This window comes from Perca flavescens, chromosome 15, assembly GCF_004354835.1.
Source record: "Perca flavescens isolate YP-PL-M2 chromosome 15, PFLA_1.0, whole genome shotgun sequence".
NCBI classification, from domain to species: domain Eukaryota; kingdom Metazoa; phylum Chordata; class Actinopteri; order Perciformes; family Percidae; genus Perca; species Perca flavescens.
In genome coordinates this window covers 33,710,842-33,782,930 of record NC_041345.1, presented here as the reverse complement: position 1 = coordinate 33,782,930, position 72,089 = coordinate 33,710,842, and the positions used below count along the sequence as shown (strand labels likewise).

Here is a 72,089-nt window from a genome sequence, read left to right as displayed (position 1 = left end):
TGGGGTCTAAGAGACAGGTAGACGGCTTTGCTGAAGATACCTTTACCATTAGTTGTTGAAGGTCTATAGGATAAAAACAGTCTAAGTATATGTCAAGTCTAGTCATTCTTTCTAGCAGTCCTGCGTTGAAAGGTGAACCATTAGAAGTTGAGGGCAAAAGGTGATGAATTTTATCTCTAATTGTTATAATTTTATCATTAAAGAAGCTCATGAAGTCATCACTACTCAGAGCTAGAGGAATAGATGGCTCAGTAGAGCTGTGACTATCTGTCAGCCTGGCTACAGTGCTGAAAAGAAACCTTGGGTTGTTCTTGTTTTCTTCTATTAGTGATGAGTAATAGTCTGATCTGGCCTTTCTTAGGGCCTTCCTATAGGTTTTCAGGTCTTGCCAGTCCAAACGAGACTCTTCCATTTTGGTGGAGCGCCATTTACTTTGCGAGTTTTGCTTTAATTTACGAGTTTGGGAGTTATACCAAGGTGCTAGTTTCCTTTGCTTCATCTTCTTCTTTTTGAGTGGAGCAACAGAGTCTAAAGTAGTCCGTAGGCAGGCCGTAACACCATCTACACAATTGTCGATTTGAGAGGGACTAAAGTTTACATAAAGGTCCTCTGTTGTATTAAAACAAGGTAATGAGTTTAGTGCTGTTGGAATGTCTTCCTTAAATTTAGCTATAGCACTGTCAGATCTAGTATAGTAGCTTTTATCTAATTTCGTATAATCGGGTATTAAGAATTCGAAAGTAATTAAGAAGTGGTCTGATAATAAAGGATTTTGCGGGAATACTAATACATCTTCAATTTTGATACCATATGCCAGCACGAGGTCGAGGGTGTGGTTAAAACAGTGCGTGGCCTCATGCACACTCTGACTGAAGCCAATAGAATCTAGTAATGAGTTGAAAGCAGTAGTAAGGCTATTGCTGTCAACGTCCACATGGATATTAAAATCACCAACAATAAGTACTTTGTCTGATTTAAGGACTACACATGATAAAAACTCTGAGAATTCAGATAAAAATTAAGAATACGGACATGGAGCTCGGTAGACAACAACAAATATAATTGGCTGTACTGATTTCCGTGTTGAATGTTGAAGATTAAGAACAAGGCTTTCAAAAGAGTTATAATTTAGTTTAGGTTTAGGATTAATTAACAGGCTTGAATCAAATATGGCTGCAACTCCCCCAGTATCCCTTAAAACAGTTTGAAATCAATCTGTGCCCCATTGTTATTAACACTGTCAGGATTTATTTGTGTATTTATTCCAGATTTAAACCTTTTTAAAAACAATATTTATTGTATACGTTTTCTGATCTGTCTAGAGCATGCATTAATTATTGGCACTTATAAACTTAAAAAGAAAATATATTGTTGGTTGAATCATGTCTTTGTTCTTTGTTTTGTCTTGCAGTTCTGCTTGCCCAAGGTTGTGATGATGTCTGCACCCACCCACTCAACTGCGTGTTATTATTGAAGAGACTAAAGTTCACAAGTTGACACTACTAAATGGAATCCCTAGCACAGTAGATTAACTTTTGGCAGCTGCACAGGATCATTTTCAACTCCAAGGGAGTTTCACTGTTATGTACATGGACAAAGATTTTGATAACCAATTCTTCACTCTAATGTCAACAGATGTAGTTAAGGACAAAGACACAATCAAACTAGTTAAAACAGAAGAACCTTCTGTTTTTCTTACATTGACTCCCATCAATGAGGTTGCTGCGTCCCCCCCTCCAGTGTCACTGGATTTGTCTTTCCAGGATGACATTTCCTCACTCAGTTCATCTGATACCATCATTTTAACACAGCCCTCAGAGTATCGATCAGAACCATGGCCAACTAATTTTGTGGTACCCACTTTTCCATATAATATTGAAATACTCCTTCAAGCAGGAAATAAGGCTTATGAAAGCGATGACTCGTTTCTTAAGAATCCAAGCATGAACTCTAACATACTCGAGAAACTTGCTGAAGCAATATTCCACTACACTGCCTATCCTACTGGTCTTCACATACTGGCAGTTGTAGAAGCTCCGATAAAAAAGCATCCATGCCTAAGGGAGCCCGGAACCTCATTCTCAGGCTTGTACGGGTGGCAGCAACGTCTTAAATACAAGATGGCTAATTACCGTTCTAAAATGAGCTTGATATCAACTCCTTGAAAAGGAAATCCCCTGGTGAAAGAAATTCTGCCAAAAATTGCAAGAGACCAAAGAGAGCAGAGGTGAACTACCTTCCTCCACATCCAAGTGGAGAAACGAACAACAGTCTGGAGATGGAGAGACAGGAGCTTCTTAAGGAAGTGAAAAAGAACAACACTAAGGTGATTCAAGAAAAAATGGCAAAAACATTCTCCTGTCGAAGGCTTGAGGTAGTGAGTGGGAGTCCAGCTGCTGGCGACTTTCAATAGAGATGGTGTACTGTTCTCGCTGAGGTGTAGCAACTCCAACTAAACAGTGAGCTAAACTCTCTCTATTCATGAACATGAAGAAATCCTGAGTTCTTTTGATGCAGATTTATTTTCTTCACATATTGCTGAATCCATACACATGAGATGAGTGATGAGAGACGAGAGTGAAACTAGGAAACAAACAGCAAAATACTATAATTAGCTAAGCCTCCTAGCTTACATGAACATTACTTTTACAGCAAAAAATCAATATGCTTCGAAGTTAACAAGGATTATATACATACAAGCGATGCTTCTGCTGGGGAGTCAACGGACATGATGCATTTTCTCTGGCGCAATGACTGTCTGCATTTCTAATGCGTTTTCTAACGTAGTGAATTCTAACGTGGTTTCCGACTTCCGATTTTAGCGCAGTAAACAAACGTCAAAATAAGAGTCTGCATGAACTACTTCCTGTTTTAGCTCAGTAAACAAATGTCAAAATAAGAGTCTGCATAAAACTGAAAGTATGCCAAGTTAAATGCATAAAAATTCAACTTAAATGCCTGAAGGGCAAAACAGATGGCCTGCTTTGTTTTGTGAAGCTGAGGTAAGTGAATCTATAAACTCTCAAAGATGTTATTTGCTCCACTAGACAATAACAATAATTTGTTTTAATAAAAGATATTATGGATTACTATTCCTGACTGACACATGAACATAAATAAACTTGAAATGCACTTCTCTCATAATTAAATGTAGACAAATAGTGTTCCTCTTGATCATTGTGCTAGTATTTGGCCCATTACCTGATGTACTTGTGAATCTTTTGTCAATTCAGATAAAGGAGGAATTCAGGAGGATTACTACAATTTCCCTGGAGCAAACCTTCATGTACAAACTCGACCACTTCACACCTAAACTTATTGCCCTGATGAAGGCCAAGGGAGGAGTCGTGGGGACCAAGCTGAGGCCATTCTTGGACAAACTGAGTCAGGTGTGTTTGGTAAAAATTGTGGGTTTTCTCTGCTCTGTCTCCCTTTTTTTTTTTTTTTTTTTTTTAGGTCTCTTCCCAATATGAATGCACGCACAGCACAAATCCTCACACTCAACGATAGCTACATTTCTTAACATTATCTGCCTTATACAAAGCAACTACATAAATTTATAATGTACACCTTAATAGACGGAACATCAGCCAACACCAGTAGAAACATGTTACCTTGTGCTTCTTACATATGTCAGAATCATCAGAGTAAAGTAGAATTGAAAGTCTGAACTCACACTTGGTAGTTTCTATGCCCCTGCACACTCCATCTTTCTACACATGCTATGTGTACTTAACCCTTAAAGGGGCAAGCATAAATAAATGTGATGGAAAAATTATTCATTGCTATTTTTGTATATATCTAGACTAAAATGACACAGTTCATGCATTTTTTCCAAAATATGACCTTTATTTTCTAAGTTACACTCTCTCCCGAGATACATTGCCCATTTAGGGTAACATTTTGCAATGTATTCTTTTTTTATTATAGTTCATATGACAACTTTTAAAACATTTCATCAACAATTAATTAGCTAAATTTTTTCATGCTATCAATACAACATTAGAAAAATTGGAAAAAACTGAACTTTTTCTCCCAAGATGCATTGCCTATGTAGGATATACATTTAACATTTCATAACTTTTTAAACAGTTCATGTGCCGATTTTTAAAACACCTTTTTCCTGTTTTCTTTTTTTAATTCTACCATCTTCCTTGTGGTGTCCCACACCAGATATATTCTATGGGCAATGGAAGCTGAGAAAACCGTTGCGAGCATTTTGTCCAGTGACCAGGCAAAGCCTCACTTTGCACTTCTGACAATGATGGATGTCTGCCCATCCTGGCACATCCTGCATCGGCCTTTCACTGACAGGATAGGGAAGTGGTCAATCCTGTCATACCTCATATCATCCACTGGCCTGGGAACCTTTGGCTGCTTGATCACTTTTTCTGGCGTATTGTCTTCATTTCCTTTGGATGGCCGTCCCCTTTTCTGCTTTTCAAGGTAGATGAGTCCCCTGGCAGCATCCAGCCTAAAGTCCTTCAGACACTGGTGTTTCTGACCAAGAGCTGCTGCATCATGCCGGTGGAGGAGCCATGCGTTGACCGCAATGTCAACTATCTGCCAAAATATGCCCATGTACCACCGATAGGACTTTGCTGGAGTGCGATACAGGGCAATCATCATATCTGCCAAATCCACTCCTCCCATATGAGTATTGTATTCAGACACAATCTTGGGGCATGGCACACTTATCTTTCTCTTCTCCTCTTTAGAGTAGCGTCTCACTTGGCCAACAGGGTTGAGAGACGCACAGGAGCTCACCAAAGTGACTGTTTTGTTGTCGGCCCATTTGACCACAGCCAGCTTTGCATCATCAACACAAAAGTCGAAGCTGCCTCTTCCTCTTCGTAGGAGGTCTCGATCTTCTTCTACCCTGCAACCCATCAAGCGGTTCTTTCGAATAGTGCCCGAACTTCTGAGGCCTGTAGAATCTTTTAGATGTGTTACCAATCTCAACGATGTGAAAAAATTGTCAAAGTAGACAACTCAGTCGGAAGGGTTTCTGATGGTTTTGCACAACTGCAGAACATTTGCACCTAACCCAAACTCTTTGCCTTGAGTTTGATTAGAACCATCAAATGTAGACTTCCCTGTATAGACCATGAAGTCATACACAAATCCAGAGACACCAGCGCGGACAAAGATGTTGATATTTTTTGGGTTTACAGGGTAGATACTGCCGCTGACTTGCAGCTTTTTTTCCTTTGTAAGGAACGATCATTTCATCAATTGAGAACTGGTTCTCACTCTCCAATTCCATGCACTTGCTCCTCATGTGGTCCAGTACAAGTTGACTGGACTCAGAGCTCATGTTGTCTTGAAAGTGGAGCATCCTGGATAAACATTTGTACCTCTTGAGTGGCATGACATCTGCTACTTTCTCATATCTTGTATCTGTTGCCCAGTAGTTTTCCATTGCAGGCATTTTCACTATGCCCATGATCCGCTACATTCCAATGAAAGCCTTGATTTCAGACACATTAGTGTTGATGCTGCATCCAATGAGCTGACAGGAATACAAGTTTGTCTGCTGAGCAATGACTTCAAAGATGTCCTTGTCGAAGAATTTGGAGAAGTACATTAGTGGAGTGGAGAGCTCGTCTGGTGCAGTGAAGCAGCTTTGTGTAGCAGTGGACTGGTGCTCAAACTCAGTTTTTCTCCAACTATTGAAAAGGAAAAATTATATCAATATTTCCCCAATCTTCAACATAAACCACCTAAGTATATGCAATTTTACACAAACTCCTGTGTGTGTGTGTGTGTGTGTGTGTGTGTGTGTGTGTGTGTGTGTGTGTGTGTGTGTGTGTGTGAGTGAGTGTAAAATAGAGAAAGTATTGGGAAGGGGGGTTCCTTCCCTCTTCCCTCCACTCATTTAATAACGCATCACCATAACACACATCATTTGGACACACACAGATAAAATATGTACAGCAAAACCACTAGATCTTTCACATAACAATTTGAAATACTCCTCCAATCATTACCTAAACATCTTCCCTCGTTTATTCTGTTTTGCTCCTTCCTCGGCCTCATCACTAGAGCTGCCATTCAAATTGTCGCTGCTGCTGTCATCCTCACTGTCCCTCTGTAGGCCTATACAGCTCATCTTCCTAGACTTCCTCATTGGATCCCTCCTCTGAATCTGATGAACCATCAGGTGGCAAAACTACAGACTTCACCTCTCTCTTTCTTGTACTGTAGAAACTGCTGACAGAAATTCCCTGAAAACATGTGTACATGTTGAATTCATCAATAATACACATTTGAGAGTAAAATAAAAAAGTAATCAATGTTGCACACCTTTATCCTATTCAATATCTGAGTGATCAGCCCTGTTAAATACCCTTATATGGGCAATGTATCCCCCAGGATACAGGCATTCAATGCCTGATAATCAAAGTTGTGAGATTATTTAAAAAATATCCACAAGAACATGTAAAACTATCCGTAAAAAACAATTTTCTAAAACAAAATCACTCTAAGATATCATAATCATGAAAAATATAAAAACACTTACCTTATGGCCAGTGTCTTTGTCCATGTATGCTGCCATTTTGGATTTTGATACAAATGTTTGGAATGTTGGCATAAAGTCACATGACCTGATTACATGACTTATCACCAAGGGGGTAAGCTTCGCTTCAGAACTCGAGCCGTCATGGCGCCATTTTGTTGCTAACTGGCCATCACCTCCTGTTAGCATTCCGCTGACCGCCATTTTTTTTTTTACGTCACTTGACTGCGAATAACTTTACATCTGAAGCATTTAAAGACTCTATTTGTCCGTTGTTTAGTTCCAAAGAAACACGACAATGTATAAAAGGCTTCATTACCTTGTAGCTCACGTTATGGCTCCGTAGCAGACGTTTTTGTAAAAATAGGCTAACGATTGTGTCATAACCACGAGACTTACTGTCACACAGTAGAGGAATTACCGTATAGTACAGGAGAAGCTCGCAGGCAGTTTCGACTTACATGAGCTGTTTAGGTTTAATTACTAATGTTAACTAGCATGTTAGTGATCAATAATTAGCCTGTGCCCATGTTATCTCCTTACATACACCTACAGTCTCCGTCTCTGTAAGATTGGAATGATTGAGATTTCTCTTGGCACAGCTACCAGAAGACTTACAACTTTCAGACACGTTGCTCACGTCACATTCTCTCAGTTGGAGGCTGCGCAGTAAAGCTGGCCATCACCGGAAAAGTGCTTCTAATAGCCTTCACTGGTCTCCGTCCAGAGCAACGGGGTCTATTGGTCCATTATATACTGTCTATGCCTATCACCCCATCAGTGTTTCTCATCAACTGCAACCACATAATGCCCCTCCCCCCATAGCCCCTTACCCTACAGCCTGTTAAATGACTGTATCCCCGAAGATACAGAAACTCTTTAAGGGTTGACTGCTTCTTCCTTGCAGATGCATGCTCTCATTTGATTGAATTAATTGTGTATGAATAATGGTTAATTAATAATACAATATTAATCTGTTCACAGAACCAAAGCATTGAGATGAGACGTGAAGCTATTATCCGCAGCCTCATACTCTACCTTGGTGAGAAAGAAGAGGAACTTTTTGAAGATTGCCTGGTAAAGCATGATTTTTATTTTTTCTGTAAATGTTTCCTGTAATGACAACGATTAAAATCGTAATGTGTTATCATTCAAGTGCAAGCTAAAGTAAGTGAAAAAAGGTGCAGAGGCAGACAATTTATGTTGACATTGTAATGATTACATTCAAGTAACATTTATTTGGGGGCTACCATCTGTGCAGTGCAGCCATCTGGTGTCTGTGTGTTCTACAAATGTTTTGCTAATATTGGCTCACTGTAAAATAGATTTAACTAATTGTAACATAATCTGAGCTCTTCTTAATGATGTTCCTTTTCAGCGTCTTCATCCCCACATAATGAAGTCACTTTTTGTTTCTCAATGGGATTGTCTTAATTTTTTTGTATGCAGGAGGACAACCGCAGTGATGCCACTCAGCACATCCTCGAGATCCTGGTGGTCCATGGTGTTGAGGGAGAGCACCCAGTGGATGTGTCCATCATGCTCGAAGGCAAGGAGATGCTGCCAGGATGCGGCAGTGCCGCTAAAGCTTGCACACTGCTAATGGGGCTCATATATGCCCTCAACCTTGCTTACCCCCCGACACTGCGCTAGACTTTTGAAGTGTTTCAGAAACTGTTCCTGGAACTGGATGGGATTAAGCTGTCCCCAAAAGTACAAGCCTTAAAGTTAAAGCTGCTGTCTTAAATGCTGTACAGTTCAACTTGTCCCTGGTCAACTATTTGTGGGAAGTTGACAGTCTTGAATGTTTTCCATTTTGACTATGGCACCGGTTCTTCCTGTCATTGATGTTTATTAAAAATGAAAGGTAATAAAAACATTCTTGTTTTATTCTTTATTTTAAACGTTTAGAAACTTAAACTATTGATCAAAATGTTTTAATGGCATACTTGCACTAGTCCAGAGTGCTGATTTGAATGTTGGAATTGCACTGTTGTAAGGTTTTAACTGAATATTTAAAAAAGCACCTTTTTGTCATGTGATATGGCCTTTTATTTTATTAGAGAAGTATCCCTGCATGGTATTATGTATCTTGGGAGTAAAGAAAATTGAGATGCAGTGTATACTGTAATTTCTTTCTTTTAATTTTTTCAAAATGGCAAGAGCATATCATTGCGAATATGCATGTGTTTTTCATTAATGCCAATCATGCCATGTTATATTTTTGGCTGCTGCTTCACTTTGAATGCATGTTACACAGTTGATTTGTACATGTTAGTGATTCATTGATGTTAATAACAAAAATAAAACCTTTAATTATGTTTTATTTCATTTGCGTGCTTTGTGGTTAAAGTATATGCATAGAAAAAATTATTAATTTGGTAACATTTATCAAAACAAAATTAATAACATTTACATAATTGTAGTGAATAATATAAATGCATAAATATAAGTAATTTAAAATGTCAAACAGAAAAGATTTAATACAATTTACTTATTTACTTCAAAACAGTAAATATCACTGATATGTAAGATTTACTTAATATTTTGATGACAGCAATGTCTTGTATATGAAAATATTTAATTGACTTTACTCAGTTAAAATAAATATAACTTTTAATGTAGATATAATTAACATTTACTTCATATTTTTACAAAAGTTTAGTTCAGTGGTAAGTAATTTTTACTTGATACTGGCAAGTGAGTTGTACTTGATATTTCAGCAGTAATATTTACTTTAAAAATGTTCGTGCAAATTGTTACAGAGATTATATTAATTAAATCTTACAAGTTGTTTTTTTCAGTGTGCTAATCAGTATTGTTATTTGATTAGATCTAGCTACAGGCTACATAAAAGCAAAAGTTAATTGTTTTCAAAACATAAGCATGGTTTTAACTTTTTTTTTATTCAACATATGCTATGACAGCCAAATAGTTCAATTTTGGTCTTATGTGACCAGATTATACACTGAAAAAAATTATTTTGTGGTGAAGTAATATTTATTAGGTTAATTGTCATAATTTGTATTTTCTAATTGTAAGTATCAGTGAGAACTGGAATTATTCAAGTAAAACTATATATATATATATATATGTCATTCATGTAATAAATAAACTGTGTGGGAAGAGTAAGTTTTATTATGTATTTATACATAATATTCAAAGGTTTAATAGACATTGCACATGAACTTAGAAATACCAAGTAAGTTTAAATAGTGTTGGGTGTGCGCATACAGGACGCATGAGCTTCTTTGTTCGCCAAAACACAAGAAGACGACGACGGTGGTCACGTGTAATGGAGGCAGATGCAGCTAAATCATCTTAAAGGTAAGTCATTCAGAGTTTTTCCTGCATATGTAACAGAGTTAAAATATAAAAGATCCCACTTTGTAGCTTAATTTTACTATGGTCACTAAGCAGTCAGACCTTCCCCCTTGGTAAGTGCACAAGTTATGAGCTCCACCATCGTTTTTTATTAATTATTTTGTTTATGAAACGTAAAGCTCCCGAACGGTTGAGCACGTTCTTTTAATGTAAAGTTGACGGTGGTTTTACAAACACGTGTTACTAGCTAACCAGCTATCCTCTTTTTATTTTGCACTTGCAGTGAGACGTATGTGTGTGTTTTAGATTTGTTTCTTACTGTGGCTGTATATTTTTATTCTATATATGAAAAGACTTTGTGTGATATTTTCAAATATTTTGACAGCATATTATCAAAAATACATTCTTTTGACAGTGGTACAGTTACTTTTGGTTACATGATTATGTAGTTTTAATGTAGTATTTCTTGTAGTATTCTGTAGTTTTAATGTATTATTTTGTCTTTGTGTTTTTGTCCTTAAGCCCACAGCAACAATTTTCTAAATTTGACACAGTGCCCTCTCAAGCAGCAACTACAGCAAGCTGTGTCACAAGCAAAGCCATCTGGCTATTCAGGTTTACCATCACCGCAGAATATACACACTATTTCAAATTAAAATGAAGCAGAATATATTTTGAATTGTGAAGTTATGCGTTGCACTGCATAAAATGTAATGTATACACAAGTTGAAAGGACAATCTGATGTTATATCTATTCTAGTGATATGAATATAGCCCAAGAAATGCTGCTTCACCATTATCCCTGGCATTACAGTAACTTTGAGTATGATGCATTAATAGATTTCTTTGTATTTTACAGCCTCCACCGGAAAAGTTCTCCTGCTACAGTATTTGATTTGAACGGCTAATGTAAGGTGAATCTAAAACCCTTCAGCTGAGGTTTGATTTATTTCTGTCTGTATTTTCCAGATTTAAAAAAGATGAAATAGCCTTGTAAAACATGTAGATTCGAAGCTGACACATGGACAGAACTGTTGAAACACTACAGACTAAGACATGGAATGGTTAGCCGTGGCCACACAGTGCCTTGCCTTTATAAGGATTGCCCTTGTTCATTTAAGATGTTCAATGCCCTTAATTCAATTCCCATCATGCACAGCATCAGTTCCTGTAATAAAAGAGTTGATCGAGTCCACTCTAAGGACTCATAGCTGTGAGTTGGACACAGCTGTAATCTCTGATTTGGTTAAAATTCTCAGCGAGGCACACCCAGTCAGCTCAGCTTTGGAAAGCAATAGTCCCTTTTCAAATCCTTCAAGAGAAGAGAATTCATAAAGGAAAATGTTTCAGTCGTTGAACCAAAGGAATATATACTCAATAAAAAAAGAGCGCAAAATATTCCAGTATGTGCCAATATTGCAATCTCTATCACAGGTTCTGAACAACTAACGCAATCAAGAAAAACTATTGGATACTGATAGAAATTTGGCAAGAGCCTTACAGTGCCAATCTTTTCATGATGGATCCAACTTCCAGAAGAATGATTTTTTTTCTCTGAAGAGGACAGACTTAGTCTTATCCTGTACATTGATGACTTTGAGGTGTGCAATCCTTTGGGAACTTCAAGGAAAAAACACAAAGTGACAGCTGGATCTTGGGAAACATTCCAGCACAGTCTCAATCAGTATTAACATCCATTAAGTTAGCCGTTTTGTGTAAGGCAGTGGACACCAAGACATTTGGATACCAGAAAGTGTTAGAGCCGCTGCTAACGGATCTGAGGAGTTTAGAAAGAGATGGCTTATTTGTTACAGCTCTGGGAAAAGTTGTCAAAAGAACTGTTATGTGTGTGGTAGCAGACAACCTAGGAGCCCACTCGGTTGAAAGCTTTTCTGGTTCTTACGCTTGTTGTTTTTGTCTTGCTGAGCAAATGCGGAATTTGAGTTTGAGCTTTATTTTTGTCTGGACATTAAACATCCCTATCCTTTCTCCATCCACAGATGCATTCACAGGGGTTTTCAAGTCGACAGGGTTAGGGTTAGGGTTAGGGTCATCACATCTCATCATATTTGTAACAACCAGCATTTATTTCTGGTCAAAAATGAGGACTTTTTTCTGGACTTAACTGAAAAACTGCAGATAATGATCATCTTCTAATGAGTAAGGCTAACATCAGTACACTGTATATAGTTGCAACTTCACATCATAATGAATGTCTGTAAAGATTAACAAACAATTTTTGTGTTTATGATGCAGCTTTCTCTGTCAGGATGGGCACCCCAGCAAAGCTCTGCATCATTTTTGGAGACGACGATATTCGCAAACTCATTCTACCTGCAGGCATACCAGGCAGCCTCACAGACTTTATTTGTGCTATCAGAGATTCTTTTGATATTCCTGGAAATGTTTCTGTGCATTATCAGGACATGGATTTCAATGGTTAGTTTTTCACTCTAACCAGCATTGGAGATGTGGAGGATCAGGCAACATTAAAAGTTGTGCCAGTAAAGTCAGTTGTCCTCACTCTCAGTTCAGTGGAAGAAATAGAGGTTGACTCGCCTCCACCACAAGAATCCTCTGATACTATCTCCACCCACTCATCATCAGACACCATCATTCTCTCCTCCTCTGATGAAAGCAGAACTTCCCAACGCTCTCAACCATGGCCAGCCAGATTTTAAATACCAACATTTTCCTTTGACATTTGCAGGCTAGAAACCAAGCATTCCTGAAGGATGGTGCCCAGCTCAACCACCCAAGTTTGACAAGCAGCATACTGGGGAAGCTTGCAGAGGTGGTTTTTGGTTACACAGCATACCCCACAGGGATTCAAATTTTGACAGCGGTCGAAGCCTTAATCGAAAAGTTCCCAGGGTCTTTTAATGGCCTTTATGGGGGGCAGCAGAGGATGAAATGGAAAATGGGGAATTACCATGCAAAATTGAGAGGCCGTCAACTTGCCTGTCCAGAGCTGGAAGTGAACTCTGAAAAGACAGAGGTCAAATGAGAATGGCTCAAGCAAAGGCATCAAAAAGCCCAAATAAGTAGAGGTAAACTACCTGCCTCCACTGCCAATTGGGGACACAGAAGCCACTTTAGAGAGTGAGAGGGTAGACATGCTGCAAAAAATTAAGGAGAAAAACAATGAGCGCATAATATCTGAGAAAATGGAAAGATCTTTCTTCTTCCGAAGACAGGAAGTTGTAAAGCAGTGCCCCGCCATCCAAGATTTCCGGGAGAGATGGCCTGCTCTTTTCTCTGAAGCGTCTGTGTGTTGTATTTATAAATCCATTAAGAAATAGTGTTTGTTAAAAAGAAAAAAGGAAATAGCATAATCGTACCTCCTTTTTTCAGATCAAGGAGGAATTCAAAAGAATCACAATGGTTCCCTTGGAAAGAACTGTTCTCACTAAGCTGGACTTCTACACTAAAAATGCAGGAGATATTCAGCAAAAAAGGCGGAGTAGCTGGGACCAAAACACCACCACTTCTGGATTCACTCAGCCAGGTAAAGCAGGGGTTGTGTGAGTCTGCGTGTGAGTCTGTGTGAGTCTGTGAGAGTCTGTGTGAGAGTCTGTGAGAGTCTGTGTGAGTCTGTGAGAGTCTGTGAGAGTCTGTGAGAGTCTGTGTGAGTCTGTGAGAGTCTGTGAGAGTCTGTGAGAGTCTGTTTGTGAGTCTGTATGAGTCTGTGAGAGTCTGTGTGAGAGTCTGTGTGAGAGTCTGTGAGAGTCTGTGTGAGAGTCTGTGAGAGTCTGTGTGAGTCTGTGAGAGAGTCTGTGATAGTCTGTGAGGGTCTGTTTGTGAGTCTGTATGAGTCTGTGAGAGTCTGTGAGAGTCTGTGTGAGTCTGTGAGAGTCTGTGATAGTCTGTGAGGGTCTGTTTGTGAGTCTGTATGAGTCTGTGAGAGTCTGTGTGAGAGTCTGTGTGAGAGTCTGTGAGAGTCTGTGTGAGAGTCTGTGAGAGTCTGTGTGAGTCTGTGAGAGTCTGTGATAGTCTGTGAGGGTCTGTTTGTGAGTCTGTATGAGTCTGTGAGTCTGTGTGAGAGTCTGTGAGAGTCTGTGAGGGTCTGTTTGTGAGTCTGTATGAGTCTGTGAGTCTGTGTGAGAGTCTGTGAGAGTCTGTGAGAGTCTGTGAGAGTCTGTTTGTGAGTCTGTATGAGTCTGTGAGAGTCTGTGTGAGAGTCTGTGTGAGAGTCTGTGAGAGTCTGTGTGAGTCTGTGAGAGTCTGTGATAGTCTGTGAGGGTCTGTTTGTGAGTCTGTATGAGTCTGTGAGTCTGTGTGAGAGTCTGTGAGTCTGTTAGTCTGTGAGAGTCTGTGTGTGAGTCTGTGAGAGTCTGTGTGAGTCTGTGTGTGAGTCTGTGAGAGTCTGTGTGAGAGTCTGTGAGAGTCTGTGTGAGTCTGTGTGAGTCTGTGTGAGTCTGTGTGAGTCTGTGAGAGTCTGTTTGTGAGTCTGTATGAGTCTGTGAGAGTCTGTGTGAGAGTCTGTGAGAGTCTGTGAGTCTGTGAGAGTCTGTGTGTGAGTCTGTGAGAGTCTGTGAGTCTGTGAGAGTCTGTGTGTGAGTCTGTGAGAGTCTGTGTGTGAGTCTGTGAAAGTCTGTGTGTGAGTCTGTATGAGTCTGTGTGAGTCTGTGAGAGTTTGTGTGTGAGTCTGAAGAGAGTCTGTGTGTGAGTCTGTGAGAGTCTGTGAGTCTGTGAGAGTCTGTGTGTGAGTCTTTGAGAGTCTGTGTGAGTCTGTGAGAGTCTGTGTGTGTCTGTGAGAGTCTGTGTGTGTCTGTGAGAGTCTGTGAGAGTCTGTGTGTGTCTGTGAGAGTCTGTGTGTGTCTGTGTGTGTCTGTGAGAGTCTGTGAGAGTCTGTGTGTGTCTGAATGAGTCTGTGTGAGTCTGTGTATGAGTTTGTGTGTCTGTGAGAGTCTGTGTGTGAGTCTGTATGAGTCTGTGTGAGAGTCTGTATGAGTCTGTGAGAGAGTCTGTATGAGTCTGTGTGAGTCTGTGTGAGTCTGTGAGAGTCTGTGTGAGAGTCTGTGAGTCTGTGAGAGTCTGTGTGTGAGTCTTTGAGAGTCTGTGTGAGTCTGTGAGAGTCTGTGTGTGTCTGTGAGAGTCTGTGTGTGTCTGTGAGAGTCTGTGAGAGTCTGTGTGTGTCTGTGAGAGTCTGTGTGTGTCTGTGTGTGTCTGTGAGAGTCTGTGAGAGTCTGTGTGTGTCTGAATGAGTCTGTGTGAGTCTGTGTATGAGTTTGTGTGTCTGTGAGAGTCTGTGTGTGAGTCTGTATGAGTCTGTGTGAGAGTCTGTATGAGTCTGTGAGAGAGTCTGTATGAGTCTGTGTGAGTCTGTGAGAGTCTGTGTGAGTCTGTGATAGTCTGTGAGGGTCTGTTTGTGAGTCTGTATGAGTCTGTGAGAGTCTGTGTGAGAGTCTGTGAGAGTCTGTGTGAGTCTGTGAGAGTCTGTGAGAGTCTGTGATAGTCTGTGAGGGTCTGTTTGTGAGTCTGTATGAGTCTGTGAGTCTGTGTGAGAGTCTGTGAGAGTCTGTGTGAGTCTGTGAGAGTCTGTGAGAGTCTGTTTGTGAGTCTGTATGAGTCTGTGAGAGTCTGTGTGAGAGTCTGTGTGAGAGTCTGTGAGAGTCTGTGTGAGTCTGTGAGAGTCTGTGATAGTCTGTGAGGGTCTGTTTGTGAGTCTGTATGAGTCTGTGAGTCTGTGTGAGAGTCTGTGAGAGTCTGTTAGTCTGTGAGAGTCTGTGTGTTAGTCTGTGAGAGTCTGTTTGTGAGTCTGTATGAGTCTGTGAGAGTCTGTGTGAGAGTCTGTGAGTCTGTGAGAGTTTGTGTGTGAGTCTGAAGAGAGTCTGTGTGTGAGTCTGTGAGAGTCTGTGAGTCTGTGAGAGTCTGTGTGTGAGTCTTTGAGAGTCTGTGTGAGTCTGTGAGAGTCTGTGTGTGTCTGTGAGTCTGTGTGTGAGTCTGTGTATGAGTTTGTGTGTCTGTGAGAGTCTGTGTGTGAGTCTGTGAGTCTGTGTGAGAGTCTGTGTGAGTCTGTGAGAGTCTGTATGTGAGTCTGAGTGAGTCTGTGTGAGTCTGTGAGTCTGTGAGAGTCTGTTTGTGAGTCTGTATGAGTCTGTGAGAGTCTGTGTGAGAGTCTGTGAGAGTCTGTGAGTCTGTGAGAGTCTGTGTGTGAGTCTGTGAGAGTCTGTGTGTGTCTGTGAAAGTCTGTGTGTGAGTCTGTGAGAGTCTGTATGAGTCTGTGTGAGTCTGTGAGAGTTTGTGTGTGAGTCTGAAGAGAGTCTGTGTGTGAGTCTGTGAGAGTCTGTGAGTCTGTGAGAGTCTGTGTGTGAGTCTTTGAGAGTCTGTGAGAGTCTGTGTGTGTCTGTGAGTCTGTGAGAGTCTGTGTGTGTCTGAATGAGTCTGTTTGAGTCTGTGTATGAGTTTGTGTGTCTGTGAGAGTCTGTGTGTGAGTCTGTATGAGTCTGTGTGAGAGTCTGTATGAGTCTGTGAGAGAGTCTGTATGAGTCTGTGTGAGTCTGTGTGTGAGTCTGTGAGTCTGTGTGAGAGTCTGTGTGAGTCTGTGAGAGTCTGTATGTGAGTCTGTATGAGTCTGTGTGTGAGTCTGTGAGTCTGTGTGAGAGTCTGTGTGAGTCTGTGTGTGAGTCTGTATGAGTATGTGAGAGTCTGTATGAGTCTGTGTGAGTCTGTGTGAGTCTGTGAGTGTCTTTGTGAGAGTCTTGGTGTGAGTATGTGTGTGAGTCTGTGTGTGAGTCTGTACGAGTCTGTGAGAGTCTGTGAGAGTCTTTGTTAGAGTCTGTGTGTGAGTATGTGTGTGAGTCTGTGTGAGTCTATTACTATGTGGTATAAAAAGTGTCACCTTTTTCAGCCCTTCTGAATTTGCAGGTATGCCATTTCCGCCAATGAAAAAGAAATTATGAAAAGAAATCCCCATGGAAAGTCATGATAATGAGATATAAAGTAATAATAATAAGATAAAAAGTCATAATAATTATTATTATTATTATTATTTTGGCTCAATTTGTGATTCACAACTTTTTATTGTGCATGCTGATTGGCCTGAAAATAGTTTCTGTCCTTGTTCAGGCAAAAACAAACAAATGTTGAGCATTCTTGTGTGATGTATAAAATATGATAAAAACGTCATCACAGAACCAAATTTTAATCTCAATTTACCAAAATTATGAATTTAAACAATCAATAAATTTACTTGAATGATATAAATTGTATATTGCTTGATGAAATTTTGTACAATGCTTGAAAACCAAAAAAAATTAAAATTGACAGAATTAAGTGAAGTATTGGATACCTTTTATAACAACTCAATAAAAGAAACAAAATGCATCCTTTCAATAAGTCGTCTTTATAGTAAGTGCATTCTGGTGGTTCTTTCAGTTTGAGATAACAAAAAAGATATTTTTCACATATATTTGACAGGATATCAGCAGAGAGGAAGCTCAAGAGGACCAGCCTGAGCAAGTCCTGAGGATCTGTGTCTTCCATACAAGTGAAGAAGATGAAGGTGCATTCGAAACTCATGTGTCAATTGTTATTGAAGGGACTGAGGTACTTGACAACTGTGGAAGTGTTGCAAAGGCCTGTCTCCTGCTCATGGGCATCATTTATGCCATGAACTTGAGTTACCCCTCAAAAACCAAGTACACTTTTTAAGTTTTTCAAAAGCTTCTTGTAGAGCTTGATGTCCTTAAGCTGTCCCCGAAAATCCTGACTCTGCGAAACAAGCTTATAGCATGAGTGCACGTTTGACCCATGAGTTGTCCTTTCAAAGAGGGAGCTAAAAGAAAAATACAGCACAGTTGTTTATGTGGCTATTTGTCTATTTTCTCATTTTTCTCTCTTTTTCTAATAATGTAATTTTTATTTTAACTTGTTGCACTGTATTAAACATGTGGCCCTGTGGCTAAGTTTGGGTATAAAAGAAAAGAAGTTATATCAGCATTTTCAAGTTAAACAAGAGATTCTCAACCTCGTTGGTCATGGGGGCCATTTTCAATGGGTCACGGATGAAATATTGCACTTTTTAGTGTCAAGATGCTCGGATTTTTGTAGGATATTACTTATGATACAGAAACAGACGTTTAGAACCTTAGGGCAACCAAAAATCAACATTTAAAGTTGAAATAACCTCATAAAAAGTAATCTTCCAGCATTGAAAATATGGTGTACCGAAAGTGAGCAGATTTTCTGAATGTTGTGTTAATTAAAACCTAATTTAGCCTTTATTGTGGCAGAATTGAATCGCACTGAAGGTTCCTGAAGCATGTCAAATGTTTTTTTAGAGAGTTTAAGGTTAAAAAGCCTATCCAAAAGATAGGCTACGTATGCTCTATGCCAACAGTTCCTGAACTTTTCCTTGCACCTTTAACGCATGGGAGGAGCAGCAGAGCAAACAAAGCTGAAAACACAAGTTTGTAATATTTTTTTACAAACGTCTTGGCATGTCTGAGCTACAGGACACTTGGATTACCTCAGACAAGCAGTATGGAGACATTTTATTGATTATTGATGTATTTTTGGATGCTTGAAGCTAAGATACCGCTCAGTGCAGTTGAGTGGAAAAAACTTCTGTCAAACTCACAGAAGAATACGGATGTTAAAAAAACTTCACCAATCCTATTGACAAAGGGGTGAGTAAATAATAACAAAAAAATCATCTTAGGGTGAACTATACCTTGCTGTTGTTTTGCCATGCAAAATTGCTGAAAAATATTTCATTGAAAAAAATACTTTTTCACTTAAAGGTCCAATATGTAATACTGACAGCTAGTGTTTAAAAAAGTTACTGCAGTACAAATTCAAAATACTGGAGAGTCGTCTCCCCCGCCCCCTCCTCCCCAGACTTGAAGTTCACTGAGGTTGCCAGGCTGAGACCGCAGCATCCACAACAATGTTGTTAGGCTTATATAGCCAGACATTACTCCACAGCACAGCGGAGTAGCTAACGTTAGATGCTAGTCTCACATAGCCAGACGTTACTCCACAGCACAGCAGAGTAGCTAACGGTAGATGCTAGTCTCACATAGCCAGACATTACTCCACAGCACAGCCGAGTAGCTAACGGTAGATGCTAGTCTCACATAGCCAGACATTACTCCACAGCACAGCAGAGTAGCTAACGGGAGATGCTGGCTATATTGACAGTCATAAAGCCCATGCTCACACTGAGCTCTGTAACCAACTGACAGACACACTTTTTCGGCTTAGAATTACAGTAGGAACCGCCAAAAACCCCACAACCTCGCCGTCCTCTCCACCCGCCAGACAGGCACACTTCCTCGGCTTAGAATTACAATACGAAACGCTAAAAATACCACTACCTTGCCGACTGAACATACTTCATTGGCTTAGAATTACGGCAACAAACACAGTGCAAACTCACGGTCCTCTCTTTCCGATTTACAGCCCCCCTCTCGTGGCTTAAAATAACTCACCGTTGTCGGCTCCAGCTGCTGAACTACACTTTATAAACAGGCACGGGCTGCTTGCCTGGTCCTCCCGGTAATGTTAGCAGTTAGCAGGGTTAGCATGGCGGCGTTAGCCAGGACCAGTCGGGATCACTTTACTGGCTATGTCTCAATTGTTTGAAACAAATGTTGAAATGACATAAAATGCCCATCCCTAGTAGCTGTGATAAATTAGCCTGAAGCTAATGCTTACCTGTTCGGGAGAAAATAAGCCAACTTTGCATCTTTTTGGGCTCTAAGCTGTCTCCATCTTTCAAATACATCTCCAATATTTACCAGGGGGTTGTTACATCTCTGGTCATGAAACTGTCAGAAGCATGCCGTTTTTAGTTTTTTTTTAGGTCGGGTAGAATCTATCTCCGTTGATCCTGTTTGTTTGTTTGCTGCTTTCATTTGTCATTTTTGGATTTATTACAGTACATATATTACATATTGGACCTTTAAGAAAAAAAAAAATGGGTTGTTAAATTAAACAGTTGCCTCATTTTTATTTATTTTTTAAAGGTCTTGTTCCTGCCTGTGAGTTGCCGTCAGTCTGTTGTGCATGATTCGCCTGTTGCTTTTGATTTTTCCCTGCGTGACTTTGAGAGTTTTCCAGTCTTGTACTGCCATTTTCTGTTGGATTAAAACCTCAAGTTCAACCATCTTCTGCCTGCTTGCCTCTCCCTGTATTTGGGTCCTCTATCTTCCGCCATACATCACACATCAAGTGAAACGTTCATGCCATGGGACCTTTTAAGTCATTGTTTCAATAAACAAAAACATTAAGAACAAATTTAGGCAATTTATTATGTAAAACATTATGTAAAATGTTGTGTAAATGTTAGTTAAATATAGTCCATAAATAAAAGTTAGAAAAAGTATTTAAAAATTACCTTGAAAAGCCACTGGTTTTAGGTGAGATTTTTCAGAGTTTAAGTAAAACTTACAAAGAATGAGAGAGTAAATTTCAATAACCACATTAATAAACGTCAGTAAATTACCTGAGGTTTGCTAGTAAAAGATCCTTATATCTGCAAGTAAAGTTTACTTGATGATCGCCCTTGTAGAATTTACTTATAATTTGTGCAAAAACTTTCCTAGGTTTTCCCAAGTAAATAACACTCAATGGGCCATTTTTGGGCCAATTGGGCTATTTTAACGATCTGAAATGCAAGTATGAAACGCAAAACGCAAGTAGCTTTGTGGGCGGATCTCAGGTGCTTGGGTTGCGTGCATAGAGGCCATGGTGGTTGAGTGCATTACTAATTGTTTTCTTTGAAACAAGTGTACCTGCTTCTTCCAGGTCTTTCTGAAGATCTCCACGAGTGGTCCTTGGTTCTTCAACAAGTCTTCTAAGTATTCTATGGACTCCTCTGTCAGACATCTTGCGAGGAGCACCTGGTCATGGCCGGTTAATGGTCAAATGATGTTCTTTCCACTTCCGGAGAACGGCCCCAACAGTGCTCACTGGAACTTTCAGAAGTTTAGATATTCGTCTGTAACCAATGCCATCCGTATGTTTTTCTACAATAAGCTTGTGAAGGTCTTGGGAGAGCTCTTTTTTTACCCATCATGAAATGCTTCTTGAGTGACACCTTAGTAATGAGAAACCTTTTTATAGGCCATCAATTAGGACTAATTCAGCTGATATTAATTTGCACTAATAGGGGGCAGGATTGCTTCCTAAATACTGACAGATTTCAGCTGGTTTATTGGCTTCCCATGCCTTTTTACACCCCTTTTTCTTCATGGGTTCAATATTTATTCCCATTATCATTCCACTTTATTACACATTACTTTTGTCACAGACATACATGTTTTAATTTCTTTGTATGTGTAGATTACTTGGGTTATTACTGACCATCTGGTGAAAATGTCATGCTGATAGCCCCATCAGAAATATCTTTACTGAGAAAAATGTTGATGCGTTCAATACTTATTTTCCCCGCTGTATATTATATTCAAGTTCAATACCGTAAATATATTGATTAAATTAGATAAAATCAATTATTACATGTGTAAATATCTTAACACACACAATGTATTATACCATGCAGCAATGCTTCTGCAACAGAAGTGTCTAACTGGGTCCTAATAGAACCTGCTCTCAAGACCCATCCCTAGTTGTGAGTCTTGAACTTGCAGCGTTTAGAACATGATTCCATGTTGTGTTGTCTGTGTTGCAGTCATGGCGTTCCCTCGGCTGTCTGCCTCCATGCTGTTGGCTTCATTGATCCTTCTTCTCTACTGGACGACATCCTCAGCTCGATCACAAGATCCCACATCCTCTGTCGTCTCACCCCCCTACAGGGTGAAGAGAGACCTGCCTTTCGAAACCAGAGAGAAAGTGGATAAATCTTTGGCATTGGCAAACAGCTTCCTCACTGTCGTCAAAGAAGGGATTGAAAAGATTGATACCAAAAAGTTGTCAGCTATGATAAAGAGTCTTGCCAACGTTGCCAGCTTGGCGCCTGGCGTCGGAGTTCTGGTTGCGTCTTTTGTCAACATGGTCTTGATCTTAATCCCTCAAGATGACCCGGTGCTGAACGAGGTGAAGAAAGGGTTTGAAGAAGTGAACAAGAAGCTGGACTTGCTCTCCATCCAGATCTCCAACCTGGCAACAGACGTTGAATGGTATAACTACGCCAGCGTCTACTCTCGAGACGAAGTCCGCATCCTCAACTCCTGGAAGAAGTTCAATGAGCTTCTTCAGAACACTTACTTGGTACAAAGTGAAGAGGACAAACTCCGACTGGCAGAGATATTTGTCAACTACTATGAGAACACAGGAACTGAGGCCAGTGTGGCCAACCTCTACCATTACCTGACGGTCAAAGACACGTCTCTTAGTGAAAACCTCAACAAACTGCTGAGGAAGAAGTTTAAATGTGACTTTCAAGAGATCGGCAAATATAACGTCTATTTCAGCAGTTTGCTGTGGAAGGGGATGGTGCTGAACCAGGTCTACTGGAAACTGATTGGGTTGGATTCATCAGGTATAGAAGCCAAACATACCCAGATGTTCAAGAACTTCTATGAGGCTCAGATATCAGCTCTGAACTACTGCCTGGACAACCACATGCAGTATGTGATGGAAGATGTGGTGGAGATCAGCAAAGGACTCAGTGCTGACAACAAAAGAGCCATCGCTGATGAGGTGAAAGAGTGTCTGGATAAGAAGTACAACTGGTACAACTGGGTGGTGGTGGTGTACAACACAAACCAGGAAGAACAGTACGAACTAAATGAATTAACTAAGGTCACCGTGGACATGGTCACCATCGCTGTGGGCTACACTCTGATAGCAGATGTATTGTATGATAACTACGTTATCCAAGCAGCTAATAAATGCTTTGAATCATATCAACCATGCAATATTAAGTACAAAACAAATAACTGTATATATTTTCCTCAAAAGCCTAATCCACATGCGGACCAGATGAAATTGATCTTTAAAGATTATGCTAAAGCGACACATGCTGCCTATGGGACTGAGTTTGCTGAGGCCCCAGCACCCTTATGCCATCGTTACTGTGAGCCTGGAACCTGGTATCCAAGAAAGATTTCTATCTATTACTCCCGGAGGTTGCCTGTCTGCCAAGGTGAAACATGTAGCAACCATGGAGCGTGCAAGCAGCTGATGGACTCCAATGAATGGATGTGTGATTGTTGGGAGGGTTACTATGGTAAGAGATGTGAAGAGAGAACCCAAATTAACTCCACTATAGCGATCGATTTACAAGTTGTACCTGACATCAGCACCATTGACACCAAAATCAAATTGATGGAGATCAAACTGGAAGAGATTCTCAAGTCTATCAATGACAGATGCCATGGCTAGTAGGAGATATCTGCAGACCGCTGACAGATGACAGGAACGACAACTTACTGCCAACAGACAAACTAAACACACATCAACTGACTGAGCATCTGAGAACGGCACCATGAAGGAAGAACAAGTACAATCCACGGATGAGGCTGGATACTATTGATTATTAGGGCTTGGTATCGTTGTGCAATACCTTTTAAATTATCAACTGAAACACTCAATACCAAGTAGAATGGAAACTCCTCCAGTCAAATGATACATGCATTTGATTCTTTTTGTACACAGATCTATAGAAAAATTATTATTTGTTTGGTTTCGCTTGCAACCAATCACTGAAAGTTCTTTGACTTAATGTGATATGTGATTGGCCCTCTACCACAGCATTGACACCCTATAGAGTCTGGGCGCCGTGTATTTCAATTTCTGTTTATAGTATCAAATCTTAACAAGAGTTACATTATCTCAAGACACTTTACTAGCTAAGTTTCCATCCACTTGTCAATTGAATTATCTGAAGTTTGGTAAAAAAACTAATGTGAATAAAGCTGGTGAAAGTGTGTTTCCATCCAACAGCTTTAAAGTGAATAAAAACCTGTTGCGTAATGACGTCACATGCTGTTTTGCGATTAAATTGGTATATCGAATTGATTTGAGACATTTTAAGGTGTTTTCATTCATTTTGCACTGAATCGCACAAGATTTAAGCAAACTTTTGTGAACAAAGTTTTGCCAGACGAAAGTAGTTGTTGTTAATATAAAAGGCTGAGGAAGCTCCGATGGACCTTTGGCCGAGGATCTGATCCTCATCAAAAAGGTGGAACTTGCCTTTTATTTTCCCTCCAGCACTGCTGAGAGACAACTCTCTTTTTTGAGACATGTATCGCTGTTTGAGCTCCTTCCATTTACTCCGGAGGACGTCCCACGGCTTGTCGTAACCTTTGTTGGTCATTTCCTTTGCGAGTTCCTGATAAATTATGGCATTTCTTAGATTTTTGCTATCTAAAATAGCTGTTATATTTTGCTCGTAAATTAAATTCAAAAAGTCTCTTGTCTCCTTTACTGTTTCCATAAGGCATTTTTCATTTGATATCACTTAATTTGGATAAAAACGTGTGGATGGAAACATAGCTACAGATAAGATAGCTATGTTAAGATAAGATACCTAAGATACGTGGAGTTGTTTTTCCTTTAAAATGACCAGATAATGCTTATACTTCATGCATTGCAATCTATAATCTAAAAAGCATCAGCTAAATGACATATGATGTAATGTAAACTATTGGAATGATTTGTGCATCTATGACAACATTTATCATTTAACTACTCTTTTCAAGCAGTTTGTTGTATTTTATCAGAATACTGAAATCTGCAGAACTGAGAACACTAATATCTGATTATTTATCAGAAGTTATATCCTGATCAAGATATTCAACAACGTCATTGCATATTGCATATTTTCCTCATATAGTGCAACCCTAACATATAACAATAAAACCAGTTTTTCTTAAAACAAGGTTGATTTCATCCAGACTTGTCTTCTTCAGAAAAACCTTTGTTTCACAACAGGTTTTATAAAGAATATGTTTAGATCATTTCCTCTCTAACTGGGAGGTTTTATAAAGAATATGTTTAGATAATTTCCTCTCTAACTGGGAGGTTTTATAAAGAATATGTTAGATAATTTCCTTCTAACTGGGAGGTTTTATAAAGAATATGTTTGGATCATTTCCTCTCTAACTGGGAGGTTTTATAAAGAATATGTTTAGATCATTTCCTCTCTAACTGGGAGGTTTTATAAAGAATATGTTTAGATAATTTCCTCTCTAACTGGGAGGTTTTATAAAGAATATGTTTAGGTCATTTCCTCCCTAACTGGGAGGTTTTATAAAGAATATGTTAGATAATTTCCTTCTAACTGGGAGGTTTTATAAAGAATATGTTTAGATCATTTCCTCTCTAACTGGGAGGTTATATAAAGAATATGTTAGATCATTTCCTCTCTAACTGGGAGGTTATATAAAGAATATGTTTAGATCATTTCCTCTCTAACTGGGAGGTTTTATAAAGAATATGTTAGATCATTTCCTCTCTAACTGGGAGGTTATATAAAGAATATGTTAGATCATTTCCTCTCTAACTGGGAGGTTATATAAAGAATATGTTTAGATCATTTCCTCTCTAACTGGGAGGTTATATAAAGAATATGTTAGATCATTTCCTCTCTAACTGGGAGGTTATATAAAGAATATGTTTAGATCATTTCCTCTCTAACTGGGAGGTTTTATAAAGAATATGTTAGATCATTTCCTCTCTAACTGGGAGGTTATATAAAGAATATGTTAGATCATTTCCTCTCTAACTGGGAGGTTATATAAAGAATATGTTTAGATCATTTCCTCTCTAACTGGGAGGTTATATAAAGAATATGTTTAGATCATTTCCTCTCTAACTGGGAGGTTATATAAAGAATATGTTAGATCATTTCCTCTCTAACTGGGAGGTTTTATAAAGAATATGTTTAGGTCATTTCCTCCCTAACTGGGAGGTTTTATAAAGAATATGTTAGATAATTTCCTTCTAACTGGGAGGTTTTATAAAGAATATGTTTAGATCATTTCCTCTCTAACTGGGAGGTTTTATAAAGAATATGTTTAGATAATTTCCTCTCTAACTGGGTGGTTATATAAAGAATATGTTTAGGTCATTTCCTCCCTAACTGGGAGGTTTTATGAAGAATATGTTAGATAATTTCCTTCTAACTGGGTGGTTATATAAAGAATATGTTAGATCATTTCCTCTCTAACTGGGAGGTTTTGGGACTGATTGGTGGGATAACTGTGGATGATGTACACACGGAGATACACTGGTAAGAGCCAATGAGGTTTAACCATGTATCAGCTCATTTAAATAGATCACATTACTGTATTGTATCAACAGTAAGTAAGTAAGTAAGGAAGTAAGGTTTATTTCTATAGAACTGTATTTCAATGGGAAGCATATTTTGTGGCCACAGCACAAAATTGTAGGGAGTAATATAAAAAGCCGAAAATCCGCGTAGGTAGGTTGGTCGGGGTGGTGGATGGGTCAAACAACACGGGACTTTCACCCGGGCGAGCGGGGATCGCGTCCCGTTTGCGCCGCTTTGTTTCCCGGGGATGGCGTCCCTGCGTGTGGTGTTTTGTCCCGCGTGTTACTGTGGCTCGTCTCCCGGCGTTTAAGGCGCCCTTTCCCCGGCGTTTAAGGCGCCCTTTCCCCGTAAGTTTTTTCCTAAACCCAACCTCCGCCATCCCGTTTTTGTGGGGCCGCCTTGCGGGCCGTCTCGCGGGCCGTCTCGCGGGCTCCTCCCGGCTTATGGAGCGTCCTTTTCGGCCACCTCCCGGCGGGTCCCCAGCGGGCCGCTTCCCGGCTTATGGAGCGACCTTTTTGGCCTCCTCCCGCCGTCATTTCCCCGAGAAAATAATGTGACATTTACACGTAAAAAATAATGTGACATTTACACGTAAAAAATAATATGACATTTACACGTAAAAAATAATGTGACATTTACACGTAAAAAATAATATGACATTTACATGTAAAAAATAATGTGACATTTACACGTAAAAAATAATATGACATTTACACGTAAAAAATAATATGACATTTACACGTAAAAAATAATGTGACATTTACACGTAAAAAATAATATGACATTTACACGTAAAAAATAATATGACATTTACATGTAAAAAATAATGTGACATTTACACATAAAAAATAATGTGACATTTACACGTAAAAAATAATGTGACATTTACATGTAAAAAACGAGAAAAACGTCTCCGTGAGCACGTATCAATAGATTAAGAATAACGTGGACATTTACACGAACTGCAGTGAGACCGGGTTGAGCAGAGCCACCGTCGCCAAGTCCGGAGCTTAGCGCCGCCCAAGACCGTTGGGATTGGTTTAATAAAAGATGCAAACAACTCAGAGTTCAGTCTCCTATCCCAGGAATGCATGGACTGCCAAACTTTGGAAGTCCAACACAAGCAGCAATGTTAGAATGGCTTCAAATTGACCCCAAGTAAAATAATGAACTCCTATTTTATATGTAAATAAATCATCAATGAATAAATCATTGCCATCAAAACAAAAGGTTCCTTTATCATTGCTCAGACCAAGACAGTCAAAATGCAAAGACATTTTGTCCAATGACAGTGGACTCTGAGGGCTAGATTTATCAAGCCGTTTGCGCCTGTTTCCAGGCGCTAATTGGTCGCAAAGACGGACGTAACCGATGCGGGCTATTTACTAACAGGGGGCACTTGGGTCAAATCTCAGATTGTCCTCCACATGAGCGAGAAGAGACAAGTTGTGCTTTCAATATGCGTTCGTGGGAGGGTCGTGGGGAAAGTGGGAGTTCCAACCAAAAAGGTGGGAGGATAAGCGCAAAGTGCACCTAATTATATATTCCGTGGTATTTACAAAGACTGCCAGTAAGAGCGCGTCTCTATTCTGCGGGGGAAATTCTCCGCCTCTTAAAAGCAGGTCTAAACCAGCCGCAGTCGAGTTTCCTCGTAGACCTTTATGCCGCTGGTGAAATGGGAAATGTAATTTGAGCAAGACGAAGACATAGGCGAGGCTGAAAATATTTTTAACATAAGAATCAGACTTTGTCAGTGAACACAACTTCATTTAGTGTTACAGATCAAGCAGCCGTGCAATATTAGAGTTCCTGGAAGAAATCAAAGATGAAATTGAATCTCCAACTCAACGTTCACATCCCATTCCAGCAGTTGTTAAACTCCTCGCTACATTACAAATATTGGCAGCAGGATCATTTCAAACAGTCATAGCATCAGCAGTGGGAATATCACAGTCTTCACTCAGCCGTATCATAGCACAAGTACCGCTTCGCTACAGTGCAATTTACGGTATAGTGGGTGGAGAAAGACGCTGATTGGCTGATGGGTGTCAGGGTTGATAAATACTACGCAAAATGTGGAAGCATAGCGTGCACTATTACCGAACTCGCATAAACAGACGCAGCGCAAACTGCGCTAGTGTTAGTAAATCAGGCCCTGAGAGTGTGATAGTTACCCTCTGTGATATTGTCCAGTTGCTAACATTGTATATTTAGGTAGCTGTATTATTGATGTCAGCCATGGCACACACTTTGCTGGCTCAATGTGTGTACACACCAGCCAACTACAAATGCATAAAGAAAGCTTGTACAGAGAAAAAGATACAGCAAACAGCAAAATTATCAGGAACTGTTGTACAAGATGCGCAACAAAAAAGAAAAATGCTGCAAAAGTATCAACCTCATGGGTCATCCAATCCTTCCTCTCTGTCTGGCGACAACATTTATCACCATCACACCTGATATCCTCTCTTGCAATGCAACAAGGGAAAAAACTGTCGGTGAGTACAGAATTTTCAGCAGTTTACGCAAATTCAGATCCCATGTCAGTCTGTGTGTCTGTCTGTCTGTCTGAGCGTAGCTACCGTCTTCTTTAGTGTCTGTACGGGGCAGACTCAAACTTAGTGGACTGTTTTTCTCCATGAGGAGGAGAGGCTTTAACAGTCAGAGAGTTGTCCCTACATGGTAAACGTGTGCGTCTGCAGCTCCACCTGTTAGAAGGTGTGGCCAATCAGCTTCCTTTAAAAAGGACTGCTTCTGTCCTGTCGGACTCAGAGATCAGGGGCTTCCTCCGAGACTCAACAACCTGCAGACTGTCCTCAGAGACCACCATCACATCCAGCAACCATCCAGACAGCCGACCAATCACAGCAGGCAGACGCTTCTGCGCCAGTGTCCAGCCGACCAATCACAGCAGGCAGACATTTCTGTGCCAGCGTCCAGCTGACCAATCACAGCAGACAGATGTTTCTGCACCAGCGTCTAGCCGACCAATCACAGCAGGCAGACATTTTTGGGCCAGTGTCCAGATCTCCGAGCCTCTCTCCAGGACTGAACTCTCTGCTTACTTAATGTAGAAAACTAAAGTTGAAGGTTAAGAATTTTTAAATAAAAAACAGGAGAAACGTTTAGTACCCTGTAGTAAGCACTGTTTTGTTAATTTTTCTTTTATTACTTTCACAGTATTCTTTTCTTTATTAGTGAAAACGCCAAAGAGCGGTGGTCCTCAGCTGAAGACCCTGCAGCAAAACCGTGTGGTATGTGGTGAGGTTAAGGCCTGCCTCAGGGAAGAGGATGCCCCTGCCATGCACAGTCCACCACAGGCACCGCTAAGGCCCAGCAGGAAGACCACCTCGCTGTAACGAATAAAAAAAAAAAACATTTATAACTTAATTTGATTATGTAAATAAATGTCATCAAAGTTTGATCACACATATGGAAAGTTAAGACATCTTCATTACAGAATTATATCATGACAGTTTTTAACATGTTTCAAAACAGTTTTTAAAGTTTTGCATAATTGTTGATAGGTGTTGCGGTCGATCAGGTAATCCACGGCAAAAACCATTTCTCTTCTTCAAACATAATTTCATGAGTTATATATAGTTAGTAACTAAAACTTGACGGCAGTAGATGTTGTAGAGACACCATGTGATCAGTTTGTCTGTTGAAAAATGATTCTGAATCATTAAAGGGGTGATAAAATGATTATATAGAGTATTTCACACTGTTCCTTATGGTCTCCTAATGGGGTATGTAACATTGGTTGGGCTGAAAATGGCCTGGTTGATATTTTATTGGCCCTTATGCATCCCTGTGTTTTGGCCCTATTTGTAACAAGAGCTTTTCTTCCAAATATGGTATGCTCATGAATATTTAAATGAGCTGCACGCTGATTGGTTGAGCAAATCCCCATACACACACATCAGAGACGCACACTGATTGGTTGAGTGAATCCCCAATACACACACATTAGAGACGCGACAGAATCTCATATTTCAGACACTGCAATGTTTCGTTACCAAATTCACTTCTGAGACTTTTTTTATGCAAGAAATCAACGATTTTACGAAAATTGATGGCTAATTTGGCAAGATGTGTCGGACTCTAGGAGCTCCACACAGTCTGACGAGAAAGCGGCAGCCTGTTGGGCTCCATACCCAGGGCAAAGTCACCCTTTGTGGATTACTGCACTACCGGGGCTCCGCAGCCGGCTGCCGGCTGCCGGCATAACTATGATATATTTACAGTTTGAATTTCATCACAACACCCCAAGGACTGTTAGCTTTTGTTAGCTTTGTAAGACACAAAGCTAAAAAAAGCTAACAGTCCGATTTGAATTTAAGGCATTTTTATGAATGTGAGGGGTCTTGTTAGGAGGAGCAGCTAGCTAGCTATTTGTCCCATTCAATAAAATGGGAAAATATTGCGGCTAGCTAGCTACACTTTCAGAATAACTATAGTATATTTACCGTTTGAATTTCGTCACACCACTTATATAACATCTACCCCAAGGTCTTATAAAGCTAACAATGGTGTCCGATTTAAATTTTACAAATTTTTGTGAATTTCAGAGGAATTCTAAGAGGAGGCTAGCTTAGGGTGACCAGATTTTCCCGGAGCTAAAACCGGGACATTTTGCACGTGACCGTAGTGCTCGTGCACGCACACGCTTTTTAACGTGAACATGTGCCAGCCCAAGTCAGACATATCCACAGACAGTAACTTCATTATTTTGATCGTAGGCTCCTCATCTAATAATAGGGTTTTTTCCTGTAAAATTAACAAAAATGCAGCGACAGCCTTTTTCAGTTTAGTGTGAGATTTATGTTGAGATTTTTTCTAAAAAAAGATTCTTTGAAGTGTTATTTATTCCAATAACACCAAAAGAATTAAAATTATTTATTGAAAATTTTGAGCATAACCACTTCATTTCCTGTATTCTGGTGTCCCGTTTGGGCCTCTGGTCTCTGAATGAGACAAATAGTTTAGCTAGAGAAGTAACTGAACGCTGCTCTACATCGGAGGTGGAAAACGGAAACTACAGAAATAAACGGAGCACAAACGCAACACATCTACCGCAGCATGGCCACAGCTGAGCGCGTCCATGAACCTGAAGCTGCGCTGCATTTTACAGAAAGAGTGGACACAAGCAGGTCTGCTGCAGAGCTCCGTGTGTCTGAGTCTGAACCATAGACTGGAAACATCACGTCACAGGAATTTCAAACTAAATCATTAGCATTGCGCTCCTAAACTTTGTGTTGATGGCATCAATGTAGGCTATTACACTGATTTGGCTAGGATTCCTCCCAAAACTTCACCCGGCTTTCCTCACGGAGAGACGGTTGCTAGGTGATATCAACAAATACAACATGGTCGGACCCCGCACGTAGCTGCCCGTTCTATTCGCCTCGGAAAAATAAACTGGACAAAGTTACATTCGGGGCTACACTCAAAACATTCGGGGCTTAAGACCCGGCAAAATCGGCTGACGCCGCTCCTGGTGTAAACCGGGACATTTTAGCGTCCCGACAGGCTTTTGTCGGGACTCGGGACAAACAATTGAAAATCGGGACTGTCCCGGTCAAATCGGGACGTCTGGTCACCCTAGGCTAGCTACCTCTCCTTGATAGAGCTACATCTAGCCGCAGGCTCTATCAATGAGACTCGCGGACAAGAGGCGTGTATTTCCCCAAACGTTTGTTTAAATAACTCAACACATTATAATTACACACATTATAAGATTAACTGGAACCTGTGGTAAGAGATTGCTGGCATAACAAGCTCGCTGACCGCGCTCTCACTCACACACACCGGGCATTTAGCAGGAAGAGCTGCAGTCCCTGGAGCTCTGTCAGGGCGGCAGCGTTGAGTAGTCCACCCAAAAAACTGTGACTTTGCGCGGGTATGGAGTGCTGTGGGTACCTTACAGCAGGCCGGGGTCTGTGAAGGAAGGCAGGCCAGGTGTCAACTAGGCGGCTTGTTGAGATTTGCCCGTTTTCAGAGTCAGTTTCAAATAGTGAGATTTGCAGAGGAAAGAGGTGTCAATAATTCCAAAAAAAGTTACCAATGATCTGAGTTTTACATGTACAGATTATATACAGTACACACACACACACACACACACACACATGCACACACAAATACCCCCCACACACACACACACAACCACACACACAGACACTTGCACACACACACACACACACACACACACACACACACACACAGACACAGATACAGACACATACACACACTAACACACACACACAGACACACACATTCTTCGACCACATTGATAATTTGTTCCTAACTTTCAACACGATTCATTTGGGTTTAGGCAACAAAACAACTAGAGCAAACTGACCTGTTAGTGAGAATGGGTTGTTGAACACGATGGATGAACTTGATACAAATGTAACCATAGAGTACAGGGGAAAGAAAAAGTACAGAGAAGGAAAACCACCCTCATGAATGTTATGTTTCAACCCAGATATGATCCATCTTGCACAAATGTTTCCTAAAGCCCGGTTCAGACCAACGATTAACGACCAGACGAGTGGGAAAGTACAGAGAAGAGAAAACTGCCCTCATGACTGAATGTTTCAACCCAGATATGATCTGTCTGACACTAACACTTCCTAGGAAAACTCTAAGCAACTTTATGGACTCTTATCCAGTATGTTAACTTTCGGGCAAATAGTAAATTGTATTATGAAGTTACAACAGCTTCCTGTTTTATGGTGAAACATGAAAATTGCCTGACTCGCCACGGCAACACCATTCCACAAAAACACGAAGCTTTGCAATTTTTCATCGTAAAAGTCTTGATTTGCTGCTGACGCCATTTAAAAAAGGATCTTTTGAGTCCACTGGATGGAGTTTTAAAAAGTTTAATACCTGTAAAGGCCCTAAAATGGCGTGTTGCTATCAACTATTCCTTTGTAGTTCAGGGTCACATTAGTCAGAAGATTTTACCAACCAAATATCAAACGGATCCAATCAACTCCTTAGGACAAGTGCCTAAAATACAATAACAAATTAAAAAAGAAATTCAAGGACCAAGCACTAAAATAATGAGGAAAACAGGAGTTTTTGTTGAAAAGTGGGTTTTTATGTAGCTTTGGGGGTTTTAAAATAGCAACAACAAAACAAGATATGAACTCCTCCTTGTAGCTGACTTGGTCAAACCAAATTACACACACGGGGAAAACCAAGATGGACATAATTTGTCACTAATACAAACAAACCCAACCTGAAAAGGCCGACCGGTTGGGTGGGCCATGGCACTGAGAGTAGCAAGTTATTTGAAAATGTTTTTTTTTCTTCTAACAGGCAGTTATTGTGCTTGAGTTGACTTGTAGTACCGTATTTTCCGGACTATAAGTCGCACTTTTTTTCCTACTTTGGCTGGTCCTGCGACTTATAGTCAGGTGCGACTTATATATCAAAATATATATAATTGAACATGTTTTTACATGTTAATTCATACTGAAAACATTACCTACAGCCGCGAGAGGGCGCTCTAGGCTCGTGACAACTAGAACGCTGCTCCTAAAGACAACTGAGAAAGAAAAGAGATGACAAACTGCAGGTAGTAAAATATGCAGCCAAAAACGGTAATCGAGCAGCAGAAAGAGAGTTTGAAATGAGGGAGAAACTTATGAGGGAGACTGGAGAAAAGGTGACTCTTACTGCAATGAAGAAAACAAAGAAAGCTAATCGGCTAATCGTGGGCTGAAAGATGGCCAGAGCTGGAGGAAGGAGTCTGGAGGGGCTCGTTCACGGTGCAGCTTCGTCTCCACGCCTTTTAATACCTCCATGCTCCACGCCCTGCTAGCTAGTTGTTCTGGTGCTATTGTATAGTTCAATAACTGTTAATGTGTTACGTTAACATACCGGACACCTACCGTATTCAGCGTATTGTTCTGTGTGCTATTGTGTAGTTGAATAACTCTTGTATTTATAATCTAAATAAATGCGACTTATAGTCCGGTGCGACTTATAGATGTTTTTTTTCTCTTCATGACGCATTTTTTGACTGATGCGACTTATACTCTGGAGCGACTTATAGTCCGAAAAATACGGTAAGTACAACAGAACTCAGCACATCAGAACTCAGTACATTTATATTTGTATTTTTATTTGTAGGTCCTGGGGCCCGTTCCAGGTAGAAGGTTTAACAAACTCTGAGTCCAACCCTGATGTCTGAGTAGATTTACCCTGAGATGGAAACTCTGAGTTTTTGGTTCCAGAACAGCTGATTTGAATTGGTTCCATCAACTCAGAGTAGGTTCACTCAGGGTTACGCGCGTGCACAACCGCTATAAAAAGGCAGCATGAATGGAGCCATGATTCTACGATTCACCATGGCAACAGCCTGGAAATACTCATGCAGGCGTACAGCGAGTATGAACCTGTATTTCGTGAAAAGAGCAACACAGCTGCTGCAGCAAACGAGAGAGAAACGGCGTGGGAGAAAATTGTTGCTCGGGTCGCGTAAGTTCCAATATATAGTGTTGTCATTCCATATTTAATTTACACAATCATTTTAATTTATACTTTTCATTAATACCCAGTGGGGAAATTATATTTTTTACACTGTTTGTTAGAACACATACTAGGCCTACACACAGGCCTGAAATAGGCTACACACATGCTCATATTCAATCACAAATATAACATCACTGGTAAAAACTGGTGGAATGGTATTGAACCTATAATCTATTTCATTTAGGTGCAATCCTGTGGGTGAAAAACGCTTGTGGAAGCAGCTGAAAATGAAATATAAGAACATAGTTCAAACAGGTAAGACTTAAAGTGATGGTTGGGAGTAACTTCACCCTAGGGTCCTTTGCACCATGACCTCGAGCCAAACACCCCCCCAGAAGCTTTTTTCACCTGGGTCTAACATTGGGAGAGTTAGCGTAGAGTAGCATTATCAGCTGAATAGCTTATTAGCGCAGGGGCTAATGGACCCACGTTTGTATCTCGTAAATGACCCCACTAATTATACCCAAAATGATACCAAACTTCTACACTAGTACATATAGGTTATGTGCTCATAAAATGATGGATTGGAAAGTTTGTAAGTACACCAGAAGTTTAGGAACACTTGCCTGCTCTCTTCTGCTCTCTGCTGCTGCTGCTGCTACCTGCAGTTAGACGAGTGCTTAGGGTAGGGTGACCAGATTTCCCGGAGCTAAAACCGGGACACTTTGCGCGTGACCGTAGTGTGTTTGTGCACGCACACGCTTTTTAACGTGAACATGTGCCAGCCCTGTTCAGACACAGACAGTAACTTCATTATTTTGATCCTAGGCTCCTCGTCTAATAATAAGTGTTTTTCCTGTGAAATTAACAAAATTGCAGTAACAGCCTTTTTCAGTTTAGTGTGAGATTTATGCTGAGATTTTTTTAAGTGTTATATATTCCAATAACAGCAAAGTAATTAAAATGATTTATTGAAAGTTTTGAGCATTAAACACTTAATTTCCTGCATTCTGGTGAATTTTTATGCACCTATTTCTACCTTTTTCTGAATCAATGTATGCTGCAAATATCTTTATTTAAAGAGAAACAGATTACAATCCAAATATAAAAACATAATGGAATATATTGCAGTACGGCTGTCAGGCATTCTGTATTGCTTTCAACTATTTATTCTCCTTTGGATGGACTTTTCTAATTATACCTGAGTCAGCACACATATAGCCTATGCATATGACAATTATTCACCTCAATGATACATTCATTCATTTTAATTTATTAATAAACCCCTGGACTGTAATATTTCAGATGTTTGAGCAAGATTTACCGCTCTTGTCCAAAACTTTGTGCACATTCAAAGTATATAAACACAGTAGTGTTCTCTGTGATTTGGAGGAGTTGTGATATTTTGAGAAAAATAAAGTGATAATAGGCTATTACAAGAATAAAATCACAAGCTATATTTCAGAAACTAATCTATACCTGCACCATAGTCTGCTGTACATTACGTGATTGCTCTGCTGATACGGTAGATCTCAGACCTTCTGACAGACACAGAGCCCCCTTTGGGTCTCTGGTCTTTGAATGAGACAAATAGTTTAGCTATGGAAGTGGCTGTACGCTGCTCTACGTCGGAGGTGGAAACCCGAAACTACAGAAATACACGCAGCACAAACGCGACACATCTACCGCAGCATGGCCACAGCTGAGCGCATCCATGAACCTGAAGCTGCGCTGCATTTTACAGAGAGAGTGGACACTAAGAGACCCACAGGTCAGCTTCAGAGCTCCGTGTGTCTGAGTCTGAACCGTAGACTGGAAACGTCACGTCACGGGAACTTCAAACTAAATCAGTAGTATTGCGCTCCTCCTTTGTGTTGATGGCATCACTGTATTAGACTGATTTGGCTACGATTCCTCCGAAAACTTCACCCCTTTCACAGCTTTCCTCACGGAGAGACGGTTGCTAGGTGATATCAACAAAAACAGCATGGTCGGACCCCGCACGTAGCTGCCCGTTCTATTCGCCTCGGAAAAATAAATGGAGAAAGTTACATTCGGGGCTACACTCAAAACATTCGGGGCTGAAGACATGGCAAAATCGGCTAAAGCCGCTCCTGGTGTAAACCGGGACATTTTAGCGTAAAATTTTAAATCGGGACTGTCCCGGTCAAACCGGGACGTCTGGTCACCCTAGCTTAGGGCCGTCTACAAATTACTACACCGAAAAGAGATACAACAAAAATATTGATTAATGTAATGATTAAATAAGGTAATGTCTCCAAACTTATCTCAGTTATTACTTGTCTCCTGCTAGTTATACTACAGCACTTACTTAAAAAAAAAAAGTTAAATTAAAAAATAATTTTGTTGTATCTCTTTTTCGGTGTTGTAAATAAGCACTCGTCTTACTGCCGGCAGCAGCAACAACAACAGAGAGCAGAAGCCAGCAGGCAAGTGTTCATAAACTTACAAACTTTCCAATCCATCGTTTTATGAGTACATAACCTATTTGTACTACTGTAGAAGTTTGGTATCATTTCGGGCATTATTAGTGGGGTCATTTACCAGATACAAATGTGGGTCCATTAGCCCCTGCGCTAAGCTATTCAGCTGATAACGCTGCTACGCTAACTCTCCCAATGTTAGACCCAGGTGAAAAAACCCTTCTCGGGGGGTGTTTGGCTCGAGGTCATGGTGCAAAGGTCCCTAGGGTGAAATTTCACCGAACCATCACTTTAAGTGTAGTAGGATCATGGCTGTACCTCATTTAATCACATTTTTAATATGAGAGTAAATATTCATTGGCAATTTGAATGTGCTGTAGTTTATCCCCAACTAATGTTCACATACATAGATGTCCTCTCGCCCATCCTCCTTTGTTAATTAAAAGGGCCCATTTAAATTCTACTAAGCCAACAGAAAGAAGGCAGAGGCCAGGAGAACTGGTGGAGGACCAGCACCACCACCTCTGACAGAGGCAGAGGAGCTGGCCCTGAGCCAAAATGCAGGAAGGCCAGTGGCTGAAGGAATCCCTGGAGGGAGCTCTTCCTCTAAGCCAGCCACATCACAGGACACAAGTGCCTTCATAAGATGTAATAGGCTTATATTATCTTCTTTTATGCCGATTTATATTTTAGAGATATTATTCCCCCCTTCATGGGTTTGTAATTTATTCCAACAGATTCTGATGGTGTTCTCACACTCGTGGACCCTCATGTCACAGCAGAAGTCCTTGAAGCTGTAAGTAGACAACTAAATACTCCAGACATGATGCAAGTAGTTTAATGATGCAAGTAGTTTAAAGTCTAACAAAACAATGCTCATCTTCACAGAAGGAAACAGACGAAGAGGACACATTGTCTGCTGCCACAGAAAGGGATCCAGAGAGGCCTACAGAGGTAAGATATCACCATTATGTTACTGATAGTCATCTCTATATGGAATGTGACATGTATGACTGGATATTTTATTTTTTAACAGAACATGGCTGGGCAACAGGAGGAGGGTCCATCAACTTCAACAGCACAGATGAACACAGTGAGATGTCCAGCAACTGCCAGAGGTTCTTTCTGTGGAAATAATGTTCAACTGTATGATTTCTTTTTTAATGTCATGATTTTATGTATTCCCAGTTACCTGTGAAGGACCTTTACAAGATGCATCTGATACAGCAAATGAAAAAAATGGACCTTGAACTGGCATTGTTGGACTGCCAGATTAAAAAGACGGATCTGGAAATCGAAATCCTCAAACACAAGTTAGAGGTGGGTGCATGGTCACAGGTGACTTGTGTTAGTTATTGGAACAATATATAAAAAACCTAACTGTTGCTTTTGCGTTATTAGGAAATAAAGAAGACATAATAAAATTTGAATTATTTGTCTTTATTTGGGTGGTGCTTGTGCTTTAGTTGATGAAGTGATTCCTACATATAATGTCCCTGACTGCTCTTCCATCCTGGACATCTGCAGGGTGGATGGGGTCCTCATCAGGGTCCTCTACATGTAGGGCCGGGCGTTGCTCTCCCATAATTGTGGCAATATTACGGAGAACAACACATGCCACAATAATGTCACAGTCTCAGGGGTTACCCTGAGGTGGCGTTGGCACTGGAAACAAGCTTTCAGCAGGCCTATGGTCATCTCCACCCGGGCTCTAGTCCTGCAGTGGGCCACATTGAAGTTTTGTTACTGTACACAATCTGTACACATAGGATTGTAGGGACAGTCGCAGCTAACGAAACCCTTACAGCTCACAAATATTCATTAACTTGAAATCGGACACCGTTGTTAGCTTTATAAGACATTTAGGTATATGTTGTATAACTGGCGTGACGAAATTCAAACTGTAAATATACTCGAATTACGACCAAAAATGAAGCTAGCTAACTAGCCACAATCTTGTACACATAGGATTGTAGGGACAGTCGCAGCTAACGAAACCCTTACAGTTCACAAATATTCATTAACTTGAAATCGGACACCGTTGTTAGCTTTATAAGACATTTAGTTAGATGTTGTATAACTGGCGTGACGAAATTCAAACTGTAAATATACTCGAATTACACCGAAAATGAAGCTAACTATCCGTGATTTGTAGCTACACATAGATAGGATTGAAGGGACAGTCGCAGCTAACGAAACACCTAGCTGAACTTCACAAATATTAATTAAGTTGAAATCGGACACCGTTGTTAGCTTTATAAGACATTTAGGTATATGTTGTATAGCTAAGTGGCGTGACATTGTGTGTAACATGTGGTAAGAGATTGCTGGTGTAACAAGCTCGCTGACCGCGCTCTCACTCTCACACAACGGGCCATTTAGCTAGCAGGAAGAGGGGAGTTACAGGACATGGAGCTCTGTCAGGGCTGCCAGCCTAACGGAGCTCACAGCAGGCCGGGCTCTGTGAAGGAAGGCTGGCCAATCGGGGAGGCAGCAGCACCGCCGCTGAAGTCAGACAAACAGTCTTACCATTTTTGCAATTAGCCATCAATTTTCGTAAAATGGCCCATATTTGAGCTTTATATAGTTGATTTCTCGCATAAAAAAGTCTCAGAAGTGAATTTGGTAATGAAACATTGCAATGTCTGGAATATGAGATTCTGTCGCTTCTCTAATGTGTGTGTATTGGGGATTCGCTCAACCAATCAGCGCGCATTTCTAATGTCTGCGTATGGCAATTTGCTCAACCAATCAGCGCGCAGCTCATCTAAATATTTATGACCATACCATATTTGGAAGAAAAGCTCTTGTTACAAATAGGGCCAAAACACAGGGATGCATAAGGGCCAATAAAATATCAATGTTACATACCCCATTAGGAGACCATAAGGAACAGTGTGAAATACTCTATATAATCATTCTATCACCCCTTTAAGTTACCTCTCTTTCTGGAACGGAAAACCCAGAGTTTCCCTCATCTCAGGGTTAACAAACTCAAGAGTTTTCACTAAACCTGCTTTCTGGAACGGGCCTCTGCTCTTAAACTAAACTAACCCCAGCTGGAGTTGACGAGTCAAACATTCCAGACAGACGAGCTAAATTACCTTCAGCTGGAGCTCCACACAGAGACAAAAAGATGTGACACAAACTCTGGAAAGTGAAAGTCAACTTTAAACAGGAAACAAGAGGAAATGTCCAGAGAGAAGCAGCATTATCTCATCTACTTCTGACAGTTAACATATAGTAAATAGAGTTGTTTTTAAATATAAAGTATGTTTTGATTATAACAGAGGATGGCGTGTTGAGAGTAGGCTACACACAGAATTTAAGTATTACAAAATAAATACATAAAATGTTATTTAAAAAGTGGGGTGAGTGTGTAAGATAAAAACATAGAAATGAAACTAATAAAAGGTGTAAACATGTTTAAATGTGTGAATGTTTGGTGGCGCTGTGCTTGTAGTTCCTGCTGATGTCACCAGAGGGCGCCATGACGTCACCAGCAGCTCAGAGATGCTGTTTCTGAATATCTAATCTAATCTAATAAAGGGCTCTGAGTTCAGTGGTTCCATGGCGCCCTCTGGTGGACAGCAGGAACTACAAGCAGAGCACCACCAAACATTTTAAATGACATTTTATGTTTGTACCTTGTAATACTATATTCCTTTATTCTAATCATTTAAATGATATGAAAATATATTATTTTAATGAATTATTTTAAAATACTTAATGAATGAATGTTTCAGAAACAATTTTTATTTATTTATATATTATATATATAATCAATAAACATTCTATATTTTGAGAAAAAAGGCACATTTTTGTGAATGTAAAGTTGGAACATTTTAGAGCAAAGAACAGGTTCAGTTAGAGAAACTTCATCAAGTCAAATGTCCTGCACGTCTTCCTGCGCCACGCCCCCTCCCACTGCGGTCGGAACCATCAGCCTCTCCAGCTCTCCGTCTCGCCGCCGCCGAGCGGATCCTGAAGAGCGAGACGAAGCCCGCCAGCAGGAAGGCAGCGCCGACGCAGAGGTAGTCGAGCAGAGGCGCCAGCACGAAGCGCCGCAGCACGGCCACGCTGTGGACCCCATGTACCAGACACCCGTTCGCACGTCGCCGTTGTAGAAATATATTGTGTTAAGAATAGAATGCCTTGTAGCCTGGGATAGCCAAATTGCTCCTGATAAACATTTGGGACAGAATGCACCCAGTATAATATCTAATAGTGACAGACAATCTGGAGGCCAGGAGAGGAGGAGAGAACAGGAGTGAGTCCAGGGCTTGCACATATTTTGCTATCTTCACGGGGGCCAGAACGTCTGAACTATGACCTACTGATGACACCTTGACGAAAGGAGGAACTTGCAGAGAATACAGAGAGAGGGCAGAGGATAGGACGGGACCAGATTCCCAGACAGAACGTTAGGACGAGAAAGAACATGTCTTAAAGGGGTCTGGTCCTTATGCATGGGTACCTGTTTGTCATGATGTATAAGTTGTATTCTGTTTGCAATATCCTTTACTAAAGCTTGGTTAAATGGAACTGAGCCAATCGTGAGTATTATTTTCTGGTCTACCAGTCAACGAACACAGAGGTAGCTTCAGAAGTGAGTCAGAGAATGCTGGCCTTTTGAGCCTGAGCAAAATCGGTCATATTTATTCCTTCATGGTGACCCCCGACGTCTGGTCAAGACCAGAACCCAAACCAGAACTTTTTGGCAGGACTTCACACATCCAAATGGTGCACCGAACTTAAAGGTATGAGAATTCCTGCTTTTGTTTTTAATAACACTGACATTCTTTGGACCTCAACACAAAATTTATTTTGGATCTGTGAGGGTAAGACATCTTGGTTTGATTAAAATTGGGCAGAAATTCATGTAATTGATATTGCAAAATTGATACCTCTACAACCGTGGTTGTGTTGTCTCAAAAGAGGGGGTTTTAGACGCCGTGATCGTGCCGTTGAAAGTCGCACGCTGTGAGCATGTGGTCCAGATTATCGTGAAGGTATAATCGGAGTGTAGCGCCTCTCTAGCGTGGCTGGCTATAGTGAGAGGTGGCTATCCTGAGTTCTTTAAAACTGCTATCCAATTCACCAAATAAGTGGGGTTTCACTAATAACCTTATCAGTGTTTAACTTGTGTTTGTGTGTGTATTCACTAACTTATTGTATGAAATATTCTTGCCCTTTAAATCACTATTTAAGCATCAATATTCACAAGTAGTATTAGAGTGCTGTCTTTGCGCGTGCATATGTGACGTCATCACACGCACGCGCAAAGCCGGCATGTAATCTGGTGATATGCGCGTGCGTGATGACGCCGCGGCCGCACGTTGGTACTCGCGTCGCCATCTAGTGGCCGAATATGGTAGTGCATCTAATCGTCGAAGCTGTGCACGCATACAAATCTTGTGTTTAAGAATGTTCAAAGATATTTAATTCATTCAGTCATTCATGAATTAGCTAAAACTTTGATCGTGTGTTCGTAATGCTGGTGGGTTGTACCATGTGACGCTAGTGTTAAAAAGAAAACTCGTGTTAGACCAGTGGTTAGCTTGTAAATGTGGGGTCTATTGTTGTGAGTGTTAAATCGTCATAAAGGGGTTTGGTTTGTGGTGTTTAAAACCCCTTGTTTCAAGACTGGTGGCTCACCTTTTTACCGGCATTTTCTAGCTAAGCGGCTAGCTAAAACTTTCCCTCGTTTTCTCAGACTTCCTCAACAAAGACCTCTGAAGAAAGAGGATTCGTTTCTACAGGAATGGCTGCGTTTGGTGAGTAAATAAAAAAAAAAGAAAAGCTTATTGTAAGGTATTTAATTCATTCAGACATTTGTGACTTAAAAAACGTTTTTTTTTTTTATATAATGTAGTTTGCGTCATTAGGTAATTCTACGTAGAGCTGGGACAACGTGGCTGTGTTAGTTGATGAAACTATTATACCACAAGGTAAAAACCTATAAATATATTACACACTACAGCATTAATTGATTTAGTACTGTGTTTTCATTCATTTTGTTTTTAAAAAGCGCCGTGTAGCCCAATCCAACAGACCCCGACACTACAGAACATAAAACAAAAGGCCACTCTAATAAGGAATAAGAACACTGCAAACAGGTATTTACTTATCTCTTTCAGGATGTAATATTTATTACTATTTAATTTATCACTGTGTTTATAGTCATCTAATATATATATATATATATATATATATATATATATATATATATATATATATATATATATATATCTGTGTCTAGACAATCAGCCCCTGAACAAAGGATCGGTAAGGGCGACGGCTACTCGCTTGCCCATGTGGCTGAAATCAACCCTGTTGAAAGGCCATGTGCTTCTATGCCCCTCTCTGTGAAAGCTGCTACGCCTAAAAACGTTCGCCATCGTAAGCCTAAGAAGCAATTTATTGAGGTGAGTTGAAAAGGAAAACAGTAAAATAGCGTGTTGTATTTAAAAAAAAAAGATTTTTTTCTAATCTAATGCTTATTTCAGCCTGTGAAGCCATACCAGAAAGGCCTCCCGCCCAAAAGAAGCCGCCCTTCCTTTGTTCCAGACTCGCCTTACCCAGACACTGTATCTGCCGATCCTAACACCACTGCAGAGGTGAGAAACGCCTTTGTATCTAGCAGAATATATTTACATTGTGTTATAAAAGCTTTTTAAATAAAATGTATATATTGTTAAAAAGGCTTTTCCTTTGTTTTAGCAACTAACGGCGAGCGAAGACTTAGAGTCCTTGCATTGGTCGTCGTCTAAGTGTGATTTCACACATAGTACACCAAAGCCCTACCAGCCACCAAGTGTCTCCATTGAGAGGGAACAAAAGGATACCCCTTTACAAAAGACATCTGATGAGGTGGGTGTTGTGTGTTGTGTGTGTGTGTGTGTGTGTGTGCTTGTGTGTGCTTGTGTGTGCTTGTGTGTGTCTTTATTTAACCAAAAATATGTTGTTATACCTCTAGACAATCCATGCCATAGAAGCAGGAGAAGGGTCTGAAGACACCGGACTAACAGCGACAGCCCCTACATCACACCAAACAAATCAGGAAGCTACAGGAGAAGGGTCTGAAGACACCTGACTAACAGAGACACCGCTTACAGCCCACCAAACGAGTCTGCTTTGCAGGAGGTCCCTGAATATAATGTAGGTGAATACCTCTTTAACTGTATCTATAGCACCGAGGAAGGCCCCGATTATGTCAGCTGTATACCACACACCTCTGTTATAACTGTTTCAGATAAAAAGTGTAACAGGGATAATACAGCCGTAACCACTCCTGTAAATGTATTAGAGGTTAACGTTCCATTCCTTGATAAGCAAGCAGTACCTAATTATATTACTAACAATCCGTTTGAACAAGGTGGGGCACTAGGAGGTCCTGAGCAGTTAACATTACTTCAGAGTGCAGAGTTTTTTGAGTATTGCGTCAACACTACCCCTCAACAACCTGCGTCCGATGTCCTTTATAAACAAATACAATCAGAATTAGCCGAATTACGAAAACAAAACGATGCTCTTATGAATAAATTAGATGTCTTGCAAACACCTAACACACAATTGACCGGATTGGTCACAGACTTTGGCACGGCTCTAGCCAGTCAGGCCAGAGCTAACACGCATTTGGTTGATTTGGTCACAGGATTTGGCACAACTCTTGCCACTCATGTCAGCTCTCTCAATACACTGCTTGTACCTATGATAGTATGTCTTAAAAAGACAATGAATAGGCCACTGCAGTAAAAAAGTGTTAAAACAGGCTATAGTTTGTGCAAAATATATAAAAAATAAATAAAGAAATAAAAGAAATGTCACCCCCACCCAAAAAAACAAATAAATCTGAACCCTTAGGGGGGTGTGATGCTCGTATTGATGAGGAACTAGAATGGCCGTGCAAGGACGATTACACAGGAGCAGTAAGCAATCCTCAGGATTTTGCACGATTGTGCGCGATACATGCAAAAATATTCGAAGCCTGGGCCCGATCTATGCCTAGTGACAGCGCTAGTGAAAGCAACAGTGAGAAAACACAAGCATCAGATAGTCCTGCTCCTGCGCAGTTGTCACATAATGGTCCTTCAAGCGTATATTCCAACAATACACAGTCCAATACAGACGCTACACAATCATCAAATACAGACCCCACAGTCATAGATCAGAGTAATAACAGACCTGCATGTTTTCCGAGTGTTCAGCCGTCGAAACGATCCTGTACAGATGAGCAGACAGGTCCCCAACCGTCCACAAGCGCTTATAGGCCCCTTCCATCACCCTCAGAAAATCCTCAGGGTAGTGTGCAGTGTGGTGCGGGTCGAGTTTCTAAGGTAACATCTGAAATAGCATCCAGACAGATACCCCTTTTTAATGCTGCTGAATTTCGTCAAGATGTTGACTTGCAAAATATTGATTTGACTGATATTGGTAGTGTTCCTGAAAGGGTGTATAGCACCCTAACAGGTTTAATAGAGAGGGCTTTGGGCAATGCAACACAGGACAGCGTTTTAAATGTTGAGTTAAGGGGTCCCGCCATAGATGTCCCTATCCAAACAATGTTGAATTCAAGCGATGGCTATAACACAGACACATTTCTGGAGCAAGTCGCACGAGCGATGCAAAATAACGATAATTCACTGACCGAAGACTCTTTAGAATTAATTGTGACAATAGCGCAATATGTCGGGAGGGAATGGTGGGGGACGTCGTAAACTAGGAAGCATTGGTTACGATCAAATATTGTCAGAAAAAGGTAATGCTTTGTATAATCCCAAGAATAACGCTGGTAACGACAATCTCTGCTTTTCTCTCTGCCTGGCACATTATGTAAACAGCAGATTGTCGCATGATGAGAAGATGAATTATGCCAAGCAGCTGCATAGTGATTTGGGGTTTGACTACACCCATAAGGTTTCGTTCTCTGATGTTGACAGATTTCAGAAACATTTGAAAATGAAAATTGTGATATTCCATCATGTAGCCGGATGTAAAAAACCCACAATCTTCAAAACGCACGACAAACCCGATGTGAAAACAGCGTGGTTGTATTTGCATGACGAGCATTATTATCTCATCGTAAATAAAACGGCTTTTTTTGGGGCGTCGTACGTTTGCGAGGGGTGTTACAAGACCTACCAGAACCCTCTGGGACATCATTGTAGTTGGCTTTGTAATGTGTGTTACACTGCTTGTATACCTGACAAGACCATTAAATGCAGAGACTGTAGACGCATATGCAAATCGCAACAGTGTTTTGAAAACCATAAAAAACCCGATGGGAAACACGGCCTTATACCCTGCAATAAAAACAAATATTGCGAGTCCTGTCACGCAACATATCGTGCGTCGAAAATCCACACACGTAAAAAACAAAATGCCTACATTGTAGAGAGCCTTTAGGTGCTACTACGCACTCTTGCTATATACAACCCGTCGAACGCAAAGAAAGTAGTGATAAGTATCTCTTTTACGATTTCGAAACACATTATCAATGTGGGCGTCATGAAGCTAATTTTGTATGCGGATATGGACGGTCAAAAAAACTGCTACGAAACAACAAACTGCGTCGCATCATTCATTAAGAACTACAGACAGGAGAAATACAACGGCTATACTTTTATAGCACACAATGCATCAGGTTTTGACAGTTATAGTTTTAGAGTATCTGGTGAGTCAGAAACTTTGTGCAACTATTACTATGCGCGGTTCTAGGGTGCTTCTGATGATCGATTCTACTTTCAATCAGCGTTGGATCGATTCGTTCAGTTTTATCCCTATGGCTCTGTCTAAAACTCTGGCAGCCATGGGGTTCTCAGATCTTCTCAAAGGATTCTTCCCACATGAATTTAACAAGCGAGAGAATGAGAATTATATTGGTGCACCAGCTCTATATGTTTATGATGCTATGAGTGACGCGTCTAAGAAAACGTTCATGGAGTTGAGGTTACAGTCCACGACACCCCTTTTGACTTTCGAAAAGAGCTGCGCAGCTATTAACGATGTAACGGTTTTGATTAAAGCTGCAAAATATACAGAGAGGCCTTCCACGAGTGCACAGGCCTAGACCCGTTTGCATACGCTACATTGGCTTCCTCGTGTATGGGTGTATTTAAAACGCTGTTCCTTCCCAAAGACACTGTTGCTCTGACATACGAAGGTGCCTACATTAGACAAAACAAGACATGTTCTGATGTTTCAATACAGTGGCTTGAGTATGTCGCAGACAGAGAGGGCCTTGACATACAACACGCTCTGAACAGAGGTGAAAAGTCATTCGGTCAGTTCTTTGTAGATGGCTATTGTGAAGACACACACACGTGTTATGAATTTAATGGCTGCTTCTTTCACGGCTGTGATAAGTGCTATGCGTCAGGTGAAATCAATCCTCTCACCAAAAACAAAAAACACAGGGCGATCTGTGCATGGAGTTCCATAACAGAGTGACTGCTCTAAAAAATAAGCATCAGCTGAAAGTTGTGGTGATGTGGGAATGTGATTGGCGACAGGCTGTGGATACTAACCCTGACGTTAAGGAGTTCATGTTAACATATGAAAAGCCAGGGCGTCTCAATCCACGAGAATCCCTCTTTGGAGGACGAACAAATGCAATGAAGCTGTACCACAAGGTAGAAAATGATGAAAAGATCAGATACTATGATTTCACAAGTTTGTACCCAACTGTTCAGTCCAAAAGAGATTATCCAATAGGACATACCCAAATAATACACAAGGATTTTGATGACATAAACACATACTTTGGCATTGTGAAATGTACAGTAGCACCGCCCAGAGGCCTGTATCACCCTGTGTTGCCCTACCACTGTAACGGTAAACTGATGTTCCCCCTATGTGCTGCGTGTGCTGTTCAGATGAATCAAACAACACCTTGCACACATAGCGATCAAGAGCGGTTGTTGTCTGGCGTTTGGGTGACGTTTGAATTACAGAAAGCCGTAGAGAAAGGGTACAAGATTGTTTCCATTGCTGAAGTTTGGCATTTCCCAGAAAAAACTGATCAGCTTTTTAAAGCAGGAAGCAGGAAGCTTCAGGATACCCTGGACATATCAAGACGGAAGCCGAAAAACAAAAGTACATAGATGACTATTACGCACATGAAGGCATTCGTCTTGATCCGGCCAAGATATGTTTTAACAAAGCTGTCAGGCATACAAATAAATTGCTTCTGAATAGTCTTTGGGGAAAGTTCGCAATGCGCAGTAATATGACTACTGCTGAGCTCATAACGGAACCATCCCGCTTCACACAGCTCATGTTCAGCGACACTTTTGATGTTCGCCAGTTCTCATTCATCTCACCAGAAGTAGCGATTGTCCAGTGGCGATACACCAATGGGGAAGCATCCAGAGTAAAAGACGTGAATGTTTTTATAGGAGCCATGACCACCGCCTATGCTCGCATGGAGCTATATGATTTGTTGGATAAACTGCAGGAACGTATTTTATATGTTGACACTGACAGCATTTTGTTCACAAGCAGAGACGGCGAGTGGATCCCACCTCTAGGTCCTTACCTTGGCGATTTAATGGATGAACTAAATAGCGCTCAAGTCTGTGGGGCTCCTACCGAAGATTATATAACTTGTGTATTTCCTTGAGCGGTCCTATAAGCATAGCATTTAGGACCCCCGGAAACGTTATATAAAAAACGTTATATAATCTTCCTACCGGGTTCGGTGGATTTTTTTAAGGGGCAGTGGTTCGCAGGTCACTGGCCTCCCACCTTCTCCCGGCTCAATTCGTCGGCCTTGCATGAGATTTACCCCATCGCCGTAGCTTGCCGCGTCTGGGGCCATCAATGGCAGCGCAAACGTATCTCCGTTTTGTGCGATAATCGAGCGGTCGTCGACATCTTAAATAGGGCGCGCTCTTCATGTAGTGCAATTATGCCATTTGTGAGAAGCATCACCTGGTCCGTCATGCACAATTTTCTCATCACTGCCCGTCATGTTCCCGGTCATTCTAATGCTGTGGCTGATGCTCTGTCTCGTTTTCATTTTCAGGCCTTTCGGCGCCTGTGCCCTACCGCCAGCCCCTTCCCTGTCACTCTGCCTTCTCTCCTAGGGAGTATATGAGAAAGGGCTTGGCTGCGTCTACTTTGAAAACCTATGATTTTGCTTGGCGTACCTTCTGTTTCTTTTGTTTGTATTTCTGTTCCTCTTAAACCTGTTCTTACAAGCAGCATTTGTGCATTCATTTGTTATTGTACTGACACTCGCAAATTTAAGTTGCAGTATACTCAAGGTTTGCTCGCCGGCGTTCAGTTTCACATTCCTATTCTTATTCTTTATTTATAAAGGACAACACACATTAATCAACATTTCTGTAAATGTGCCAGTGTTAGCCAGCCGGCTAATTTTCAACTGCGGTCCGCTGTTACGACCCGTCGTTTCCGAGCATTTTCTCTAATCAGGCCGTCAAATTGCTGCTGAAAGGCATTTCCAAGTCCCATCCTTCTCCCCCCGATCCGAGGCAGCCTATCACTCTCGGTATTTTGCACGCTATGGTCTCGGTTCTTCGGGCGGGGGTGGTTTCTCCCTACGTTGTCTCCTTACTGGAGTCCGTGTTTTTGCTGGCTTTTTATGCCTTTCTCAGATGCGGCGAATTTACTACCCCTTCTAAATCTTTTAACCCTGATAGTGATGTCACTTTTTCTGATTTGGCTTTTTATCCTGGTCATTATCGCTTATCTCTCAAACATTACTGTTGCGGCCTCGCACTGGCTCCTTAGCGCCTCTGTTCCTCGTCCCCGGGGGATTTCCCCTGTCGAGAGCTTGGTTTGGGCTTCATCTAAAGCTCGTTCTCCTTAGAGCTAATATTTCCTCTCAGCATTATTCGGGCCATTCGTTTAGGATCGGGGCTGCAACGACGGCAGCTAACCGGGGGCATATCTTGTGCTTTCCTGCAACTGCTGGGTCGCTGGTCATCTGCTGCTTACTCCTCATACATTCGTCCTGACGTCGCCGACCTTCTCACCATCCAAAGATCATTGAAGCCTTGATTCTGGTGAGCATGCATATAACTGGTGGTGGTGTGTTTTCACGTCTCTGTTATTGTTTCTCATTTAGGATGTTGTCCTGCTTGTGTCACATTTATTCTTTGCTTGTCGTGAACGAACACGTCTTTTAGAGAATTCTTAATAGATGGTGACCCCGCGACGTGGATTTTTGGAGGATGAAAAAAAAAAAAAAATGCGAAATTGAAAAACTGGAGTGTGACTGCTGATCTCTAACACAGGGCCTGAAATTGAAAGGTGAGCCAGAACCTGTTTTTGTCGAAAATCTGCAAATAGTTAATTTAGAAAGATTTAGGTGGGAGAGATCAGCAGCGTCAAACTCGTAAGTCTATTAAAATCTGTAAAAATAATTGATAAAAGTAATGCCCAATTGAGAACTGCGTTGAGAGCGATAAGTCAAGGGCAATGTATGTGATTGTGTGTAATTTGTATGGGTTAAAGCTTAAAAAGCCTGAAAGAAGGTCCATGGAAAAATGCACAGACCGACCGGGACGGGAGACTCGAGTAGCGTTTGATTCGCGTGCATTTTATTAGAAGTCCATTTGAGTTTGGCTGATTTTAGATTGTGATACATTTTAAATATGAAGTGCACTAACTAGGTTACAGCGTTTGATTTGCGTGCAGTATTAGAGGATCGATTTGAACTTGACCGGGTTTAGACCACTGAATACATTTTAAATAGAAAGGCCGGGGGACGGTGACAGAGAATTAGTTTCTGTGAAGGCACGGAGGAAAACATTAAGACTTTTTTAAAGCCAGCTTAAACAGCTATGGGGAAGCAGGACTTGGTAAGGCTGATTTTGCGGCGACGGCGGAAATAAAGCACCATTGGAAGACCCCCCAGTTTTTTCTTGTGACCATAGTATGGAAATAGGAAAATCAATTTAATAATAGGTATAGTCGAATTGTGTAAAAACACTTAGGAATTGTAAAAAAAGGCCTACTGTAAATACATTTTAAAAGAATTGTGGTGTTGGGATTTGAGTCCGCGGCAGCGACTCCGCGCTGTGTGTTTTGTAAAAAATGTACATAAGATTGTTTTATTTAAATCGAGAGCGTGCAGCTCAGCAGCGTTGGTTGTGATTGTAAAATAACTCATTGTGTAAATAAGATGTGTTGAAATTGAAAGCGCAGTGTGGTTATAACTTCATTGTAAGATTGTTTTGTTTAAATTGAGAGCGTGCAGCAGCTCAGCGGGGGGGGTTGTGGACGTGTTGAGGTTACAGACGCAGTGTGGTTGCGGATGTTCGTTTGTGTTGAGTTTTGCATTGGAAATTCTATTTCCTGATAACAAACAGCGACTCCATCTGGTTGGTAAATCATTACAACAGAGCGTCTACTAAAACCAGGGGTCAGATTATGGAAAATACGGTAAACTAGAGAACTATCTTCTGAGGAGAGTGCAGTGTGAATGCAGTACAGTATATTCTTGATTGGATGACTGGTTTGAATTTTGTGAAAAAGCGTGCAAGCTCAAGCAGTGAGAATGGCTGAAAAAGTGGAAATAGATTAATCGGTATGTCTTTGAAGAGTTGGGCGCCGACCCTGAAAGTATGAAAGATGTGGACATGTTTGAATGGAGTTTCTCAGTGAATGCATGAAAGAGCAGCTAGCAGTTGAAAATGGGAGCAAAATGTCTGCTCAGACTTTTTGTGAATTAATGTTTGTTGCTCAATGGTTCAGGTAGTTGAGATAAGTGCATTTCATTTTTAATCATCTATTTTTCTTTTCTTTTCGGTTTTTGCCTTGAGTAGGATTGTGTCTGAATGATTGATAAGCCCATTGCAAGTCAAAACAGCAGCTGTTAGATTTATTTTTTTTCACACATCTTTAACTCTTTAAGTCACACTCATGAAACAAAGACAAAAGGTGCCTTTGTTTGAACACTCTCACTGATGCAACTCCCCCATCCTACCTGGGAAGACAGTCCAGTGGGGGGTGGAGATAAATTCAGCAGTAAGGAGTAATTTTCAATGGATAATTTAGTAAATGCATATTTGGCATTTTGGGCATTTTGACTAAAAATTGGTTTGTTTTTCACTATAAATGATAAATAACAGGCACATGAAGATAAATTCATTATATTTTTATGCATTCTGATCTTACTGTAGCTAGTCTTTTCCACTATTTTCTTTTGTTTTGTTAGTTTTTATTCTTTTTCATGTTTCTGATGATGTCTCTGAGAAATCATAGGGTTGAGAGAGTCAAGGTAGTAGTAATTCCATTGATATTTCTTTATGGTTTGTTGATTTTTTATTATTTTTATTCTCTAGTTGTAAATATTTTGTTAAAAAATAAATAAAAAATGGGGGAAGATCAGAGGATTTGTAAAGCCTCTGTGCTGGCCACACAGAAGTGCTATGCAAATCTTCTTCTCAGGGTATTAAATGTGGCACAAAAGAATGACACGGGACTTATATAGAAATTGATTTGCTGCTGATCAAGTTTGTCAAAAATGTTTGAAGTAATAGTAAAAGATGAATCACGCAGCCCACATTCCCCCATTGAGAAAGAAAATTTTGGAGTTTTTTGTGTTTTTGTAATTGATGATCTGTACTGTATGTTTACAATGGACTCATGACTTTTTGGGATCATTTATTGTGTTATGGACTGAAGCTTTTTGCCCATTGTCTTAAAGACTTTGGAAAACACAGATGACAAAGAACATTTCTCCTTCCATGAGAAATTAATGGACAAATCAAGGACAAACTATCACTTTTTTTCTTCTTCATTATTTTCACCCCTAGACATTGCCTGAAATGAAAACACTAATATGACTTTTGCAAAAAGTCAGTGTGTCAGCCGCCCAGATTCGCCGCCGACGTGCAGCCGCCCAGAGTCGCTGCCGACGTGCAGCCGCCCAGAGTCGCTGCCGACGTGCAGCCGCCCAGAGTCGCCGCCGACGTGGGGCTCCCCTGACTCCCAGCTGGCTAGCAGCTCCGCAGAATCCCAGCTAGCCAGCAGCCCCCCTGTCTCCAGGTTAGCTAGCAGCCTCTCAGAGCCCCAGTTAGCTAGCAACCTCCCTGATTCCCCGCCAGCTAGGAACCTCCCTGACTCCCCGTTAGCTAGCGGCCCCCCTGACTCCAGGCTAGCTAGCAGCCCCCTAGAGTCTCAGCTGTGTAGCAGCCCCCTAGAGTCCCGGCCGTGTAGCGGCCCCCCGGAGTTCCTTGAGTCACGGCCGTGTGGCGGCTCCCCAGAGTTCCCAGACTCCCGGCATGCTAGCGGCCTTCCCCCAGAGTCCAGGCTAGCTAGCATCTCCCCTGAGTCCAGGCTAGCTAGCATCTCCCCTGAGTCCAGGCTGGCTAGCATCTCCCCTGAGTTCAGGCTAGCTAGCAAGTTCCCCGAGCTCCGGCTAGCCAGCATCCTCCCTGACACTAGGCTAGCTAGCAGCTCCCCCGAGTCCCAGCTAGCTAGCATCTCCCCTGAGTTCAGGCTAGCTAGCAAGTTCCCCGAGCTCCGGCTAGCCAGCATCCTCCCTGACACTAGGCTAGCTAGCAGCTCCCCCGAGTCCCAGCTAGCTAGCATCTCCCCTGAGTTCAGGCTAGCTAGCAAGTTCCCCGAGCTCCGGCTAGCCAGCATCCTCCCTGACACTAGGCTAGCTAACAGCTCCCCCGAGTCCCAGCTAGCTAGCATCTCCCCCGAGTCCCACCTAGCTAGCATCTCCCCCGAGTCCCAACTAGCTAGCAGTTTCCCCGAGTCCCGGCTAGCCGGCAGTTTCCCCGAGTCCCAGCTAGCCGGCAGTTTCCCCGAGTCCCGGCTAGCCGGCAGTTTCCCCAACTCCCAGCTAGCCGGCAGTTTCCTCGACTTTCCTGTCTGAGTCTGAGTCTGTCCTGTCTGAGTCTGAGTCTGTCCCGTCCGTGTCTGTATGTGTTCCCTCGGTCCCCGGTCCCGAAGTTCCCTGTCCCTAGTGACCCTCTGTTGTCCCTGGACCTCCCTGGTGCCCCGTGTCCTTTGTGTCCTCTGTGTTCCCTGTGCCCCCAGTGGCCTCTGTGTTCCCTGTGCCCCCGGTTTTCTCTGTGTTCTCTGTTCCCTCTGTTCCCTGTGCCCCCGGTTTTCTCTGTGTCCTCTGTTCCCTGTGCCCCCGGGCCCCTCTGTTCCCTCTGTTCCCTCTGTTCCCTGTGCCCCCGGGCCACTCTGTTCCCTGTGCCCCCGGGCCACTCTGTTCCCTGTGCCCCCGGGCTCCTCTGTTCCCGGTGCCCCAGTGACTGTTTCCCCCTCCTGTCTTCCCTCGCCGCCCTCCCTGGGATGTTCTTTATTTTAGGGTCGTCTGGGATCCGACCCTTGAGGGTGGGGGTTCTGTTGTGGTTTCTGCGTTTACCACAACACTTCCTCCGAGACTCAACAACCTGCAGACTGTCCTCAGAGACCACCATCACATCCAGCAACCATCCAGCCAGCCGACCAATCACAGCAGGCAGACGCTTCTGGGCCAGCCAGCCAGCCGACCAATCACAGCAGGAAGACGCTTCTGGGCCAGCCAGCCAGCCAGCCAGCCGACCAATCACAGCAGGAAGACGCTTCTGGGCCAGCGTCAGCCACTGTTAGAATTACGAGGTATTGGGGGGGCCCGACCCCCCCTAGATGAGACTTGGACCCTCCCAAAAGGGATGAAGATAATAGTTTGGGGGGTATTGAAAAAATATTTAATAAAATATAATGTTAGCCTATCCAAAATTGTCTGTATTTAAATGCAGCTTTACCATCACATACCAACAATTCAGGAAATAATCTAATGAAGTACAATTTTCAAAGCCTCACTCCCCATAGGGCTGTACCATTTCTCTGGGACATTCAGACTGTGTTCTGTGCTATCACTTCACTAGCTGTCCAAACGTACGTACCGGGTACGGGCGCAGGCGCTGGTGTGTGAATGAAATTAAAAGTAAGTGGCTGAATCAACTTTAATCTCTGCCTATGGTTTTGACTGCCATGAATATCATCATACGTTGTGTTATGAGCAGCTCGTCCTCTAAACAGGTTTTCAGAACTGTCTTAATGTGGTTGTTCATAGTGTTTCTCTCATCTATAATGAAATCCTAGTCTAGCTAGCTAGCTAAAAGTTCACACAGCCCCTGAAGCTCTCTGTACCAAGCACATATTGTCCTATCTTGGTCAAACTAAGCCAAGAGTGGTTGCATTAATGCAAGCAGTTTATTATCTCATGGACAAGGTTGTCTGAAGGGTGTCTGTGTGTTTGAACTGCTGCAGAAGCTAGCTAGGCTAGCTAGTCTATCTGTATTTAGGCGCGAGATAGGTCTTCACTCCCGTCACATCGCTATGGTTTAACCGGAGGTCTCCCTTCCATTCAGAGGCCACGACCATCGCCGCTGCTTCAGAACATTAGGCCTACAATCACCTGCCGTAGCAGGACGTCCATGGATATACTGACGCGGGGAGAGGTTTAATGAGGTAATTCATCATTTGTGCAATTTCATTTTTAATGTCTTAACAAGTGGGAATCTGCACTAATATTCAGGGAATTTCTCATATAAATTATTGGTTCTCATGTGTGTAAGCCTATATAAAATGGAGAGTGACGTCACCAATCAAAATAGCTGTACCCCCCAAAGCTCACGGTATAATTTGAAAACTTCCATCAGCCGACCAATCACAGCAGGCAGAACCTTCTGGGCCGGCGTCAGCCAACCAATCACAGCAGGCAGAACCTTCTGGGCCGGCGTCAGCCGACCAATCACAGCAGGCAGAACCTTCTGGGCCAGCATCCAGCTCTGAACAGGTCTTACAGTTTTTTACGATGGCTATGACACTTTTTTTCAATACTTTTAACAACTTTCCTAAACTCTTAACACAGTTAGCACAACATCTGTCTGTGTAGGCTATACATTAACCACATTTCTTGTTGTTTTGACACAAAATGCATACAGTTAACACAAATTTAAAATGCTTGAACTTCTTTTACACACAAGCTCCACCAAGACCAAAACAATGGATCTTTACTGACCACTTTACAAATGCTTTCACACTGTAAGTCAGAACAGATAACATCATGTTCTAAACCTAATTTATAGGCTAAAGTCAAAGTGAACAGCTGATCATATTGTAAATTGAAACACAAATATATCCCCTGCATTTTTTACATGCATTTATTGAGAAACAGCTGATTGAAGTTATAGATCAATCACAGCTGATTCCCTTCTAGGAAACACACTCAGGTGTTGAGGTTCTTTCAAATGGATGATCATATGGTAGTACAGTAAAAGAGGTCCTATTTGAACAATATACTGTAGATGAACACAGAAAATAAGAAAAATGCCTTCACGAGGGAGAGGAAGAGGAGAACCAGGACAATTCTGTCTCCGTCTCCTTTTTTTCATAAACCATACATTCTATAAAGCTACTCTGAGATGGGTCATTCATTTTTTGTATTGAATCTCTGCAGCAAAAGAAACAAAATGGTGGCCAGGTTGGATCAGTGGGTAGAGCCGGTGCACATATACTTAGAGGTTTATGTCTCGACACAGAGGTCCAGGGTTCAAATCCAACTTGTGACGATTTCCTGCATGTCTTCCCCCCCTTCTCTCTCTCTCCCCTTTCTCAACTAGCTGTCCTGTCAAATAAAGGTGGAAAAGCCCAAAAAATTATCTTTACAGTAAAAGAAAATATGCATGCATTTACTAAACCCAACCAAACAAAAATGCAGAGAGACTTCAAGAGAAACTGCAGTCCAAAACACAATCTATGATCAATACAATATACTATTGTCTGTTGTATAAGGGCAGACCTGACTGACACATTTAAAATGATGCAGTTTCTGCAATTCCATCTGATGTTAGTGTTTTTATGTCATTGTGCTATGATTGACTAAATGTTCCTGTTGGGAGAGAACATGTGTTAGTGTTTTGGAAGAATTATTTGATTTTGAGACATGATGGTAAACACAGTGTATTGTGTTAGTGAATTATTGAATTTTGAAAATCGGTGTTGGAGTTTAGTTTACAATGTGTGATTTTGAGCATGAAATGAACTGTTTTGCCAATCGTGTGTTGTAGGTGTGTTGGTGCGTTAAGAGTTTAGGAAAGTTGTTAAAAGTATTGAAAAAATTGTCATAGCGACTGTTAAAAACTGTAACTCTCTGCTTACTTTCTGTAAAAAAGAAAAGTTGAAAGTTAAGAATTTTAAAATAAAAATAGGAGAAAAGTTTAATTAAGCACTGTTTTGTTAATTTTTTTTATTACTTTCACAGTATTCTACTTTTAACTAAAGTTAAAGATATTATACAGCTGTTTTTTCTCGCAGTATCTTACAGTTGACTGATTTGATACTTTTTATTTTCTTACGTAGCGTATGTTTAATAAACTAATACTGACGTAGCAGGTCATAGACATAAAAAATAGTCACATAACATACGACTGAAGGCACTTTTGTTACTTTCCTAAAATCTCTGTAACACAGAAACAAACCATAACAAAATGGTCTCTGAATTAAGAACAGAGCTAAATTAGTTACTCTTCCCAGAATTCAGAAATACTGCATGCATAACTAGTGTTGTTTTTGGCGGCCTGTTTTAATTTTAGTTTAAGTCTAGTCTTTGTGTCAAGCTGTCATTTTAGTTTTTATTAGTTTTAGTCACATTCATACTCTTTTTAGTCAGATTCAGTCGACTAAAAGTCTGAGCATTTTAATCTTTTAGTCAGAATTATCCAGGACTATTTTAGTCTAGTTTTAGTCGATGAAAACTGATGACATTTTAGTCTACTTTTAGTCAATGGAAATTGTATTTTAGTCTCTTTTTAGTAATGCAATTCTATTTAATCCACTCAATATCGTATAAGTACCTAGTAGTATAGACAAAACCAAAATGTTGGCCAAGAACCCACACACCCTCTCTCCCTCTCTCTCTCTCTCTCTCTCTCTCTCTCTCTCTCTCTCTCTCTCTCTCTCTCTCTCTCTCTCTCTCTCTCTCGAGGCTCTGAGACACAGTGTAGCAGTTATACATGTTTAAATGACCGTCTGGAACTAAAGCAGCCAAGGACAGAAAGAGCCGAGCTGGAGGATGCCGACTGGATGGCGGCTGAAGCGGGCAGGAAGTGGTGCGTCAGAGCTCTCTGTCAGGAATCCAGGCAGGGAGGTAGGGGTCAGAGTGGTGTAGAGCTGGCGAAACAGCACGCAACAGCAGCAGGTCTTGTGGCGTAGGTCTGAACAGAGAGGCAGACAGTTAAACAAAGCACAAGATGAGGACTAACTAGAACAGGCAAGGTTATACACTGGGAGCCAAGTTACCACATAGGTAGGTGTAACGATCTGGCGCCAAAGGTGAGCTCCGTCTGGGTCTAAATACTGCAGCAGTGGTTAGTGGAATCAACATCAGCTGAGCAGGTTGAGATTGGCAGAAATGCCAGCAGCTACAACACACACACAGACCCAACAGGGAAAAAGGGAGAGACACACACAGGACGGGAGAGAACAGCTGCCCCCATGACACTTGAGGAGGAGATCAGGGCCCTCAGGGAAGAGAATCAAAGACTGCAGGACCAGCAGAGTGTAGGATCTTCTGCAGCCAGTAAAGATCTTCAGACCCAAGTCAAGGCTTTACATAAGGAGAACACCAGGCTGTGCAACATGGCAGTTAAAGGCAACTATCTCTTTTACATTAAAATAGGGATTCTTTTAGATTGAAGAAATCACGGTTCCTTATTTTTGGTGTTATTCTTAAAGATATATTCCTGTAGGAATATTTTTTAGCCTAGGGCTAAACACTGGAGCAGGGTTTCTCTATCTAGTCAGAATACATCAATCATTTTATCAGCATTAAAATGGATCCCCTGTAGTAGCTAATTTCCTAGTTTCTGTTATGAAGGCGAGACGTGTGTGACTCGAACATCACACACAAAACGTAGAGCGAAAGACGGTCAAAACATTTCAGACCCTCCTGCCAACATGTAGACATTGGAACATCACTGTAGACTGTCACTGAAGCTGCTGCTGCTTCAATACTGTCTGCTCTCTGCAGCGGGCGGGGCTGCTGCTCCATTTCCCCCATGACTGACACATGCACACACACACACACACACACACACACACACACAGCTATGTTTGTTATTGTAAGTGCAATGATAAGTTAAAGTCCAATAAGTACTTTATTAAACCGTATGAATGTGTGTGTGTGGCCAGGATAGGAAATGAACTAACAATGTAAAGATCAACAAGCCACTGACAGTGACAGATATGTTCATATTTGATTAATTCAATAAACTATTATTTTTTGTCTTAAATCCACCAGCTGTTTTCATATTATACCAACATCATCATCCTGAGCCTTTTTGGTAAGGTTCCCTGGGAAATCTCAGCCAGAGAAATTAATTAATAGTAATAATTAATATTCCCCAAAACAAGTTTCCTTTTTATTTTTAAAGAACTATACAATATTTTAGAATGAAGAATTTTTTTACCAAAGCTCCCATTAAATCAGGCATTTTGGGCCGGAACAATCTAAAAAAAAAGCCGTGACATGGTGGAGGGACTGATCTTGTGTGTTTATCATGTGTTATGGTCCACATTCACCAGTGTGTAGTTGTTGTTGTGGTGGTGGGGGTGGGGTACTCCTGATTTTGTCAGTTCTCTCATCTCTTATATGCTGTGGTGTAACGAGCCAACACCGGGCCCCTATGCAGGATTATCAAGGCGGGCCCCCCCCACTACAGCACGTGATGACGGTGCAATGTCCCCAACCATGAATAGGACAGGATCATTGAGACACAGCAAGTCCTGTTTTTCACCTTTATGAGGCAAAAAAATAAATAACTGGCTGGTAAAAAGTTCATCTCGTCTCGTTTTGGTCAACGAAAAATGAAGAGACATTTTAGCCTAGTTTTTATTTTGTAAACCACATTTAGTCTTGTTTTTATTTGTCAACAATATTGCATTATATATTTAGTTATAGTCCTCGTCACATGACCAGCATTTACGCTGCGTCTCGTCTCGTTTTTGTCACATGATAAAGGTTCGTTGACAACGACATTTAGTCAGAAAGTTACACATAAGTGAACACACACTACCCCTGGCATTCTATTGGTTAGTGGATTTTGGCAGGAAGGAGAAGATGTGTAAGAACAGAAGCATCCTAAGAGGGAAGAGAAGGGCTGAAGCTGAGAGCAGGAAACCTGTCCAACAGCAACATATCGGAGTCCAAGCATGACGTTCAGCAGAGGCTATTCCAAGCATGAGCAGTGGCTAGTTTAGGTTTTCAGGGAAATTATTACAAAATCGTAAAATGAAATGCTCTCAAACTGAAAGAATGTGCTCTTGAATAAAGACAGGAATAAAACTCCATACACATACAGTACCTACTTGAACTCACACTAAACTTTTGTACTCTTTTTAGCGATGATTTTTTTGGGGCATTTTCGACCTTTATTATTTATTTTTAACAGGACAGCTGAAGACATGAAAGGGGAGAGAGAGGAGGGGTGGGGGACGACATGCAGCAAAGGGCCGCAGGGCGAACCCGGGCCCCCTGCGTCTAGGAGTAAACCTCTATACATGTGCGCCCACTCTACCAACTGAGCTATCTGGGCACCCTAAACTGTTGTACTCTTGGCAGTGTAAAAATGTTCTATTTAAAAAAAAATTGTTTCATGCTGCCACGTTTCTCATGTAAAAAATAAATGTACTATCTGGTTCCATCTGATCTGATTTGTACGCAGAGTAACAGGCCGAGATGTTTATGGATATAAAAACTCTCTCCGTGTCCTTGGTCAGTTGTCAGACCTATAGCCTGTTTCACTTCCTCTTTAGCTCTGCTACTGAGTCATGGTTCAGAGTCCTCTGAGCTCCCTGACACTGGCTGAATGGGAGGAGAGACAGACGTATCTGTCAGAGAAAATAAAACACCAGCTCAGCAGATTTATTTGGTCCACAGGTTATAAAAACACCCTAATATGTTTTCCATGCTGTGTGTTCCAGTCATGGCGTTCCCTCGGCTGTCTGCCTCCACGCTGTTGGCTTCATTCCTTCTCCTCTACTGGACGACATCCTCAGCTGAGTCACAAGATCCCACATCCTCCGTCCTCTCCCCCCCCTCCAGGGTGAAGAGGGAGAAGCCTTTAGACACCAGAGAGAAAGTGGAAAACGTCTCCAGCTTGGCGCCTGGTGTCAGAGTTCTGGTCGCCTCTTTTGTCAACACACTCAAAGAACTGAATCAGGGAGGTTGTGCACTTTAAATAGTTATTTACATTCAGTTTTCTTAAAATACATGTCTTTGTTAGGTTAAAATGTTATATTTGAGTAACATCCATGTCATTGTGTCTATTGTTACCTGTAAAAAATATGAATGTGTTGATAAATCATTTAATTCAAAGTGAATTAGCCCTGACGCAACAAAAATATATTTCTCAATATATGACGTGACAATATATTTCATGTGTCTTCATATATTGTGAAATTTAATATATCATATGATATATTATATATTAATATATTATATATAAGTTATATATTGCAATATATGGGACAATACTGCAATTATTGCCGTTATTATATATTGAATAAATACATATTGTTATACTATTAAACATGTTACCTTTTTTATGTGATCCAATAGACAACAACTATAAATGAACAAAAATATTTAAAAACAAAAACAGAACAATCGCTCAGTGGAAAAACCAGGACAAGAATGCTTTAGTGCAGTGTTATGGATCCCACATGCTAACTTATCAAGACCTGCTCTGATTGGCCAGCCGTGGTCAGTCCTTCAGCTGTCCATGGACGTTTTCTTCTCCTGAGGCCTGGACTACGAAGCAGGATTTGGGGTTACCAAGGTAACTTCAGGTTCAACCCAGGGTTTGGTGTATCACAACGGTGGATCATTTGTTATCGGGATCAATCGCCGTGGTAACTCATGCTGAACACCTAACCTGGTCGGGAGCAGGTTAAGTTGGAGATCAGAGATCAACCGGTGTTAAAGCACCGCCTACTGACCAATCAATACTCGGTTGATAATGGTGTCACCGTTCTTAAAAGATCAGGCGGAGCTCGTGAGGGGGGGGAGAGAGAGAGAGAGAGAGAGAGAGAGAGAGAGAGAGACACAGGGAGAGAGGGATGCGCTCATAAAAGTTCAAACATTTAGATGGCTTCCCACTGCCAGGGTTGCAACTGAAATAAAAGGCTAAAGCAACGACAGCACAAGTGTAATTATGGTCAGATCTTGGTCCTGACTGATGAAGTAATATTAATAAGCGTTGTGATCTACAGTGTCGACTATTTTTTTGCCAGCTTTCCTCCTGTTTTAGGAAGCAGCGACTGTGGCTTTCTGCCTGTAAAACTGTGTCTGTGTTCTTCTTATTCATGTACAGTTATAGTTTGCTCTTCTTATGTAAAATATGCAGCTCTGGTAGATGTTTGTAATTGGTCATATGGAGCAAACCCCGCCTCTTTTATGTGAACGCTAGTACCGCTGGATTGGGAAACTCTGGGTTGACTGAACTAGTTGATAACCAGCGTCATGATACAGGTTATGCAGGAACGGTCCTGCATAACCTGTATCATGACGCCACGGGGTTGTTAGGTTAGGTGAAGCCGGGGAACTGAAAGAGATCCAGGACAAGTTGATCTGGATTCCTAGTACAGGCCTCTGGTGTCTGAACTCACAGATCCTTTGGTTTATGGCTGTTTGTATGTCTGGAATCTTCGCCAACAACTGCATCTGTAAAAGATAATACAATAAGAAAGACATCCACAGTGTTAGCCTCTGATTGTTGCAAAAGGAAAGATGAGGTGGATCCCAATACTGGTAATATTTTTCTTGTATGTAGTCCTCACTCTTCAGTGGGTTACCTGTAAATAGTTGAGTCTGAAATCTGAATTGGCTTCTCAAGGAACCAAGGAAGGAGTTAGGAAGGTTCTGCAAGGAGCTTTTAGAGCAAGGAGGTTATACTACTGTATCCACTTTGTTTTCCAGGAAGTAGTGTGGTCAGTTGCGTAACGAGCCAACACCGGACCCCTATGCAGGATTATCAAGGCGGGCCCCCCCCACTACAGCACGTGATGACGGCGCAATGTCCCCAAGTAGGCTACCATGAATAGGACAGGATAGGATCCAAGAGACACAGCATATAAGAGATGAGATGACAAAATCAGGAGTACCCCACCCCCACCACCACAACAACAACTACACACTGGTAAATGTGGACCATAACACATGATAAACACACAACATCAGTCCCTCCACCATGTCACAGCCTTTTTTTAAGATTGTTGCGGCCCAAAATGCCTGATTTCACAAGAGCTTTGGTAAAAAAAGTTGTGGTGTCTTTTGTATGTTTGTTGCAATGAAGTTGCAGAAGACAGTGAAAGTTGCAAAAAAAACTTTTTTGTATAGTTCTTTAAAAATAAAAAGGAAACTTCTTTTGGGGAGAATATTAATTATTACTATTAATTAATTTCTCTGGCTGAGATTTCCCCGGGGAACCTTACCAAAAAACGCTCCGGGTGATGATGTTGGTATAATATGAAAATGGCTGGTGGATTTAATTTAATTTAAATTTAAATTTAAATTAAATTAAATTTAATTTAAATTTAAATTAATTTAAATTTAAATTTAATTTAAATTTAATTTAAATTTAATTTAAATTTAATTTAAATTTAATTTAAATTTAATTTATTGAATTAATCAAATATGAACATATCTGTCACTGTCAGTGGCTTGTTGATCTTTACATTGTTAGTTCATTTCCTATCCTGGCCACACACACACATTCATACGGTTTAATAAAGTACTTATTGGACTTTAACTTATCATTGCACTTACAATAAAAAACATAGCTGTGTGTGTGTGTGTGTGTGTGTGTGTGTGTGTGTGTGTGTGTGTGTGTGTGCATGTGTCAGTCATGGGGGAAATGGAGCAGCAGCCCCGCCCGCTGCAGAGAGCAGACAGTATTGAAGCAGCAGCAGCTTCAGTGACAGTCTACAGTGATGTTCCAATGTCTACATGTTGGCAGGAGGGTCTGAAATGTTTTGACCGTCTTTCGCTCTACGTTTTGTGTGTGATGTTCGAGTCACACACGTCTCGCCTTCATAACAGAAACTAGGAAATTAGCTACTACAGGGGATCCATTTTAATGCTGATAAAATGATTGATGTATTCTGACTAGATAGAGAAACCCTGCTCCAGTGTTTAGCCCTAGGCTAAAAAATATTCCTACAGGAAACCCTATATACTACATCTGTAGATTTCCCCTAAAAATTTAGACACAGATAGATCTTTAAGAATAACACCAAAAATAAGGAACCGTGATTTCTTCAATCTAAAAAAATCCCTATTTTAATGTAAAAGAGATAGTTGCCTTTAACTGCCATGTTGCACAGCCTGGTGTTCTCCTTATGTAAAGCCTTGACTTGGGTCTGAAGATCTTTACTGGCTGCAGAAGATCCTACACTCTGCTGGTCCTGCAGTCTTTGATTCTCTTCCCTGAGGGCCCTGATCTCCTCCTCAAGTGTCATGGGGGCAGCTGTTCTCTCCCGTCCTGTGTGTGTCTCTCCCTTTTTCCCTGTTGGGTCTGTGTGTGTGTTGTAGCTGCTGGCATTTCTGCCAATCTCAACCTGCTCAGCTGATGTTGATTCCACTAACCACTGCTGCAGTATTTAGACCCAGACGGAGCTCACCTTTGGCGCCAGATCGTTACACCTACCTATGTGGTAACTTGGCTCCCAGTGTATAACCTTGCCTGTTCTAGTTAGTCCTCATCTTGTGCTTTGTTTAACTGTCTGCCTCTCTGTTCAGACCTACGCCACAAGACCTGCTGCTGTTGCGTGCTGTTTCGCCAGCTCTACACCACTCTGACCCCTACCTCCCTGCCTGGATTCCTGACAGAGAGCTCTGACGCACCACTTCCTGCCCGCTTCAGCCGCCATCCAGTCGGCATCCTCCAGCTCGGCTCTTTCTGTCCTTGGCTGCTTTAGTTCCAGACGGTCATTTAAACATGTATAACTGCTACACTGTGTGTGAGTGATTCTCTGTGTTTTGGCTCAGAGCCTCGGCCTTAACATCAAGTGCCTCTAAAGCAGTCCCCACTGGGCTGAGGTTAGCTTCTTCTTGGGAAAGTAGAAAGGAAATTCAGACTGTCTTGTAGCTATCAGTCTGTAGTTTTTCTGTTGGGTAAATAAATTATGTATGAAACAATACACACAGGAGTTAGTAGAATGAAACCAAAAACGGATTAAAAGGAATCATTAAGTTGAATAGGTTCCATGGCAGGACTAATTAAATTCATTGCTGTCGTAGTCTGGGAAATGGTGAGTCATGAACATGACCTTTTCTCAGAGCTGGACTGGGACAGAAAATCGCCCCGGCATTTTTGAGCCAGGCGACCCACACCCACCGTGATTGGTCAGACACATTCCCTGCAGACAGTCCTCTTAAAATATGTGTGCATTCTCTGATATGAGTTGCCTAGTGTTCTCTGTTCATGTGATCATTTTGGATCCTTCAAAAGGGGTCTTAAATAATTAATTCATTCTTAGAGTTATAATTTGTATATTTATGTGATATTTGATATTGTATTGTAAGATCCATATTTTGTCGCTTTGGACAAAAGTGTCTGCTAAATACATAACCATATCTATAACCCTTCCCAAAAGCTACCATAAAGCTGAGAGTATTATATGCCCAGGAGAAGAGCTAATTAAGCCATTCAAGGAACACTGATGCTTGTATCAACACTGATGTTATAGATCACACAGACTTTTAAGCTAGCCAACAGGCTAACCGCTAGCATTTTCAATGTAAGCTTAAACAGTTAGGTTACCTGACAGCCACTAACTTTTATGTTACAGACAAACTGCTTGTTGTCGTTATAACGGGAGGCACACACACACACACACACACACACACACACACACACACACACACACACACACACACACACACACACACACACACACACACACACACACACACACACACACACACACACACACACACACAGCCTCCCTCCCTTCCTGAGAAACCACGTCGTCATCTACTCTCTCTTCCATCTTTTCCTTACTCGCTCCCCTGGTCCTGTCATGGTCACTCTCTTCTTCCTCGGCTTCTTCCCCCCTCCTCCTCCTCGGCTTCTTCTCTGTCATGAAGTTGTTTCTGCCACCTCTCCTCCTCCTCAGCATCAGGTAATGCTGATGTTGAAGCAGCTACTACAGCCCCAAACATGTCAGAAATGTTGGCACATTTTGAGGCATGTAGATTTTTAAACTTTTTCTCCTGTAATTTTTCTGCACCTCCCTTGCGCGTTGGTGGTCATTTGTCCATTTTAACGTAGATGCTCAACTTCCAGCATAACTATTCCAGTTCGTGTTTCAGGACCGGGAGGCTTGGCCATAGTGGGATTCGGAAATTTGCGGCCAGGGCTGGGGAAGGGGGTTCCTGCATTTGATTGGGTCAGGCCAACGGCAATAAAGAAAATTAACCAATGGGCTGCTGTCAGTTCTTTATGGGCTGGCGCGGCCCAAAAACAAACAAACAAAAAATTCTATAAATTATATCAGCGATTAAACCCAAAAGTGCGTCGGCCTACCGGGAAAATGCCCGGTGTGCCAGATAGCCAGTCCAGCCTTGTATATTTTATAGACATTAGACAGTACGCTGCACTAAATGGCCACATTTTAACCAGTTAATTGAAATGTAATCCTTCTTCATTACTATCTGTTAAGAAACGTTGGACTACATTTTTGCTAGGATTTATTAAATATTGATATATGAAGTACAGCCTAATTATAATGCATGTCAAACATACACCATATATATATATATATATATATATATATATATATATATATATATATAGAAATGGTGATAGGTGTAAACCGAGCCCTGGGTATCCTGCTCTGCCTTTGAGAAAATGCCCCCCCCTCCATTTCCCCCCTCAATAGCTACAGACACAGAAATGGCACATCCTAAGGAAAGCTCATTGTGGGACTGGCTCTAGTGGCTGTAATTCTGCACCAAAGCTGAATTTTGGGAAAGACTTCAGATACAGTATTAGGGGACCACTAAGGTCTATATAAAAGAGACTTCAGATACAGTATTAGGGGACCACTAAGGTCTATATAAAAGAGACTTCAGATACAGTATTAGGGGACCACTAAGGCCTATATAAAAGAGACTTCAGATACAGTATTAGGGGACCACTAAGGCCTATATAAAAGAGACTTCAGATACAGTATTAGGGGACCACTAAGGTCTATATAAAAGAGACTTCAGATACAGTATTAGGGGACCACTAAGGCCTATATAAAAGAGACTTCAGATACAGTATTAGGGGACCACTAAGGTCTGTATAAAAGAGACTTCAGATACAGTATTAGGGGACCACTAAGGTCTATATAAAAGAGACTTCAGATACAGTATTAGGGAACCACTAAGTAGTGATGGTCAAATGAAGCTTCGCGAACCAGTGTCTTTACTTTCTGAGCTCACTAGATGGCGCTCTCTGTTCAAAGAAAATGGTTAAAGGAATGGCAATTCAGTGTGTTTTCAAACCCTTTGTTGAACAGACAGCACTATCTAGTGAGCTCAGAAAGTAAAGACACTGGTTCGCGAAGCTTCATTTGACCATCACTACCACTAAGGTCTATATAGAAGCATCCAAAGAGCACCATGTCATGGGACCTTTAACCCAATTGCAACTGTCTCGATCTTACCTGAAAATCAAATTTGAAAAAAGATTTATGAAAATTCCATTTAAATGGCTTTCATAGCATTTTGGAAAAGAGCTCTATAGCCATGCATATCATACATCTAAAACTGTTCTCTATTCTTACACAACAGAACCAGGATTCCTCTGACCACAACTCTGACAGTGGCTCAGAAGACGCACATGATGGTGGTGGGATTACTGTAAGTAATCTACTAATAACTACTTCTACTACTACTACTAGTCTACTGGTTTCTGTGTTTGACTACAGTATGTCTGACAGCACTATCTCTAAGACTTAGACACAGCAGAACCTGGATCAGTATTCCTCTGATAACAGATCGGAAAATACACATGATGGTGGTGACATTACAGTAAGTAATTTTAACATGGCAATGATCTCACATCTGATTTTCTTCAAACTTTAACTATTTTGCTTTCCTAACTTTTTTTAAAATGAACATAACCCTTATTTTACCCTGTATACAACATAGCCACATCTTTAATATTTTTGTCAAGTCTTAATTTTGTGCAAATTTCCTAGTGCTTATGCTCGTCAACTATTCCTTGGACTTACTTTATTTTCCCCATTACAGAGCTTGCACCCTGAATACAGAGTTTTTTTACTTATACTTTCATATGCTTTGAGATACTCACTTACTGGTGTGTCCATGTCTGCTCTTTTAGATTTGATTAATATCCACTGTCCAGAAAATGTTCTAACTTCAAAACATCTGTTCTTAACAGAGCTTAAACCATTACCAGGTCACCTAGAATGTCACATATACTGTCCCAACTGTGAATATTACATCAGCGACCAAGTCACTGAACAGCAGTGTTCTGTATGTAACTCTGCATGGGATAGAAACAACTCACTGAAGAATGGAAATTTCTTCCTATACTTACCCATCCAAACACAACTGGAACATCTTCTTCAAAGAGAAGATATTGCATCTTGTCTTAAGTCAGGAAATGGCACATGTGATTCAGAAGATTATGATGACATATGTTATGGTAAAATGTATCATAATTCAATTCAATTCAATTCAATTTTATTTATAGTATCAAATCATAACAGAGTTATCTCGAGACACTTTACAGATAGAGTAGGTCTAGACCACACTCTATAATTTACAAAGCCCCAACAATTATAGTAATTCCTTCAAGAGCAAGCATTAGCAGTGGCTATTGCGACAGTGGCAAGGAAAAACTCCCTCTTGGGAAGAAAGACCCAGACTCTTGGTAGGCGGTGTCTGACGGGGCCGGTTGGGGGTGTGATGGCGATAATAGTCGCATTAAAGATAGTGGAACAGTGACTTTGAAGGTAGTCGTTGTAGTTCATGTCACAGCAGGAGGTTGCGGGATGAAACGTGGCGCTGCAGAGCACGGGTGGGTGTAGCAGACGCAGCAGGACGCGGCCGGGCGTTGAAAGAAGAAACATAAGGACTCCGGGGAGTAAACTCCCCAGAGCTAGGTTAGTAACAAGCAGTTCTGGGACAGGTTGCATACAAAAGGAAACAAATGAAAACATTGATGAGAGGCTGTACTGGCCCGCCTCGCTCTACTCTCACTTTATTATTGATTATATGATCAATAAATCTGATGACTACGAAGAGAAGCAGGTGGGCCGGGTTAGGCGGACGCTGCAACTCCTCACTTCTTAACTATAAGCTTTATCAAAGAGGAGAGTTTTCAGTTGACTCTTAAATGTGGTGATGGTGTCTGCCCCCCGAACCCAGACTGGGAGCTGGTTCCACAGGAAAGGAGCCTGGTAGCTGAAGGCTCTGGCTCCCATTCTACTTTTGGAGACTCTAGGAACCACAAGTAACTCTGCATTCTGCGAGCGTAGTGCTCTTGTGGGACAATAAGGTACTAAGAGCTGTTCTAGATAGGATGGTGCTTGACCATTTAGGGCTTTGTAGGTCAGGAGGAGGACTTTAAAGTCAATCCTGAATTTCACAGGAAGCCAATGCAGAGAAGCTAAAACAGGAGAAATATGATCTCTTTTCTTAGTTCTCGTCAGAACACGTGCTGCAGCATTCTGGATCAGCTGGAGAGTCTTAAGGGACTTATTTGAGCAACCTGACAGTAGGGAGTTACAATAGTCCAGTCTGGAAGTAACGAATGCATGGACTAGTTTTTCAGCATCGTTTTGAGACAGGATATTCCTAAGATATTCCTAGCTATTTTGGCAATGTTACGAAGATGAAAAAAGGCTGTTCTCGATGATTGTTTTAGATGGCCGTTAAAGGATATATCCTGATCAAAAATAACTCTTAGATTTCTGACAGTAGTGCTGGAGGCCAGGACAACACCATCCAGAGTAGCTATATCTTTAGATAATGAGGTTCGGAGGTGTTTAGGTCCCAGCACAATAACTTCAGTTTTGTTACAGTTTAACATCAGAAAATTATAGGTCATCCAGGATTTTATATCTTTAATACATGCTTGAAGTTTAGCTAACTGACTTGTTTCGTCTGGTTTGATTGATAAGTATAATTGGGTGTCGTCCACATAGCAGTGATAGTTAATTGAGTGTTTACTAATGATATTACCAAGAGGAAGCATATATAAGGAGAATAAAATTGGTCCAAGCACTGAGCCTTGTGGAACGCCATGTTTAACTTTCGCGTACTTAGAGGATTTATCATTAACATTAACAAATTGAGATTGATCAGAAAAATAAGACTTAAACCAGCTTAGTGCAATTCCTTTAATTCCGACTAAGTGTTCTAATCTCTGTAACAGGATTGTATGGTCAATAGTGTCAAAAGCAGCACTAAGATCTAATAAAACAAGTATGGAGACAAGTCCTTTGTCTGCAGCAGTTAGAACGTCGTTAGTAAATTTCACCAGTGCCGTCTCTGTGCTATGATGCTTTCTAAATCCTGATTGAAAGTCTTCAAATAAGCTATTGCTATGGAGAAAATCACATAACTGATTAGCAACTACTTTCTCAAGGATCTTGGAGAGAAAGGGAAGGTTAGATAGTTTTTTTTTTATTATTTTTTTTTTATTGTGACATTGTTCATATTACAGTCATACAATTAACATATGAGAATTGACACAATATACATATATATATTTTTTTTTTTTTTTCCATCTATTACCCTTCCACTCCCCCCCTCCCTTCCCCTCCTTAACACCCAGTGGTAAAGAAAAAATAAATAAAAATATTAATAATTAAAGGAAGTATATGTACGTCTATACCCACTCATACATACCTACTCACATATATATACATACACTCCCAGACGTACATCATATATGCACCCATATATTCATATGTACCCACGCTTATGCAAGACTACTTACATCCCTATACATGTTTACATACAGACATACAAATTTCCATATGGGTGCACCATATGTCACATCCTCTAATTACAAAAATCCAAATCCATGCTTGGTTTTTGTTTTTCAATGCATTTGGTTAGCATATGCGAACCATCTCTTCTTGAATAAGTTCATTTTACCTCTCATCTTATGCGTTATCATTTCATTTTCCTACAAGTTTTCTACCACCTCAATCCATTTATCTAACCTGGGTGGATCAGTTTTTATCCAATTTCGAGTTATTTGTTTAATAGCAGTAATTCTCAACACCCAGAAGATATAATAATTTTCTTTATTTAAACCTTTCGGCTGTATACCAAGCATGACATGTAATTGTTCAAAAGTAGTATTTTGACCACAGATTTGCTTCATTAATTCCAACACATTAACCCAATATAACTGGATTTTTGAGCATGTATAGAGGACGTGAACCAGGTCAGTTTTACATTCACCACACTCTCTCCAACAGTATTGTATCTGATTTGTATATTTACCAATTTTTAGGGGTGTTATAAAAAATCTAACCAATAATTTCCATGCATATTCCTGCCAATAGGGGGACTTTACATAACAGAAAACATTTTTACATTCCTGACTCCACTCCTCTTCAGTCACTGTTATTCCAATATCTTTCTTCCAAGAGTTTAAAGTATTATTAATTTGATTATCATTGTTTTTATTTAAAATATTATAAATTTGTCCCGTTACATTTTTAAAGCTTGACTTTTCATAGACCTTCAAGATATGCTCCACTAAAGGACTAAGGTCTTGAAAAGACTGTATGTTTGTTATTATATAGCTCCTTACTTGGAGGTATCTAAAAAAATGGTTACTTGGAAGGTTATGATCCTTAGATACATTTTCAAATGTGTCCACTACGTGGTATTTAAACATTTTATGGAATCTTGTAAGTCCTTTAGTTTCCCATATCCTGAAAGTCTCATCCATACGATTTGGAGCGAAGTCTGGGTCCTGACTAATTTCCCTCAGGCAAACCGTATCAGTTGATTTTATTTTCATAATTTTACCTAATCTTTTCCAGCTCTTCCATGTATGGTAAATAGAATGATACAGTTTGCCCTGAGAAAATTAGAGAGGTG

At 41.0% G+C, this 72,089-nt stretch overlaps 3 protein-coding genes across 3 annotated transcripts; all 3 read left to right on the top strand.

Annotated features, from left to right (window-relative positions):
• The first annotated feature begins 21,484 nt into the window (after positions 1–21,484).
• On the top strand, positions 21,485–23,225 carry LOC114570423 (SE-cephalotoxin-like). Its single transcript, XM_028600752.1, has one exon. The coding sequence runs from the start codon at positions 21,485–21,487 to the stop codon at positions 23,135–23,137; it is 1,653 nt and encodes a 550-aa protein (XP_028456553.1). The 3' UTR covers positions 23,138–23,225.
• An 11,189-nt stretch (positions 23,226–34,414) lies between these two features.
• LOC114570260 (uncharacterized) lies at positions 34,415–38,528 on the top strand. Its single transcript, XM_028600503.1, has 8 exons — positions 34,415–34,526; positions 34,765–34,835; positions 37,433–37,612; positions 37,702–37,760; positions 37,853–37,918; positions 38,001–38,057; positions 38,153–38,277; positions 38,492–38,528. The coding sequence occupies exons 1-8, from the start codon at positions 34,420–34,422 to the stop codon at positions 38,526–38,528; spliced, it is 702 nt and encodes a 233-aa protein (XP_028456304.1). The 5' UTR covers positions 34,415–34,419.
• A 14,250-nt stretch (positions 38,529–52,778) lies between these two features.
• LOC114570259 (putative uncharacterized protein ENSP00000383309) lies at positions 52,779–53,822 on the top strand. The gene has a single exon (XM_028600500.1). It carries the CDS (start codon positions 52,779–52,781, stop codon positions 53,820–53,822), a length of 1,044 nt encoding a protein of 347 aa, XP_028456301.1.
• Positions 53,823–72,089: the final 18,267 nt, after the last annotated feature.

Bases quoted from the DNA above. Each gene is read 5' to 3' on its own strand.
- LOC114570260 (XM_028600503.1), top strand. From the start codon at position 34,420: ATGCAGGCGTACAGCGAGTATGAACCTGTATTTCGTGAAAAGAGCAAC. The intron at 34,836-37,432 runs GTAAGACTTAAA...AATTCTACTAAG, and splicing joins TAAGAACATAGTTCAAACAG to CCAACAGAAAGAAGGCAGAG. The intron at 37,919-38,000 runs GTAAGATATCAC...ATTTTTTAACAG, and splicing joins ATCCAGAGAGGCCTACAGAG to AACATGGCTGGGCAACAGGA.
- LOC114570423 (XM_028600752.1), top strand. From the start codon at position 21,485: ATGGCGTTCCCTCGGCTGTCTGCCTCCATGCTGTTGGCTTCATTGATC.
- LOC114570259 (XM_028600500.1), top strand. From the start codon at position 52,779: ATGACTTTTGCAAAAAGTCAGTGTGTCAGCCGCCCAGATTCGCCGCCG.